This window comes from Hyperoodon ampullatus (genome assembly GCF_949752795.1).
Source record: "Hyperoodon ampullatus genome assembly, chromosome: 9".
Taxonomy (NCBI): Eukaryota; Metazoa; Chordata; class Mammalia; order Artiodactyla; family Ziphiidae; genus Hyperoodon; species Hyperoodon ampullatus.
This window is the reverse complement of record NC_136922.1, coordinates 75,524,252-75,596,340: the sequence shown is the minus strand read 5'-3', so window position 1 is coordinate 75,596,340 and position 72,089 is coordinate 75,524,252. Positions and strand designations below refer to the sequence as shown.

The following is a 72,089-nucleotide window of genomic DNA, read 5'->3' as shown; positions in this document are numbered from 1 at the left end:
GAATCCTGCATTTATTCACTTATTATTTATATGCCACTCAATCTAAATTTTTGCCATGCTCTGGTTATTATTTTGTACTCTACCTAAGGATCAGCAAAATCTTTCTGAAAAAGGCAAGATGGTAAATATTTTAGGTTTTGTGGGACAAGAGGATAATCACAGATATTATGTTGGTAAATATGTAACAAGGGAGAAAAATTTCCACAAAGTTTTTACTGACAAAATTAAAAATTTAATGACAGTAATTGAGTATAATAATTTTTTGTACTACCAATCCACTAATGAGAATAATGGCGTTCTTTTTCCTCTGAATAACATTTTGTTTAATTGGAGCTCAAATTTAGTATTCTCTATCATCAAAATTGATCATGAATGTACGTCTGTTAATGTTGGTGTGTAATGAGACTTCATGTACTTCACTTTGGAAATGCCTTTTTACATAGACAGGTATTACCAAATGCGGATATCTATCCATGAGCATACAGTTTTAATTAAGCATAACTATTATTTAGAAAGCATTTATAGAATTGTATTCTTCTCCATATTTGTTTTTTAACATATCACTGCATTGCAGATTAATTGCTTCCAATTGAAAAAGATTAGGTGGAAGCTATTTAATTGAACAGATAAATGGATTTTGAAATAGTATGGAAATTTCCTTCTTATTTGTATTTAATTCTGAAAAATTCTTCTGGAACTGTAGTTTGAGGTCAGGATATATATCTGGTGTAAAGTTGTATTGGACTGGATCTCACTTCTTGTTTTAACTTTTGAAAGAATAGAAGTATATAAAGCAGCTTAACATTTTTTTGTGATTCAAGAACATTAGTTGTCATTGACATTACTGAACTATAAGTTTCACATATAAAGCACTGGTTTGCCCTGTAATTTAAGATTAAATTAATTTAGAAACATATTCAATTCTTCAGCAAAGCTAATTTCTAAAATATTCTATTTCAATAATAGTGGCTGAGAGTGGCTCTTTTTCATTCAGAAAAATTTCAGTCTTAGCCCTGAGCTCAAAAAGTTTCAATAAAAGTTCATTACTGCTAAGCCATTGCACTTCTGTATGGTAAGGCAAGTCAGGTTTTTTAGCTTCTATTTCTCACAAAAATTCACAGAAATAATGATTAAATCCATGAAAGTGAATGCAGTGCACCATTGATACTACTAAGTCAATGACAAATGATAGATTCAACTATTTTCTGCAAAGTATTTGCTAATTAGTATTACAATGAATAAACACTTTACAGTTTCACAAATTTTATAAATGTGTCCCATTTTATGCTTCATACATATTTTTACTACTGTCAGTTGTATCACATCTTAGCGGATTCCACTTCAGGTTGTATTGAATTAGTATTCTCTCAACTTATATGAAAATATTCTCATCTGTAGTTGTTCCAATGCAGACGTTTTTGGAACTGTGAAGCTAATTCTTTAGTCAGTTCAAACTCAGTGTTAACTCTTAAGTCATCAAAAGCCAAGAAAAATCACTTGAAATTATTTGCCTTATTTCTCAATTGACTATTGATGTTGCTTCTAATGTCCTCAATTCTTCAAGCAACTGTTCTCATAGAAAGGCTAGTAGTTTTAAACAAGTTTATTTTCTCTGGACTCGTTCTTTAGTTGCTACAATCAGATATTATTTGATCAAGTCACCATTGATAAATGGCTTTCCTTGTATGGCCAACAAGTGAGTTGCTCAGAAGCTTAATTTGGTTGCAACTTCATTCTTGATTTTTAAATTTTGTGTAGAAATTCAGCTGTGATGAGATATTCCATTTTAAGTTTTCTAATTTTTTTGACTGTTAATTTCCTGTGAGTTGAGAATATTGCAACAAGTTCTTAATCTGGAAATATTAACACATATTGTATTCTATTAGTAAAGCTATAGTGTCATTGTATTGCAAATGCAGTGCTTTGCCATATAACTCAGTTTTTAAAAAATCCACATTTCATTGTGCCTTAAAAATCATGTCTTATACCCCAGACCTGGCCCTACCCACCAGCAAGCCAGAAGCCACCACAGCCAGCTGGGTCAGGGGACAGCCCCACTTTCCAGCAGGCTCCACATTAGTCAGCCCCACCACAACAGAAGGGCCCATGCAGCCCACATAGGGAGCACCCCTGCAGCATAGCTCTGGTGACCAGAAGGGAGTGTGCTGCTGGGCCCCATAGGACATCTCCTACATTAGGCCACTTCTCCAAGATCAGGGAACATAACTTGACATACCTAATACATAGAAATAAACACAGAGAATCAGGTAAAATGAATAGACAGACAAATATGTTCCAAATGAAGGAACAAGACAAAACCCCAGAAAAACTAAGTGAAATGGAGATAAACAATCTACCTGATAAAGAGTTCAAGGTAATGATTATAAAGATGCTAAACAAACTCAGGAGAAGAATCGATGAACACAGTGAGAAATTTAACAAAGAGCTAGAAAATGTAAAAAAAAAAAAAAAAAAGAACTAAATTAAGCTGAAGAATACAAATACAATAACTTAAATAAAAAATACACTAGAAGAAATTTAAAAATTAGGTGATACAGAGGAACAGATCAGCAAACTAGAAGACAGAGTAATGGAAATAACCTAAGCTGAACAGAAAAGAGAAAAAAGAATTTTAAAAACTGAGGATAGTTTAAGACACCTCTGGGACATCAAGCATACTGACATTTGCATTATAGGGGTCCCGAAAGGAGAAGAGAGAGAGAAAAATGGGAAGAGAAATTATGTGAAGAAATAATAGCTGAAAATTTCCCTAACCTGGGGAAAGAAACAGGCATCCAGGTCCAGGAAGAGCAGAGAGTCCCAAACAAGGACCCAAAGAGGTCCACACCAGGGCACATTATAATTAAAATGTCAAAAATGAAAGGTAGAGAATCTTAAAAGCAGCAAGAGAAAAGCAACTAGTTATGTACAAGGGAACTCCCATAAGACTATCAGCTGACTTTTCAGCAGAACCTTTGCAGGCCAGAAGTGGCACCATATATTCAAAGTAATGAAAAGGGAAAGCCTACAACCAAGAGCACTCTTCTAGGCAGGGCTACCATTCAGCTTTGAAGGAAAGACAAAGAGTTTTAAAGATAAGCAAAAGCTAAAAGTGTTCAGCACCACTAAACCAGTTTTATAAGAAATGTTCAGAGGGACCTCCCTAAGTGGAAAAGAAAAGACCACACAAAAAAGAGAAAGGAATCCAAACATAACAAAACGGAAACAGACTCATAGATACAGAGGAGATATTGGAGGTTGCCAGAGAGGAGGGATGTGGTGTATAAGGGAAATGAGTGAGGGAGATAAAGAAGTACAAGTTTCCAGTTATAGAATAAATAAGTCACAGGGATATAATGTACAGCATAGGGAATATAGTCAATTATAATATAATAACTTTGTATGGTGACTGATGGTAACTAGACTTATTGTGGTGATCATGCATAAAAATATCAAATTACTATGTTGTACACCTGAAAATATAATATTGTAAGTCAATTATACTTAAAAAAAATATGGTCTTCTATTTGAAGTCCACATTTCTATTCCTGTTTTAACATGGTAAGTATGCACTGGTAATAATAATAATAATAATAATAATAAAATAACATTACAATGTGGTGATATGCAAGGCACTCAAACACTGTCAAGTTCTAAATGCTTCTTTGTGATTTGTAGTACACCAGACAGCACTGCAATGCAAGGGAAGTACCACCTTCAGTCCTTGTCCTGACTATTCAACTGCATTGTAGCAGGAGAGCAGCTATAGGCAACATCTAAAAGAATGAGTATGTTTCTGTTCCAGTAAGACTTTATTTATGAACAATGAAATTTAAATTTCATATAGTTCTAATGCAAAATATATAAAATAGTATTTTTGTTTTGATTTTTTTAAAACTACTTAAAAATGCAAAAAGCATTCTTAGATCATAGGCCATATAGGAACAGATGGTAGGCCGGAGACCTCACAGACCTTAGTTTGCCTCCCCCTACTCTACCTGAGTCAAAGTATTTTTGTTCCCTATGCATCTCATGCAGTTTCTTTCCTGTTGCCTTTTTGATTTATGCTGTCTCTCCTTCCTGGAATTCCCTTCACTCATTGTCCATCCCTCCCTCCACCTTTTAAGATTAACTGCTAAGAATCCTTTAAGATCAGCTTACTTCTCCCTTTCCCAAACCTTTTCTTGATATGCTCCCCTCCATTAAGATTTCCTCCCTTGTTTCCATAATAACTGGTGCAGAACTGTTAATGATATTTTCTCATTATATTAGAATTTATGTTTATGTATTTTCTTTCCCAACAGACTATACAATTGAGGACAAAAACCATGTCTTTTTTAAAATTACTGTATCATTGGTACCTCTACAAAGAAAACATGGGACATATATGTACATATGTTAGATATACATAATCATATATATGTATATATATGCATATATTTATATATATTTGTATTACATAAATGTATATTTGCATTATATTTATATTATATATTACATTTATATATGTATGTATATACATATATGTAAAAATCAGTCTGTTTTTATCATTTCCATAAAACAAAAATATTCAACATCATAATTTATTAAAGTCACTGCCCATGCCTAACCTTATGAAATTTCGAAAACATTTGGAAAAATTTTTTGAGCTCATGAAGCTGACTTATAAGGGAAGCCAGGTTGAGAGCAGCAATGTTAATTCCATATTTTCTAGGACTTAATTGAAAGCCTATATGTAGATATTTATCAAGACAATTGTGATGAGTGGGCCATTTATATATTCATGCAAAAGTGTCTAGTTTTCTTCCATATTTATTTGTGTCTGTATTAGTATTTTCCTCTCTAAAAAACAGACTATATTACTGGGTACATTTTAATACCACAATTAGTCATGGATGTGGTGATTCATCAGGTTGGCTTAAAAAGCAAAAGCAGCCTTGCCCTTCCTAAGCATTGACTGTTGGCAACTCTCTTTTTCCTCCTCTGAATCAGACGTGTATTTGTTTGAGTAATCAAGAACGAACTGTCTGTCTTGTGACCTTAGATGCTGGTGAAAGGGAGCAACTGAATGTTTTTGGCATAGGAAAGTTAGCAGAACAGTGCAAATCTGTAGAGCAGAGAGTGCTCTGCTTGGCTGCTTACTCTGGGCAGACTTGAATGTCACACAATCCTCTAATTGCCGGCAGGATTTTTACCCTCTGCAGAAAACCATTTCAATATAAGCAAAATGGATTTCAAGTCTTATAAAAACAATTCTTAAACTCTCTCTGTGTGCATTTTACTGAATTTTCTACCATCTATTAAGACCTGCAGTCTTTCCAAAATGAGCATCCTGAATCCTACTGTGATGAAAGCCAGTAAGAGACAGCGTTACACCATGGATGCCACTGGTGAAAAAGCACATCAAATAACCCTGCTGGGGAATGAATGAATCAACCTAATGAAAATTTAGGTGAGGCAATTGGATCACACAGAGGAAACCTATGTCCTATGTCTTGAAATCTTTAAGCCATCTACAGTATTCTTTTGCTTGCTATTTCAGTAACAGAGCTGTTTATACACCTTCTTTGACTCATGTTCCCAAGTGATCTTATTCCAGATATGATTTGGGGACAGTTATGTTTGCTGTTCTGATATCTTCCTAAAAGGAAATTATTTTGGAAGTAAAGTCACTGATAAAATCAACTCAGGAAAATGCACTTTGTAAATATGAAGATATGAGCATTACTAAAGCCCATGCTATAAAAATACCAATTATTATTTCTACGGGATAGCAGTTACAATGGAACAGTGACGTATCTTTAAAGGAGGGGTGAAAGGGCCTCAATTTGAGAAATATGAGGCATAATAAGTTTTAAGTAAATATATTTGAGTATTACCCATATTGTAAAAGACAATTCTCTGTATAAAATGAAACACAAAAGGCTAATATGAAGGGAACAGTAGTTAATGTTATCCAAGGAGGCAAAGCTAAATAAGGTTTCTTTCCCAACATGGAAGAATCTCCTTTTTTTCTGGCCTCCTGTTTCTATGTGGAGAAACTTCCTTGAACGTGTCAGTCCCAGCTCTGGCCACTCTGACTCACTTTTCCCTAGAGGGATGAGCAATTCAGCCCAGTCTCTGGCCCTGTGGGGATGGCCTAGGAAAAGCCTGTGATTCCCCAGCTCTGCTTTGAACTCACTGGGTCCAACTTTCTCATTCAGGGACTAAGCATTAGAGACCAGTTATGGCTGCAGATCTAAAGCTAAGTTCTAAATCACCTTCTATGAGCCCACTGGTATGACTCTGCCTCTCTCTCACAGTTGCTTATGAATTCAGTTCAGAAAGGGAAGAGTTGGTTTTGGATCTTAATAAAGCTCCAATAGTTGATTAAGAAACAAAGTTATGTGAGATGCAAGATGTGTATCTAAGTATCAGTCAGCAAAATTAAATAGAATTTATCTTTCTGAAAAGAAGCAGAAACCAGAAGAAAATAATACAAACCAAATCTCTTCATATTTATTTGTTTATACTGATGTGTGACATCAGACAGGCAGATGTATAAAAGAGAATCAGCATAGAGGGAGCATAAGGCTCCACTTTGATGAGTATTAATTGACCACAGAAGAACCGGAACATCAAAAAGCCTGAAAGAAGAAAAGAATTATGAATTTTACTCCTTCCTCTCCCTTCTAAAAGAAAGTAACTGCAAATGTTTAAGAGGGAAGCATGGCCATAGACATTGTCGGACCATGCAGTAATATCAGATCCCAGACTAAGGGTAATTTATTTCAGGATTGCAATAAGGATCAATCACAATAGGGTACGTGAGATGTCATGAGGCTGTGCTTGAAACACTGCCCAGTAGGACAGGGGAGGGAGTGTCCTCTAAAGGAAGGAGAGCGCTTCCCTTCAGAGAGAAAGGGGAGGAACTAAAAGGGTAGTTACAAGGAAGCTAGAGGCTAGAGGGAAAGAAGGGAGTGGCAAATGGCTTGACCAAAAACAGGCAGAGCAACTGAAATGCAGATGTCCAGTGGAATACTATTCGTACTTAGACTAAGGAAGACGATGACAGCCCCTTAACCCTTGTCATAAGTTGAGCACTACTCATCAAAAACCCTGCTTTCAACACCAAAGAACCCAGTGAGGACTTTAGAATGACAAAGTCTTTAACTAAATAACAAGTGACTGAGATTCATTCCTTCCACAGCTGGTTTCTGACAAGTCTGTCTTTCTCTCTATCTCACACCCCTTCACCTCACACCTCTCCACCATCCACACCTCCACTTCCTAACCTTCCACCTCCCATTCTTCTTCCTCACCCTTCTACATTTCATCCCTCCTCCACCCACCTCCTCACCTCGCACCCCTCCCACCACTTCACCTCCCACCCCTCCACCACTACCTCTTTGGAGGTGGCCAATTCCTACTCATTAAATACTCAGTTGTTTTTTTTTTTTAAACTGAAGTATAGATAGTTTACAATGTTGTGTTAGTTTCAAATGTACAACAGTAACTCAGATATATATATATTTTTTCCAGCTTCTTTTCCCTTATAGGTTATTACAAGATATTGAGTATAATTCCCTTTGCTATACAGTAGGTCCTTGTTGTTTACTTGTTTTGTATATAGTAGAGTGTATATGTTAATCCCAAACTCCTAATTTATCTCTCCCCACGGCCCCGTATCTCCTTTGGTAAGCATGTTTGTTTTCTATATCTGTGAGGAAGAGAGAGAAAGACAAATATCATATGATATCAGTTATAGGTGGAATCTAAAAAAATTATACAAATGAACTTATTTACAAAACAGAGATAGTCAATACTCAGTTTTATGGCTTCTCCTGCCAAAGGCTCTCCTCAAGCTCTTTAATTCCCACTCACCCAGCACCACCTCCTCTCAGATTTAGGTTGGCTGGCCCAATGTTTAAGAATTTCAGCTCTACTGCCAGAGACCTGTGTTTGAAAACGATCTCTGCAGTTTGCTGTCTGCGTGATCTTGGGCAAGTTATTTAATCTCTTCTAGCCTTAGTTTCTTCATTGATAAAATCTGGCAAATGATAGTATATATTCCATAGGGTTGCTGTGAGCACTAAACAAAATAATATACACAGAGCACTTGACATAGTGCCTAGTACACTGAAAGAACCCAGTAGAGGGTGGTCATGATTACTGGACTGATTCTTCCCATTATCTAGCATACACTTATGTTGCATTTCAGTTGTCTGCATGTCTATCTGCATGTCTGTTTGCATACAGACTGTGAATTGGAAGTTGACCTCCCAGTGTCTGGTACAATGTAAAGCCCCGTAGGTGTCTGTTGAGTGAATTCAAAGAGTAAGCTTACCCCATACGTTGCCATAAATGATGCTGATGTTGGTGGTTGTATTTTAGAAAGGGCATGTAAGGCAAGAATCTTCCCAAGTCAAACTATATCATTGCCTAGTCTTTCAAAATATCTAAAAAAGGAGATTCTACAATCCCCTTTGGTAACATTCTCCTGTCAACATTTTCTCTAAGTCAAACATACACCTACACTTTAAAATGAATGTCTATCATTTAATTTTTATATCAGTGGAAAAAGAAAACAGCTGCCTTCATTCCCTATAAAATAACCTCTCCTGCATGTAAACATTCACATTGGCTTTCTTTCTCACTCTCCTCTTGGTAAAATAAACCTTTTTTTCTAACCTTTTTAAATAATCTTTTTTTCTTCAAGCCCTTTAATAATTGTGGCTCTGAAAAGTACTGAGTTACAAAGCATAAAAACAGTGAAAAATTTTATGAAGCCTCAGAAGTGGGACATTTAACACCTGAAGAAAGGACACCCACTTTAAAATAGAAATGTTACATTTATTTGGAAACAGTAGTCTTTTTTTTTAAATTAATTAATTTATTTTTGGCTGTGTTGGGTCTTCGTTTCTGTGCGAGGGCTTTCTCCAGTTGTGGCAAGCGGGGGCCACTCCTCATCGTGGTGCGCGGGCCTCTCACTATCGCGGGCCTCTCACTATCGCGGCCTCTCTCGTTGCGGAGCACAGGCTCCAGACGCGCAGGCTCAGTAGTTGTGGCTCACGGGCCTAGTCGCTCCGCGGCATGTGGGATCCTCCCAGACCAGGGCTCAAACCCGTGTCCCCTGCATTAGCAGGCAGACTCTCAACCACTGTGCCACCAGGGAAGCCCCTGGAAACAGTAGTCTTCAAAACATTATTATACTGGTGAATAAAGTCTTAGTAGTTTCTACCAGTTGTACTAGGTAATTCTTCTTACTTTTATAAAGTATACTTGCAAAGGGTTGACATATTAAGTGGTTATATAAAGAATCTTAAAATGTTTAGACATATTAACTACATTTCTAAAGATCTAACCAAAAATATAAATTTATACAGTCACTATGGAAAAGAGTATGGAGGGTCCTCAGAAATTAAAAATGGGACTATCATGTGATCCAGCAATCCCACTTCTGGGTATATATCCAAAGGAAATGAAAAAGGGATCTCAAAGTAATATCTACACTCCCATGTTCATTGCAGGACTATTCACAATAGCCAAGATATGGAAACAACCTAAGTGTCCATCAATGGATGAATGGATAAAGAAGATGTTTGTATGCAAACATACACATACTCACACACACAGAGGAATATTATTCATCCATAAGAAAGAAGGAAATACTGCCATTTGTGGCATCAGTGAACCTTGAGGGCATTATGCTAAGTGAAGTAAGTCAGACAGAGAAAGACAAATATTATATGATATCACTTATATGTAGAATCTAACAAAGCTGAACTCACAGAAACAGATAGTAGAGTGGGGGTTATCAGGGACTGAGAAGCTGGGGGAAATGGGGAGATGCTGGTCCAAGGGTATAAACTTTCAGTTATAACATGAATAAGTTCTGGGGATCTAATGTACAGCATGGTGCTTATAGTTAATAATACTGTATTATATACTTGAAAGTTACTAAGAGAGTAGACCTTAAATGTTCTCACCACAAAAAAGAAATAGTACCTATGTGACGTGATGGAGGTATTGGTTAACCTGTGTGGTAATCACTTTGCAATGTGTAAGTGTATCAAATCAACATATCGTACACCTTAAACTTATACAATGTTATATGTCAATTATATCTCAATAAAGCTATTTTTAAAATATTTTTAAAAATAATAAAGACCTGGCCTAAGAAGAATTATCAGCAGTTTCATCATAACATGATTCAAAATAGTGAAAAGTTAGAAACAATGTATATTCTAACATTAGGGAAGAGGTTACATAGGATAAGAAATGATTTTTCAGAAAAATTCTTAGCACAGCATTTCCTAAATAACAGACATTATTTTTAAAAAATTATTATGTGTACATTTAGAATAATATTTTAAACACTATTTTTGACATTTGAAAATGTTTATGATATAATGTAAAATTTTAAAGCAAGCTATTAAATTGTATATTCAATATAAAAAATTTGTTTTAAACATTTTTTTCAATTTTTAAAATAAATATACTATGGTAGGCATTTGTCATATATGTGATATAAGTGGTATAAGGCTTAAAATTAAGACTCAGTATTAATGTGCTAACTTGACATCTAGTAAAATCAGGGGGACCTCCAATGGCCTAACTGCAAGTTCCCCTCCTCACTGTTTTCCCATGGATAATGTCCCCCAGCCAACCTTGTCCCTGGTTAGCAGCCCTCCTTATCACAGGGACTAAGCACAGTTCCTGCTTATCCCTCAGTGTTGGGCTTCAGTTCTTCACCAGCCCGTGGATTATTCAAACAAGCCAATCACATCCTTCTGCAGCAACTAAGGGTCACTCCACCCTCTTGATTTTACAAAGCTGGCCAACTACAGTCCCTACTTGTTCATTCTGTCCCTGAATGCAACCCTCACATGGCTTTGTGTGGCATGTAGTGTCCCCCTCCTCCAGACTGTGAGTATATGTAACTAATAAATTGCTGTTGGTATCATCTATCCAGTGTTGGGGAGCATGTATTCAGCCATTCCCATAACTATAGGGCAAAAGTTTCTCCGTCATCAGCAGGGTTAACAGGAGGTGATCAAAACACCATCCAACAATTGTTTATTAAATATCCTTTTTATAGTTGTTGAAATTCTCACTACAATATAAAGTGTCAGAGTCAGAAGCCATTTTCCCAGCCTTCCTTGTTGGACACCTGTATATGACAAGGTTTCCACCCATGCAGCTGCATGAGACTTTTTGACCTGGAACATGGGTGATTAGGCTCTCTTGATGAGAGTGGCAGTGCTGGTAACTGACAGTTCCTGTGCAATCGTGGTGAGATTCTCTTATTTAGTCCCAAACATCATCACGGAAAGTTGCAGTATTTGTGAAGGCTGCAGTGATACAGTCAAGACGTGGCAAGAATGGCATGATTAGACATGGTTCCTGGCTGAGTGGCTTCTTACATTGGGTCTCTGACTCTCACAGGTCCTGTGAGGACCCAATATCTTTTAATATATTTCTTTACGATTTAAAGTAGCTCAAGTTGACTCAGCTATTCACAACTTAGTTCCCTGACCAAAATAATAAATGGCATCAGAAAAAGTTGTAAGCATCCAGAACCTTATGGAAATGGAAATCTGAAATTATATGACCTGCTTATGTCTGAAGGCCTTAGAGTAAAACTGTTAGCAGATAATGGGACTCTGCCATCTATGGCAAGCAATGGAAAAACAGTTTTTCACCTGTGATTACCTGGAATGGCAGGCTTTAGGAACCAAATGTCCACTGATCTGGAATAGTAGGATATGTGTGAGAAATGCAAGGATTGTGGAGTAGGCTGGTTGTTTCTAAGTGCGCTGGAGAATTTATAGAAATTAAACAATATGCTCAGCATGTAAAATTCTTGTTTTGATGCATCCAAGAGTTGATAATTTCCTTGACCGTTTGAAATGATCTTTAAATTTTTTCAGGAATGGAACAATCATAGTTGAAAATAAAATTCAAAATTTTATCCTGAGGGTCACCAGATTACAAAGTCAGTTTAATTTGTAGCCTTGTTCTCAAGTAAAAGTTAGGGCATATCTTGGTTTCGTTGGAAATCTGTGAGTTACCCTAGGGCTAAATGAGAAGAATCAGATCATGAGACATAAACCCACAAGTTCCATGGAATTGCCTCTACAAGCAGAAGCAGCTCCTTCTTCCCTTTGTCAAGAGCCTTTCCCTGGTTTGCTTCAAGATCTGTGACAACCTTACCTAGGACAATAGCCTTGCAGAGGAAGCTGCTTTCCCTCATGCCTGCCTATACCACCTTTCACTGCTGTCAGTATAACTCGAGTCAGATATCAGCTGCTTTCACATAAAAGAAGGAGGAGGAAGTTTATATACCAGCTGATTAGAAGTACTTTATTAATTTGCAATGGCAAAAATCTTGGGAATATATGTGGGAATTAATTCTGAGTGGGCTAGACTAGGAAAGTGCTAGTTTCATGTGTATTCGTTTTGCAAAAATTCATTGAGCTGTTCATTTATTATATATGCCTCTTCCTTTATGCATATTTTATTTCAATCAAGTTTTTAAACATCAATAAAGCTCCATGTTCATTCAAATCTGAGCATGATGCCTGACCCAACTAAAGCTTTGTCTTCTTTTCTTTCTGAAAATTGCTCCCCAGTAACTTTTGAGTTTACCTTTTATACCTATCTGAATCCCTTCTGACAAACGTTCATTAAATTCATCTCCTTTTATACGTGCTGGCTTCCATAATTAAAACAAAGCAGTTCCTTCCAAGATTTGAACAGAAAAGTGTTCACAAGTGTTCTGGTTATAAGCCAACTCTGATTCTCTCTCCAGGTCTCTTTCCCTCTTGGGAGTCTGGTACATTGATGGCTGCTGCCACAATTACCTCCCAACTTTTTAACACCCTGGCTCCAGCCAACAAAAGCCCTTTCAATTGTTTCCTCTTAGAAAAGCTAAGACTAGCTGATATTTTCAAAATAAATTCTACTAAATAGAAATAAAGAAGTGCAAATAGAAATCCAGGAAAAAAATTAATCCTGCTTAGAAATAAATGGGTTTCCAATACAGATCTCTCATCCTGTCATAACTATCCTATTTCCACCTTCATCACTCCAATTTTCCTACTCTTTTGTATGCGGACGGGTTGGTAGTAGGTAATCTTAGTATTTAGTCCACAGCTCACAAAATATAAAGACAAGATCATGATGGAATAGAGGGAAAATACTATTTCTGAGAGATCCTAACTGGAAATCAGTTGTAGTGACTAATGAAATTTGGATTGTCTCATTAAACAAAGAATGAGAGTGTTTTATTCATATGATAAATAGTGGTATAATATTGGATGAGAAAATAGTGTTGTTTGGAATTTTAAATACAGAAGGGCAAGTGCTGACATTGGGCAGCAAAGGATTGTTAATTAACACACCTAATATTTGTGGCTGACCTATATATTTTTTGAATACCCTTTCTATACTTTGGGAAGCCATAACTATATTTCCCAGTCTTCTTTGCAGCTAGAATTTAGGCAGGTGATTCAGTCAGATGCATCCATAAAAATAATTAGGTGAATTAAAAGCATCACTTTGAGGCACTTTTGGTTCTTATTTGAGAGTACGGTCTCAACCTGGGACATTTATAAACCATAAGATAGGTATGGAGCTTGGAGGAAGGGAAGCTAGATTTTATCCATTTCTGAAGTTGGACCATCTTATGAGAAAATTCATATGGGCACAAATTTGGCTTTATATGTCTCTGTATCCCCTATAACACATTGATTTACAGATAGTAGAGGTTCAGTGAAGATTGTTCATATTATTATTTTAAAAATCACCCAAGTATTTTTGCAGTTACTCCATGTCAATGTTAGTTTGACAGGATATATGTTAATATATGTTATACCAACATATACTGAGGGATTTAGTAGCATTTGTCATTTTAATTCCATAATAGTAGGGTAGGGAGAGGGAAAAAGAAAACATCCCCCTCTGGAGCTGGGAAATATTTTGAATCTGACATCACAATTAATATGAGGGGAAAATGAAATTTTCCTAAAGCGTGAATTCAAAATTCCACATGTTCTTGCCAGGCAGGGGCAGGCCTTGGTCCAGCTGCAATAGTTGTATTAGAGCCAAATCCTAAGATAGAAGAGATAAGACTAACACAGGAGCCAAATATGTAATTTAGAAAAAGGAGAGGTTTTTTAAAGGAGAAGTGTGAGGTGCCCAAGAAGTCGTATCCGTCGTTAGGATGAAATTTGGCACTCTGATAAATTGAAATCTCACTTGACTCCATGTAATGAAAGATCACAAGTTATTCCAAAGCCTGTGCCCTTCATATTAAGTCATTAATCAAAATCTGCAAAGGGACACTCAGAAAGTCAGATACCTTTTTATTTCAATTAAATTTTATGCTTATATACTTTTGAGTATCAGACATAAAAAATGTTTATTCATTACCCATACTTTTGTGAAGGACAGTTTTTCCTTGTCAGCATAGAGATGGAGAAGAAATGGTAGTTCTTGAAATCATGTTAAGAGGACTATTAGATAAATTTAAGTTAATGTAAAATACACAAGGACTGAAACTGAGTGACTTAGCTATGGTCTCCCTTGCTGGTCCACTTCCTTTTCATACATTTTCAATGAGATTAGTTAGCCAGTAAGATTTTGAAAAGAAAAATCTATCTTTACCATTCATTTTGACTTTTGCATAGATCAAAGAGCAACATTTGCCTCAAGGTTACTAGGGGTTGGAGGAAAAGCTTTCCATAAAATGGTATATTTTATTGGATTCAACAAACGTGGTGAAAAATATCATTTATCTCTAGTTGGCCCATGCAGTCTCTTTAGTATATTGTTTGGTTACTTGGCAAGAGTTTTATAAAAAAAAAAACCTATAGCTACCCACTTGTTCATCACTAATCAAAGAGGCTTCTTAGATGCTCAGTGGTGGGAACAACAGAGGGTGAGGGTGTGAGCCAATTGCCTAAGTGAAAAGAGCACACTGTATCATCATCAGTCATACTCCCAGGCTTTTCTAGAAAGGTTTAAAACACCACAAAGCCCTTTGAGTTTTGAGCTGTCTGGTAGTATTGGGATAAACAGTTTTGCTCTATTAGTAGCTTAAGGTTAGACTCAAGCATAGTTCTTTATCTAGTCCCAGTTCAGGCCTTGCTATTATGTGTTCAGAAATACTAAGGTATGTTTGCAGTTGAATTTTATCCTTTTGAAATTTTTTTCTCACTGCCTGCTGCCTGAAATTTTTTCTCATTGCCCAGTCACCTCTGCCCTTGATCTGGTCTGTTTCTGCTAACATGACACCTGGCTGCCCAGGGTGGTCTGCTCCAGGTCTGAATCATTCAACAAATATTTATTGAGCAACTGCAAGAAGCGAGATCCTGTACTGGTTGCTAAGGATGCAGAGTTAAATAACACTGTCCCTCCTCTTGAGTTACCCACAGTCTAGTGGTGTGGAAACAGTTATCTATTCCTCTTTCTTGACAAATTCCTTGACCCCCTAGAAGGCTTAAAATGATAGCTTTAGCAGTGAACTGAAATAAACAAAGAAAAAGAAGACATGCCCTAAAAATAACAAATAAGATGAGATGGCATTACAAGTGACATGTGAATGTCTCCAAGTTGGTCTAGAAGACTTGAAAAATACAAAATCTTAGCTTAAGTTAGATTTGGGTCAATAGTTTCTAAGAACCTATAGGATTCTCAGTTTTACCCAAGATCTGAGACTAGTTTTATCAGTTGGTTCAGATTTCCCACTTGGTCCTAGTGATATTAGATTTTCATACTCTATGGCTCTTGCCTAGTCTCAGCATAAGAAAAGCATCATTTTCTTTTATCTCCAAGTATTTCTCCTTTGAGTTTTATTCTACATTGAAATGACCTTGTGATGTTTTCTCTCCCCTTCCAATACGTTCCCCACCACTCACAGCTCCTTGCTCTTCTGGCTTATTCTCACAGATTGTCTTCTACTTTCTTAAGCCCACCTCCCCTTGTAATAAAGTTTGGCTTTTCTACCCACTGCTTCAGACCCATGGTGCTAAAGACTCCAATTATTTCTTCCTCGTTCATATTCTTCTCTTAGAAAAAAAACTTCCAATTACAAGCCTCCAGTGGAGGGAGCTCCATTATCACATGGACCATGACAATAACTGATTGTACCAAGAGTGGAAAACTGACTCAAACTGAGCCAAAGTGTGCAAGCTTAAGAACTGACATTGAGACACACCTGTGTCAGGTAACAGCGAAGCACTGACAGCAAGGTCATGGAGAGTCCATGCTGGAATCAAGGCTGCAGTGAGCCAGAACCACATGAAAACTAAGATTATAAGGGCAGAGGAGCCATGAAGAAGGCCATTATGGAGAACATTAATCTTCAGGCAAGGAAGAGAGAGAAAAAGAGAGAGAAAAAGAGAGAGAGAGACTTTCATATGAAATGTAAGGTAATAGGAAGGCATTTGAGTAGGAATCATATTGTTTCAATTGTCAGATTTTTCTTGACCTTCACAGATCATTTGTTCCTTTTCTGCTCTGAATCCTTTGGGGAATTTAGAATAAAATAAAATTTAACCTAACTATAGGTTTCTTTTTTTTTTGGCTGCGTTGGGTCTTCATTGCTGTGCACAGGCTTTCTCTAGTTGCGGCGAATGGGGGCTACTCCTCGTTGTGGTGCGCAGGCTTCTCATTGTGGTGGCTTCTCTTGCTGCGGAGCATGGGCTCTAGGCACACTGGCTTCAGCAGTTGTAGCACATGGGCTCAGTAGTTGTGGCACGCAGGCTCAGTAGTTGTGGCTAGCAGGCTCTAGAGTGCAGGCTCAGTCGTTGTGGTGCCCGGGCTTAGTTGCTCTGCGGCATGTGGGATCTTCCTGGGCCAGGTCTCAAACCCGTGTCTCCTGCATTGGCAGACGGATTCTTAACCACTGCGCCACCAGGGAAGCCGTACCCTAATTGTAGGTTTCTATTTATATTTTTAAGCTAAATGAATAACATATTTTATAGAATTAACTTGGAGAATTTCCCCAATGTATATGAAATCTGATCCTAGAAATACTAAAAATCACTCCAGATGGCTCTGTTTACTCCAGTTGGCTCTGTTTATTTACTAACATGTAAACTGGACAAGTTGCTCAATGTTCCTAAGCCTCCATTTCCTCATCTATAGAATGGGAAAAAAAAATATCTGTATTGTAAGGCTTTTGTGAGGGGTAAATGAGATAACATGTAAATGAGATCATACATAAAAAGGCTTATCAGTGCCTAGCTCTTGGTTAAATACACCAGAAATGCTGGTCATTATTGGTTAGTGGCATTATCAACATTATTTTTATAATCAATTCCACTTCCACTGCCATTCCTTCACATCTTTCCTATCTCCGGACACACCCCGTGTGATGATGGACACCTGGGTCAGCTCTCTTCCACAGTGTCTATACTCTAAAATTACCTCTTTTCTCATTTCCCTTTCCCTCATTCCTTCACCCACCAACCCTACTCCCCATCCACAATACCATTGTTTGAGATCTCACTTAGAGTCTAAGATGGAAGCAATCCGATTAAAGTAATTCATATCAAAGGTAGAATTTCTAAACAACTCAGGAGGATTGGCCTCTTAAAAATAATGCTTGTTGGGCTTCCCTGGTGGTGCAGTGGTTGAGAGTCCGCCTGCCGATGCAGGAGACATGGGTTCGTGTCCCGGTCTGGGAAGATTCCACATGCTGCGGAGCAGCTGGGACCATGAGCCATGGCCACTGAGCCTACGCGTCCAGAGCCTGTGCTCCTCAACGGGAGAGGCCACAACAGTGAGAGGCCTGCATACTGAAAAAAAAAAAAAAAGCTTGTTAAAGAGACTTCAACCCGGAAAAATTTCAGAGAATATGTAGAAAGAATGAAATGTTTTTGGAAGATTTTAAAGAAACAGGAGAAGGCCAGAAAAGACTGATCAAAATTGTTTTCAAAATGAGTTGAAATACATGTTATGGCCCATTTTATAGTAATGTTGTATTTATAACATCTATGAGCAATGCAGTGTTCTGGACCAGTGAATTGAAGAGTTTCTGAAACTTGCTATTTCAGTTCTAAAACTGAAAAATAAAGGGGAGAGGACATGCAAGCTTTTCTAAATTACCAGATAGGTAGAGAGGAGGTGTTGTGATAGAGTGGAAAAATTGAAATACATAGCCCCACTAGGCCCAGAATCAAATTCTGATTCTGAGACTTATTTATAATATGGCCTTGGGCACTTATAACTTTTTACCCTCAGTTCCTTATGTTGAAAATAGTGACAGTATTGTTTATTCAATGTAGTATTTTTATTAATATTTTCCGATTGTATTATTAATCTAAAGACTGGTAAATACCGTAGCAGTTAACTGTTATTATTCAAGTAGTCAGTTATCATAATATTGAAGGTACACATATTGGATAACCAGCTATGTGGGCTAATTTGTTCAAATCTCTATGAGTAGCCCAAATATAATATCACTACATTCTACATTTTGAAGTTCCAGGATGCTTGGTGATATTTATGTCTAACATATTATGAGAAGTATAACCTATATTTAATAAATGCTTGATGATTTATGGATGTTGACCTGATGATGACTTCTTCATTTGCCAGTAGTATCTATAATCTGGCACCTTTGTTAATGGTAAGGAGATTTTACTCAAAATTTTTAGTGGCAATGAAAGAGAATAAATTTTTTAGTATTATATAATAAAAAGGAAATGAAAAATTTTAAAGCCTTATAATCCATATGGCATTCAATTTAATTTTCTGGCTCTGTGGGTTATAAAACCCCAAACTTTCAAGTTATAAAAGGGTGGATTTTTATCACAACCTTTTATACAACACATAAGAATATATTCTCATTGTAAAGTTTAATCAGTTGAGAAGTATATCTAGAGCATCCCTTCAGCACTGCCTCCCCAGTCGCACTTGGTTTCCCAAAGTATATTATTTATAGTTTGCTGTACACACTTCCAAAGTGCTTTCTAGGCATTTATGCAAAATCACACACACTTTCACCAATGGAATCAGACTTTCTATATTGTTTTGCAACTTCATATAAAAAATTAACAGCATCTATGGATCTGGCATGTCAGCATGTAAATTTTACTTACAATTATTGCATAGTATTTTATGGTATTGATATATCATAATTTAGTTAACCCTCAGTTGATTAGCATTTGGATAATTGCCTATCTTTTGCTTTTAAAACAATGTTCCATGAATGTTCCTATTCTTTTTTTTTTTTTTGGAACCTGTTTTGGCATTTTTTTAATTTTTATGTACCAGAAATATCAAAAAAGAGAAGTGGACCTGAATATTTTTAAATGTTTCTGACAACTTTATTGAAGTATAATTGATGTACAAAGAACTGCATATATTTAATGTATAATTATTCAGTGAGTTTGAATATATGCTAACACCCATGATACTATACCACAATCAAGGTGGTAGACATACGCAGTACCTCCTAGAGTTTCCTTGTGTCCTTTTGGGATCTTGGTTGTAAGAACACATAATATGAGATTTACTCTCAACAAACTTTGAAGAGCACAGTACCATATATATTTTTAAAATTTATTTATTTGGTTGTGCCGGGTCTTAGTTGCAGCAGGTGGGCTCCTTAGTTGCAGTTCACGGGATCCTTAGTTGTGGCATGTGAACTCTTAGTTGCGGCATGCATGTGGGATCTAGTTCCCTGACAGGGGCTCGAACCCAGGCCCCCCTGCATTGGGACTGCAGAGTCTTATCCACTGTGCCACCAGGGAAGTCCCACAATACCATATTTTTTGATGCACATGTGCAAATGTTTTTCTAGGATTGATATTTGTAAGTGGAACTGCTGGCCCAAAGAGTATAAATATTTTTAATTTGCATAAATCTTGCCAATTTGGGAGCCCCTTTTTTGCACTCCCACTTCTAGTTCTCACATATTTGAAATAATGTCTGACCTCTCTCCAAAATCTTTGACTGCCTTACAGACCACATTCCTAGAATAATATGGGTTTAGCAAAGGTGCCAGGGCTCTGGTGGGGGGGCATCTAGGGTCACCACATTGAAAAACTCTGCCATCTCCATCCTTTTTTGTATACATAGATGGGTTCATAAGAACTGGAAAAAATCAGATGTGCTGTTTCCATTGCTAAATGTAAAGAATTTCACACTGTCTCTTCTACTCCTCTTGGAACTTGCTATGGATTTCAAATATAAGGAAGGTACTTTCTCTTCTCTGATGAATAATTTTGGGGGAAAATCATTTTATTTTCTATTTAGCTTACAGACATGAATACAGATATGTCGAAAAGCTTACCTTCTTTAAACATAGAATATAGATTTCTTTCAAATACCATGGAATATTTATTTTAAAAAGTGCCTAAAATCATTTTTAAGGTAACAAAGAAAATTTGAAATATTCAGAAGGGTAGGAATTGCTCAGGCTATATTCTCGTCTCTGAAAGCTCAATTTAGTTAGGTAAATACTAAAATTAAAAGAAAACAGTGGGCACGATTTATATTGACATGTTTGTCTACCTTAAAGATAATAAACTTTTATATGCTGTGTAACATAGCCTTGAAAAGCAATTTGTAAACATTTGTTAAAAATAGAAAAGAAGCTCTAAAGAAAAAAACAGGCATGCTTTTACATAAATTACTATCCCCGGTAGATTAAGAAGGCTAAAGAAAAATGTATATAACTTTTCTTGAATAAATTTGGCTCATTAGGGTTTGATATAAAGCAATTTTATTTTTTTCCCATAGTTCCTTCAAGCTCAAGCTCGATTAAGTTTTTCCCCACTGATGAATGACAGCTCAGGTGGGTCACTCAGCCACAAGGAAAATCACAATTCAATAATTAAAATGCCCAGTCCAAGGCAGAAATCAGAACTCCAGATTTCATTTAAGGTGAAGCTTTCTCCCTTTCCCCAGACATGGGGAGAGGGAGGTGGAGGGTGGAGGTTGGTCTGGGAGGGATGGTCCACCCCCCACAGACTTTCTCTGTTGGGGTCTCTTTGCATCTCCAGGCATTTCTCTTGAGTGGGGGCCTTTTAAAGCTTCCCAAGCTGTAGCTCCCTCCCAGGCAACTACTTGCCTCTTGAGAAACTCAGGTATCCTTTCCCTGTTCCTTGGAAAGTATGGCTTGTGCCCAGTCCTCTGACAAAAAAGACAGCTCCAGACACTAAAAATCTCTAGGGAAGCCTCAGACACCACTTCCTCTAAAGGACATACCAACCAGGGACTTGGGATGATTCCCTCAGAGCCCTTCTCACCTGACTGAGGTGATGGGAAAGCTCTTCTTCATAGTTAGGGGAAGGGGTGGGGGACTGTTGTAGGGACACAGTGATTTAACCACGTCTCCAGCTTCTTGATTGATCACACTTGTGTTTATTTGGTGTAAGGTGGGGGGATACAAGTGAATCTTCTCTCTAATTAAACGCTTTGACACTTCATTCTTGAGTCACTGAAGGTGTATGATCACCAGGGAATAATTCACCTTTTGTGGGGTCTGAAGCTGGTACAGTTTTGTGCGGAGGTTAAGAAAAAGAATTCAAAAGAACAAATGCAAAATTAAGAATTAATGTGAATGTTTAGTAAAGTGAAAAGAAATCAGAACTTATTATCAATTTTAAAAAGCTTACAAACACCCTCAACCTCACAAAATAAAAAATAACCTTTTTATTGATGAACTGCCTGACATCTCTCTAAAATACCTTTTTCTCTAACATCTTTCACTGCATATTCTTCGATCTCCTCTTCATATGCCAATCATTTGGAAATAGATCTGTTTTCAATAGATATATTAGGAAGGTATTTCAATTTTCTCTTGACATGGTTAACTAAAATTTGTTTTTTTATTATAATTTTAAAAGTTTCTTCGGCCTTTACACTTCTTTATTGGAGCAGCATGTCAATTTTTGAAATTCTTGAAAAATTTCAGAAAACCACTATTAAATTTCTTTCATATATGAGCTGTAAGATTTCAGGGTGTTTCCAGAGTTCTGGTAGAGCACTTAATTTTAAATACTTTTTTTTGTTTTGTTTTTGTTTTTTGCGGTACGCGGGCCTCTCACTGTTGTGGCCTCTCCCGTTGCGGAGCACAGGCTCCGGACGCGCAGGCTCAGCGGCCATGGCTCACGGGCCTAGCCGCTCCGCGGCATGCGGGATCCTCCCGGACTGGAGCACGAACCCGTGTCCCCTGCATTGACAGGCGGACTCTCAACCACTGTGCCACCAGGGAAGCCCTAAATACTTTTTTAATAGACATTATTCATTATCTGAGGAGAGGCCTGTGCATATGAAGGGGCCCAGAAGCTTAATCTTCATTAATTTGCAGTAAATCCACTGTGACCTGGTAATCTTGGAAGAACTGGTTTGGCTTATATCATCTAGGTCATCCAGTCCCTTGATTTAGGATACAAGAACTCTCAGCACCTAATCTATTGTTCTTAGCTTTTAGGACCTCAACTGAAACAGAGACTTTAAATGGTATTACATAATAGTGTATGACATAATAATGTATAGGATCTGAATAAGAGGATTATGTTAGTTTAAAAGACTAAATCAATCTCTGTACTCTATAGACAGAGAATAAATATCTCACCTTTCAAACATGGGACTTATAAGACATTGTGAGGGTCACAGCATCTGCCAATAATGCAATGAACTGAGAAATTCATTATATAGGGATATTAGAAAAGGTCAACCACTCATACACTGAAAACTATTTTTCTCAATAAGTCTAGGTCCATAAAGGAAATAAAAATTTATAATTACTCAGGAAATAGTATTAATGAAATCACTGCATATAAAGATCTATTGTAACTAAAAGCAAATTGAAAGTATTATATTTGTTATTAAATAAGAAGGATCAAAATAAATTAACTATACATTAATTAATGAATTAATCAGTAGTTACTACCTCTCACAAGGATTTGCTTTGTTTTCTACATACACATAAGCTTTGACGTCTAGGAACTTAAAGGAATAATGTAATCAAGCATGCATTAGCCTATTTATGTGGCAATACTGGTTTAGACGAGAAGACTAAGCAGAAAGTTAGGAGAAACTATCAGGGGAAATGTTTATTTTTTGAACTTATTTTATTGGACATCTCTTGTTCACTACAGTTAGAGAAGGAAACGTGTGGGCCCTTGGAAACATGACATAAAATTTCCCATGAAAATGTTTACAATACTTTTTGATAAAAACTTCAAGTAATATTGTTATAAGAATATTGATTTCCTGTGGTTATGATGCTTTCTCTCTCTGGGTTTTAATTTAAACCAGAGATAAGATAGAAGCAGACATATTGGCTATATTTTGGTTTTCTATTTTTGCTTTGCATGTATTTTTTTTTTTTTTTTTTTTTTTTTTTTTTTTTTTTTTTTTGCAGTACGCGGGCCTCTCACTGCTGCGGCCACCCCCGCCGCAGAGCACAGGCTCCGGACGCGCAGGCCCAGCGGCCATGGCTCACGGGCCCAGCCGCTCCGCGGCATGTGGGATCCTCCCAGACCGGGGCACGAACCCGCATCCCCTGCATCGGCAGGCGGACCCTCAACCACTGCGCCACCAGGGAAGCCCTGCATGTATTTTTATAATGCTTTCTTATTGTTTTATAATCTTACACAGAGGTCTTGGATGGGTTTGCTTGCTCAGAGAAAAAAGTATGTCAAATGTAGATCTCTCAAGAGTATGATTTATTTTATTTTGGGGGACTTTGTTAGCTCATCACAAAAATGTTTTCAATAATAATGACACTTTCTTTTAAATTTATACACATTGTGAAAACACTGAAATAATTGTGTTCAGAAAAAGTGTTATGCAAAAATTAGATTATTTAACAATACCCCCCCAACTTTATCCAGACCAGAAAATAGTGATTCATGGGTTTTGAAAAGTTCTCATACATACTTGGTGGAAGTGAAAATTGGTACAACCTTAGTGTAGTTGCCAGGATTTCTCCACCAAAATATGGAACACATTTGATAAGAATTCTTTGCGGGGCACTGAAGCACTCGTGCGGAAGGCTGCAGTGGGGTCCCGAAGCCCCGGGTGCAGTCAGGCTTTTCTGCAGGGTGAGAGGTCAGTCAGAACTGTCCCATCCTGTGCTACTTCGCGACACTTTGCTTTTCTTTGTTCCACATTGTCTGGTGTGTTTTGTCATCTCCCTCTTCCGGACTCAAGTTGTAACCACAATCACACGACTTCGTAGCTCCCTCATCCACTCCTCACCTAGCCCCATTGGGGTCCCAGTTGTATCCAGCAGTTCATAAATTCTTTAAATAATCCGTGGACAAGCCTGCAAAAGGAAAAAAAGGATCTGTACCAAAATACTGGCGTCTCATAGTCAGCAGGATACGAACCTGCGTGGGGAGGCCCCAATGGATTTCTACTCCATTGCCTTAACCACCCGGCCACAATTACTGCTGATATTAACTTTGGAAATAGGATCTATGTAGAGTCTGCACACAAGTATCTACTCCAGTAACAGCCATGTGGCTGACAGGGTCTTGGTGCTCTGCTTGGGTGTCAGGTCTGTGCCCCTGAGGTGGGAGATCAGAGTTCGGGACATTGGTCCACCAGAGACCTCCGAGCTCCACATAATATCAAATGGTGAAAGCTCTCCCAGAGATCTCCATCTCAACGCTAATACTCAGCTCCACTCAACGACCAGCAAGCTACAGTGCTGGACACCCTATGCCAAAAAACAAGCAAGACAGGAACACAGCCCTACCCATTAGCACAGAGGCTGCCTAAAATTATAATAAGGTCACAGACACCACAAAACACACCACTGGATGTGGTTCTGCCCGCCAAAAGACAAGATCCAGTCTCATACACCAGGGCACAGACACTAGTCCCCTCCACCAGGAGGCCTACACAACCCACTGAACCAACCTTACCCACTGGGGGCAGACACCAAAAACAACCAGAACTATGAATGTGCAACCTGCAAAGAGGAGACCCCAAAACCAGTAAGTTAAGCAAAATGCGAAGACAGAGAAATATGCAGCAGAGGAGGAGCAAGGTAAAAACCCAAGAGACCAAACAAATGAAGAGTAAATAGGCAGTCTACCTGAAAAAGAATTCAGAGTAATGATACTAAAGTTATTCCAAAATCTTGGAAACAGAACGGAGAAAATACAAGAAACGTTTAACTAGGACCTAGAAGAACTAAAGAGTAAACAAACAATGATAAAAAACACAAAAAATGAAATTACAAATTCTCTAGAAGGTGTCAACAGCAGAGTAACTGAGGCAGAAGAACAGATAAGTGACATGGAAGATAAAATAGTGGAAAAAACTACCACAGAGCAGAATAAAGAAAAAAGAATAAAAAGAATTGAGAACAGTCTCAGAGACATCTGGGACAATACTAAACACACCAACATTCGATTATAGGGATCAATCCCAGAAGAAGAAAAGAAAAAGAAAGGGACTCAGAAAACATTTGAAGCAATTAGGGTTCAAAATTTCCCTAATATGGGAAAGGAAATAGTTAATCAAGCCCAGAAAATATAGACAGTCCCATACAGGATAAATCCAAGGAGAAACATGCCACGATACATATTAATCAAACAATCAAAACTTAAATACAAAGAGAAAATGTTAATAGCAGCAAGGATAAAACAACAAATAATATATAAGGGAATCCCCATACAGTTAACAGCTGATCTTTCAGTAGAAACTCTGCAAGCCAAAAGGGAGTGACAGGACATATTCAAAGTGATGAAAGGGAAAAACCTACAACCAAGATTACCCAGCAAGGATCTCATTCAGATTCGATGGAGAAATTAAAACCTTTAGAGACAAGCAAAAGCTAAGAGAATTCACCACTACCAAACCAACTTTACAACAAATGCTAAAGGAATTTCCCTAGGCAGGAAACACAAGAGAAGAAAAAGACCTACAATAACAAACCCAAAACAATTAAGAAAATGGTAATAGGAACATGCATATTGATAATTACCTTACATGTAAATGGATTAAATGCTCCAACCAAAAGACATAGACTGGCTGAATGGATACAGAAACAAGACCCTTATATATGCTGTCTACAAGAGACCCACTTCAGATCTAGGGACACATACAGACTGAAAGTCAAGGGATGAAAAAAGATTCTGTGCAAATGGAAATCAAAAGGAAGCTGCAGTAGCAATTCTCATATTAGACAAAATAGACTTTAAAGTAAAGACTGTTACAAGAGACAAAGATGGGCACTACATAATGATCAAGGGATCAATCTAAGACGAAGACATAACAATTGTAAATATTTATACACCCAACATAGGAGCACCTCAGTACATAAGACAAATGCTAACAGCCATAAAAGGGGAAATCGACAGTAGCACAATCATAGTAGGGAACTTTAACACCCCACTTTCACCAATGGACAGATCATCCAAAATGAAAATAAATAAGGAAATGGAAGCTTTAAATGATACACTAAACAATAAGGACTTAATTGATCTTTATAGGACATTCCATCCAAAAACAACACAATACACTTTCTTCTCAAGTGCTCATGGAAGATTCTTCATGATAGATCATATCTTCAGTCACAAATCAAGCCTTCGTAAATTTAAGAAAATTAAAATTGTATCAAGTATCTTTTCTGAGCACAACTCTATGAGACTAGATATCAACTACAAGAAAAAGTCTGTAAAAAATACAAACACATGAAGGCTAAACAATACACTACTTAATAACCAAGAGATCACTAAAGAAATCAAAGAGAAAATAAAAAAATACCTAGAAACAAATGACAATGAAAACACGACGACCTAAAACCTATGGGATGCAGCAAAAGCAGTTCTAAGAGGGAAGATTATAACAATACAATCCTATCTCAAGTAACAAGAAACATCTCATATAAACAACCTAACCTTACACCTAAAGCAATTAGAGAAAGAAGAACAAAAAGCCCCAAAGTTAGCAGAAGGAGAGAAATCATAAAGATCAGATCAGAAATAAATGAAAAAGAAATGAAGGAAACGATAGCAAAGATCAATAAAACTAAAAGCTGGTTCTTTGAGAACATAAACAAAATTGATAAACCATTAGCCAGACTCATGAAGAAGAAAAGGGAGAAGACTCAAATCAACAGAATTAGAAATGAAAAAGGAAAAGTAACAACGGACACTGCAGAAATACAAAGGATCATGAGAGATTACTACAAGCAACTGTATGCCAATAAAATGGACAACCTGGACGAAATGGACAAATTCTTAGAAAAGCACAACCTGCTGAGACTGAACCAAGAACAAATAGAAAATATAAACAGGCCAATCACAAGCACTGAAATTGAGACTGTGATTAAAAAATCTTCCAACAAACAAAAGCCCAGGACCAGATGGCTTCACAGGTGAATTTTATCAAACATTTAGAGAACAGCTAACACCTATCCTTCTCACACTCTTCCAAAATATAGCAGAGGGAAGAACACTCCCAAACTCATTCTATGAGGCCACCATCACCCTGATAGCAAAACCAGACAAAGATGTTACAAAAAAAGAAAATTACAGACCAATATTACTGATGAATATAGATACAAAAATCCTCAACAAAATACTAGCAAACAGAATCCAACAGCACATTAAAAGGATCATACACCTTGTTCAAGTGGGGTTTATCCCAGGAATGCAAGGATTCTTCTATATATGCAAATCAATCAATGTGATACAGCATATTAACAAATTAAAGGATAAAAACCATATGATCATCTCAATAGATGCAGAAAAAGCTTTTGACAAAATTCAACACCCATTTATGATAAAAACCCTCCAGAAAGTAGGCATAGAGGGAACTTACCTCAACATAATAAAAGCCATATATGGCAAACCCACAGCCAACATCATCCTCAATGGTGAAAAACTGAAACCATTCCCAGTAAGATCAGGAGCAAGACAAGGTTGCCCACTCTCACCACAGTTGTTCAACATAGTTTTGGAAGTTTTAACCACAGCAATCAGAGAAGAAAAAGAAATAAAAGGAATCCAAATCAGAAAAGAAGAAGTAGAGCTGTCACTGTTTGCAGACGACATGATATTATACATAGAGAATCCTAAAGATGCTACCAGAAAACTACTAGAGCTAATCAATGAATTTGGTAAAGTAGCAGCATACAAAATTAATGCACAGAAATCTCTCGCATTCCTATATACTAATGATGAAAAATCTGAAAGAGAAACTAAGGAAACACTCCCGTTTATCATTGCACAAAAAGATTAAAATTCCTAGGAGTAAACCTACCTAAGGAGACAAAACACCTGTATGCAGAAACCATAAGACACTGATGAAAGAAATTAAAGGTGATACAAACAGATGGAGAGATATATCACGTTCTTGGATTGGAAGAATCTACATTGTGAAAATGAATAAGCTACCCAAAGCAATAGACAGATTCAATGCAATCCCTGTAAAACTACCAATGACATTTTCCACAGAACTAGAACAAAAAATTTCACACTTTGTATGGAAACACATAAGACCCCGAATAGCCAAAACAATCTTGAGAAAAAAAAAACTGAGATGGAGGAATCAGATTCCCGGACTTCAGATTATACTACAAAGCTACAGTCATTAAGACAGTATGGTACTGGCACAAAAACAGAAATATAGATGAATGGAACAGGATAGAAAGCCCAGAGATAAGCCCATGCACATATGTTCACCTTATCTTTGATAAAGGAGGCAAGAATATACAATGGAGAAAAGACAGCCTCTTCAATAAGTGGTGCTGGGAAAAGTGGACAGCTACATGTAGAAGAATGAAATTAGAACACTCCCTAACACCATATACAAAAGTAAACTCAAAATGGATTAAAGACCTAAATGTAAGGCCAGACACTATAAAACTCTTAGAGGAAAACACAGGCAGAAAACTCTATGACATAAATCCCAGCAAGATCCTTTTTGATCCAGTTCCTAGAGAAATGGAAATAAAAATAAAAATAAACAAATGGCACCTAATCAAACTTCAAAGCTTTTGCATAGCAGAGGAAACCATAAAGAAGACGAAAAGACAACCCTCAGAGTGGGAGAAAATATTTGCAAATGAAGCAACTGAAAAAGGATTAATCTCCAAAATTTACATGCAGCTTCTGCAGCTCAATATCAAAAAAAAAAAAAACAACCCAAACCAAAAATGGGCAGAAGACCTAAATAGATGTTTCTCCAAAGAAAATATACAGATTGCCAACAAACACATGAAAGAATGCTCAATATCACTAATCATTAGAGAAATGCAAATCAAAACTACAATGAGGTATCACCTCACAGCAGTCAGAATGGCCATCATCAAAAAATCTATGGACAATAAATGCTGGAGAGGGTGTGGAGAAAAGGGAACCCTCTTGCACTCTTGGTGGGAATGTAAATTGATACAGCCACTGTGGAGAACAGTATGGAGGCTCCTTAAAATACTAAAAATACATGACTCTTTTTGAATTATAGTTTTCTCAGGGTATATGCCCAGTAGTGAAATGGACATATATACACTACCAAACGTAAAATAGATAGCTAGTGGGAAGTAGCCGCATAGCACAGGGAGATCAGCTCTGTGCTTTGTGACCACCTGGGGGGTGGGATAGGGAGGGTGGGTGGGAGGGAGACGCAAGAGGGAAGAGATATGGGAACATATGTATACATATAACTGATTCACTTTGTTATAAAGCAGAAACTAACACACCATTGTAAAGCAATTATACTCCAATAAAGATGTAAAAAAAAACCACCAACAAGCTAAAAGTAGAACTACCTTATGACCCAGCAGTCCCACTACTGGGCATATACCCTGAGAAAACTATAATTCAAAAAGAGTCATGTAACCACAATGTTCATTGCAGCTCTATTTACAATAGCCAGGACAGGGAAGTAACCTAAGTGTCCATCGACAGATGAATGGATAAAGAAGATGTGGCACATATATACAATGGAATATTACTCAGCCATAAGAAGAAATGAAATCGAATTATTTGTAGTGAGGTGAATGGACCTAGAGTCTGTCATACAGAGTGAAGTAAGTCAGAAAGAGAAAAACAAATACAGTATGCTAACACATAGATATGGAATGTAAAAAAAAAAAAAGTTCTGAAGAACCTAGAGACAGGACAGTAATAAAGATGCAGTCGTAGAGAATGGACCTGAGGACACTGGGAGGGGAAGGGTAAGCTGAGACGAAGTGAGAGAGTGGCATGGACTTATGTATACTACCAAATGTAAAAGAGATAGCTAGTGGGAAGCAGCCGCATAGCACAGGGAGAGCAGCTCAGTGCTTTGTGACCACCTAGAGGGATGCAATAGGGAGGGTGGGAGGGAGAAGCAAGAGGGAGGAGATATGGGGATATATGTATATGTATAGCTGATTCACTTTGTTATAAAACAGAAACTAACAGACCATTGTAAAGCAATTATACTCCAATAAAGATGTTAAAAAAAAAAGAATTATTTGAGAAAAATAACCACAAGAACAATACACGATATATGACATGAGAAGCTCATTGACATGATATCCAATATACCTTACATATAACCTTAAGTTTAGGCTTTTTCTATGTTTATCCTTCAGAAATTTAGGTTGCCTTTACCATATCCAAAAGATTTATTTCAAATATCTATAAATTCAAGGTTCATTTCTTATTCCCTTAATACTTCATTAGTTTTGCCCACTAGTTTATAAATAATTCATAAAAATTACATGTTCTTTACATTTTAAACCAGATTTTAATAAATCTAGTGCCATTGTTTCTACTGTGCTCAAATAATTATTTACACTTATGTCACAGGAAGTAAACATTAGACCCAAGACCTGGACTTTTGCATGAAGAACATTTGGAGCCCCTTTCACACAACCAAATTTGAAGTAGTCCAGTAAAAAGAAGCAGAGTATGGTAGATTTTTATCTGAAATCCTGTTTTTCAGATATTCAAGAAACTTTCTATATACATTTAATATCAGAGATAATTTATTATTTTAATGTGTTGCTAGTCCTTTCTTAATGCAAATATAACATTTTTTTTTTGTAAATTTAGCATCCTTTTATAAGAAAAAGAAATTTGTGGGCATACTTATGTTTTTAAAGATTCTTGATTTAACGGTAGCAATCTTGAAAAATAAATCTACAACTATTTCTTATAAACACTTCTAACTCTGAGAAAGATGAAAGCTAAACAAAGAACAATATTCTTTTGAGTCATATATTTATAAAAAAGGAACCATAAAGCACTACTGCACAGGCACACACTGCCTGGATTGCAGGTGAGGCTGATTTGAGGCTGGGGTGGTGAACGTGCTCACTGTGCTGTTCCCAGAGAGCCTCAGGACACAGTCATCCTGACCTGGCCTGGAGGGTGAGTGTGAGTGGACCTTGCCTACAAGCCACCAGAGCACAGTGGGAATGAAACTTCCTCCATCTGGACGGCAGAGGTAGAGATGGCTCAGTGAAGAGGGTTCACAGGCTATACTTCTCCTAACTAACTTAAAAGAAAAAAAAACAAAAACAAAACAAAAAAAACCACACAATGGTGAGAAAGTTAGCAGCAGCCTAAGAAGAAAAAGGCAATCTTCTCTTCATAAATTAGGAAAGTGGGAAGCTGAGAGAGAGAGGGGGGAATCCTTTCAAAATATGTCATTCCTTTATGCAAAACCCTCCAATGGCTTCCCATCTTCCTCAAAGTAAAAGCCCAAGTGTCTTCTGGGGCTCCTACCACCTATCTGACCTCACAGCCAACCAGTCACCTTGGCCTCCTCACTGTGCCTCAGTTATGCCGATCAGTTTCCCAGTGCGGGGCTTTTGCATTTAGATATTCTCTGCCTGGAGAGTTCTTCCCCTCAGGGTTACCTGGCTCACTTAACCACCCACTTTCTTCTGGCTTATGCTCTGTCACCATATCAGAAGTCCTTTTCGACCACCCTGTCTAAAACAGCAAGCCCTATAACTCTCTATTATGCTTCATTTTTCTTCATCACATTTATACACCCGACTTATGTATGTTTTCTTATTTATTCATTGTTATCTCATTCCCACTAGAAGGTAATCTTCATGAGGCAGAAACTTTGTTAATTTTTTTTTCACTGATGTAAACCTAAAATGGTTCTCGCCACAGAATTGACACAAAAAAATATGTGTTGAATAAATGAGTAAATTCTGATGTGGCACAGAGTTCTAACCCTGTTTCCATTCTGCAGAAACAATACTCAGTTAATATTGTGAATCCACAACATCATGACATTCTCACCAACTTCTTCTACAGAGAGGGAAGTGGATTGAGGAGGCATCCTTGGAAAGTCAAGAGATAAATACAGGAAACATTTTGAGTGCATAAGCTCTCACTGCAAGATCTCAGCAAAGGCAAGAGTTGGGCATTTCCAGGAATGTGTACTAAGTGGATAGAGCAGAAGAAGGTTGCAGGAGTGAATGCACCCCTGGCTGGGTGCAGGGGCCCTGCTAAAGTATCTTTAGTAACGGTATTTCAGGAGGGAAAAAAAGTATGTGACTTCATTTAAGCATTTCTTCCTTGGTACCTTCAGTATACAGAAAATAGAAAGAGAGATTCAGATCTCAAAATTCAGATCTTTAAGTGTCATACAAAGAGATAAGGAGAGTGGCTATCAAATAGATTTTACTGTACAATATCCACATTGTCATGTTACAAAAGAACAAGATGTAGAAATGTGATCCATCAAACAATAGCTGGATAAATCTACGTATAGATGAGGAACAAGGTATGCAAGAGACAAAATGATGAGCTCAGTCTGGAGAAGAAAACCAGAGAATGGAAGACAATTTATGTGAGTGCCTTGAATTTATTAAAAAAAAACAAAACCTTGTAAAAGTATGAATTCAAAAATAATTATGTAAGATGACATTAAAATAATAAAACAGTAAGATGACATTAAGGGGGAGATTACTACACTAAGTAAGCAAATTGTTAACCACAACACTACTGGACAATTAATAAAATGGAAAAAGCAATATATACAGCTGGAAATCTAAATTCTGGTACAGTGAAAATTTTTATTTAATTAATTAATTTATTCTCAGTAGCTCAGTTTAATGATGAAATATTGAAAACTCATGACTTGCACTCACTGGAAGAAGAATAGCAACATAAACCTAAAAAACATATAATAAAACAAAGGGCTATAATGAAGTAGAAAACAAAAACTTATAGGGAAGATAAGTAATTTTTCAAAGATCCTCATAATTAATATTTATGGAACTCCTATTATGTTCCAGAAACCTCGTTTGGTGCTCAACATGTCATACATCGTTTTTACAACCGTTTAATTTCCTTCTTGGGGCAGAATGGACTTGGACCTGATGGTGGAATCATTGGGAAGTCATTTTTAAATGTGTTTTTTCATGGTGTTTAAAGTTCCCAGCTGACAGAAGATGCTGTTACACTAGGGACATGTATAAGGTTTCAGTCCAGAGTGGGTTTGTCAGTGAATGTTGAGGTTCCCTTTGTGGCTTAAAGCTTTCTCAAAGTCTTCACATTGGTATGGCTTCTCCTTTGTGTGGATCTTCTTGTGAGCAGGCAGGGTGGAGTCGTGGGTGAACTCCTTGGTGCAGAGTTCACAACAGTATGGCTTCTCGCCTGTGTGGTTTCACTGGTGAACTCGGAGATCTGAAAGCTGCATGAAACCTTTGGGGCAGATATTGCATTTAAAGGGTCTCTCTCTCCTGTGTGTGTCCTCCGGTGAGTGACAAACTGAGGCTTATAATGAAATTTGTTTTTGCATACCCTACATTCATATGGTGTCTGTGGCTTCTTTTCCAATATGATGACCGGTTGGTCCCACGGTGCTCAGTGAAAGAACTGAATTTGACCCAAGTTGTCCTGAGAATTCTCCTTTGTCCAAATATGTGGCTCCTTCTTGAGACACTTCTTGGGAAATGGAACTGTTGTCCCGTTTTCTTTTGGAACTTCTTAGACTCTTCTGAGAGTCTCTTTTGTGTCCACTCTGAGTCAAAACTTCCCTCTCAGGACCCTTCAGAAGCTGAGGCTCCTGAGACTTAAGTAATCTTGTCTCTTCCCTGTCTTCCGTCAGACCCTTCTCCAATTTCTGTTTGAGTTGTAGAGCCTCCAGTTTACCTTTTTCAGGAATGGTCTCTGGCAGGAGAATATTCTGTTCCTTCTGTCATCTGAATATATCTCACTCATAGAAGGTTCCGGCTTCCTGAATAAGTTTCTCCCATTGCCCATGTCACCAATCTCAGCTTCCACCATCTGAACATTTGAATTTTGCAGAAGAAGCTTCTCTCCTTGTAAGCTGACTATGGTCTATTTTAGGGTTTCTTGTTATTTCTTAGAGTGTCCTCCAGTTCTTTGCAACTCTCCATGCCACTTTCCTTGACTAAGACCTGGAACTCCTGCAACAAGAACATCATAAACTGCTCCATCACCAGCTTATCCATAATCTGCTCATTGGTGTGAAAATCTGGCCTCAGCCACAGATGGCAGAGTGCACAGTCTCCTCAAATCCTTGAAGGGTCAGATTCCATCAAGCTGGTAAAAGCTCTGAATCTAATGTGCCAAGTCTCAGAGTTGTAGTCTTGCTTTTCAGTGTGTTCCTTGGGATGCTACAGACACTGGTGGCTCTGATCCAGGGCTGTCTTGGGGTTTCCTGTGACCCCATGAAAATGTCTGTTCTGTGGCTGTACTTCTTGGAGAATTTTCCAGTATGACTCTTAGCAAAATGTTCTATAACTGGTGCCTAAATTGAGACCTATCAAAAGGGATTTACCCTGGTTTTCCTTAGTAGCATAATAGATTCACTGTTTATTCAGAAGTCACCTTTGAATCCTCTTGCCTTCAGCCTCCTTGAGTCTGGGACTGGATCTTAATCTTAAATTGTTTCTTGAGCTGAAATGTCTCTATTTATATAGAGTGGTCGAAACTCCTAGCCTCTCTTCCCATTACCTCATCAGCTCAATGACTAGTTTAAGGCCATGGAAGGAACCATTTTAGATGATCTGAGTGGATTAAATTTCCCATTGAAACTCCACCAAAGAAAAAATAATTTATTAAATAAATCTATATATTGGTTTTATTGTAGGCTATTTATTATATTATTTATTGTAGACTTTTATTTATTGTATTTAGTGGCTACAAGATTGGCTTTTCTAGTCTAGTGAATTTTTTAATCATATTCCTGCAGTGTTTGAAGGAGGTAAGGGATATAAATCCAAAAGTTTTAACCAAATTGGGTCACCTACTCTTTTTTCCTTTTTACAAATGTAAATGAGTCTTAAAAGATTTTATCTAAAATCAGTTGACAAGGTAAAGTGTGAGAAGAACATATTTTCTGAGTAGGCATTTAGAAAAACAGAGGTTGTACACCATAGAGAAAAAGAATAACGTCATATAATTTAGAAATCCTTACTTTTCCTAAATGCCTAAGGCAGTAATAGCTTAACAAGTAAAGAATGTGTGAAGAGTTGGTGGGCTGATATCAAATCAGTGATTTAATCCAGCTCAAACAAAGCTTTAACATGGTAATTCTAAGATGCTGAAAAATAGCAAAGAAAGTTTAAAACATCATTAATATTCCACATGCATCAAAAATTACTTTACATTTTTCAGTTAAAATGTATGTATAAACACATTTTCTTTATCCACTTCTCTGTCAATGAACATTTTGTTTGCTTTTGTTTTTTGCTAACTTTATTTGGGTAACTTTTTATTGTTTTATGTTTTTCTATTGAGATATATTTGATTTATAATATTATATTAGTTTCAGATGTATAACAAAGTGATTCAAAATTTTTATAGATCATACTTCATTTAAAGTAATTATAAGATATTTGCTGTATTCCCTGTACCATACAATGTATCCTTGTAGCTTATTTATTTTGTACATAGTAGTTTGTATCTCTTAATCCCCTACCCCTGTCTTGCCCCTCCCTCCCCACTTCCCTATCCCCACTGGTAACCATTAGTTTGTTCTTTATGTGAGTCTGTTTCTGTTTTGTTATATTCACTCATTTATTTTATTTTTTAGATTCCACATACAAGTGATAACATACAATATTTGTCTTTCTCTGTCTGACTTACTTCACTAAGCATAATACCCTCCAGGTCCATCCATGTTTTTACAAATGGCAAAATTTCATTCTTTATTATGGCTGAGTAGTATTCCAGTATTCGTGTGTGTGTGTGTGTGTGTGTGTGTGTGTGTGTGTGTATACCACATCTTCTTTATCCATTCATCTATTGATGGACACTTAGGTTGCTTCCATATCTTGGCTACTATATATAATGCTGCTATGAACATTGGGGTGCATGTATATTTTCAAATTAATGTTTTTGTTTTCTTCAGATATATACCTAGGAGTGGAATTTCTGGATCATGTGGTAGTTCTATTTTTAGTTTTTTGAGAAATCTCCATATTGTTTTCTACAGTGGCTGCACTAATTTACATTCCCACCAACAGTGTAAAAGGATTCTCTTTTCTCCATATCCTTGCCAACATTTGTTATTTGTGGTCCTTTTGGTAATAGTCATTCTGACGTGTGAGGTAATATCTCCTTGTGGTTTTGATTTGCATTTCTCTGATGATTAGCAATGTTGAGCATCTTTTCATGTGCCTGTTGGCCATCTGTATATCTTCCTTGGAAGATGCCTATTCAGGTCTTTTGCCCATGTTTTTTTTTTTTTTTAATTAATTTATTTATTTTTGGCTGCATTGGGTCTTCGTTGCTGTACATGGGCTTTCTCAGAGTGGGGGGCTACTCTTTGTTGCGGTGCGCAGGCCTCCCACTGTGGCAGCCTCTCCCGCTGCGGAGCATGGGGTCTAGAGCGCAGGCTCAGTGATTGTGGCACACGGGCTCAGTAGTTGTGACTCATGGGCTCTAGAGCACAGGCTCAGTAGTTGTGGTGCACAGGCTCAGTCGCTCCACGGCATGTGGGATCCTCCCAGACCAGGGCTCGAACCCATGTCCCCTGCATCGGTAGGTGGACTCCCAACCACTGCGCCACCAGGGAAGCCCTGCTCATGTTTTAAATCAGGTAATTTGTATTTTTGATATTGAGTTGTATGAGCTGTTTATATATTTTGGCTATTAACCCCTGGTCATATCATTTGCAAATAGTTTCTCCGATTCAGTAGGCTGTCTAAAAGCTTTTAAGTTTAATTAGGTCTCATTTGTTTATTTTTGCTTTTGTTTTCTTTGCCTTAGGAGACAGATCCAAAAAAATATTGCTGCGATTTATGTCAGAGTATTCTGCCTGTTTCTTCTAGGAGTTTTATGGTTTCAGGTCTCACATTTAGGTCTTTAATCCATTTTGAGTTAACTTTTGTAAATTTCATCTTTTTTAAAAAATATACATATAGCTGTCCAGTTTTCCCAGCACCACTTATTGAAGAGACTGTCTTTTTCTCATTGTATCTTCTTGCCTTCTTTAATTGACCATAAGTGTGTGGGTTTATTTCTGTGCTCTCTATCCTGTTCCATTGATCTATGTGTCTGTTTTTGTGCCAGTACCATACTATTTTGATGACTGTAGCTTTGTAGTATAGTCTGAAGTCAGGGAGCATGATACCTCCAGCTCTGTTCTTCTTTCTCAAAATTGTTTTGGCTATTTGGGGTCTTCTGTGTTTCCATATAAATTTAAAATTACTTTTTCTAGTTCTGTGAAAAATGCCTTTGGTATTTTGATAGGGATTGCATTGAATCTTCAGATTGCCGTGGGTAGTATTGTTATTTTAAGAGTATTAATTCTTCCAATCCAGGAACATGGTATATCTTTCCATCTGTTTGTTTTGTCTTCAATTTCTTTTATCAGTGTCTTATAGTTTTCTGAGTACAGATCTTTTACCTCCATAGTTAGATTTATTCCTAGGTATTTTATTCTTTTTGATGCGATTGTAAATGGAATTGTTTCCTTAATTTTTCTTCCTGATAGTTCATTGTTACGGTATAGGAATGCAACAGACTTCTGTATATTAATTTTGTATCCTGCAACTTTGCTGAATTCATTGATGGGCTCTAGTAGTTTTTTGGTGGCATCTTAACTGCTTAAGCAAATTGTTAACTACAGCACTACTGTACAATAAATATAATGGAAAAGGCCATATTTATACAGCTTGAAATCTAAATTCTGGCACAGTGGAAAAATTTTAGGTAACCACAGTGCCCACGGGGATTAAAATAATTAGAGAAATAATGATAGATATAGAGAGTGAACAAATAAAATTCAATATAAGAATTCTAGGTGTCCCTAAAATAGAAATGCCAACAAAAGACATAGAAAGTTATTTAAAATACATAATAGAGGAAATTTCCTCTGAAATGAAGCATAAAGTCTGCAGATCATGAAAAAATAATAAAGAACAATCAATACTTAGATAAATGGTATTGAAATAATTGAACTTCAGGAAAGAAGAAAATAATTCTTCACACACTTAGAAAACAAAAAAATTATTCATGAGAGCAGGAATTAAGACAGCTTTTGTTTTGTCTCTAGTAGTATTCAATGTCAGGAGACAGAGGAATAATGTCTGCAGAATTTTGAAGTCAGAGATTTTAACCAGAAATATTATACCATGCCAAAATATTCATTTATAAAAGTCACAAGCAAATTTTCAAACATAGGAGGATGCAGGAAATACAGAATCTATGAGTCCTTCTGGAAAACCCTATTTGATAGCAACTTTTTTTCAGCCTTATTAAGGTGTAATTGATAAATAAAATAATAAGATATTTAAATAGTATGTCATGATGATTTGATATACGGGTACATTGTGAAAGGATTCCCCCCATCTAGTTAATTAACACATCCATAACCTCACATATTTATCTTTGTGGGTGGGAGGGTTGGCAAGAACATTTTAGTTCTATTTTCTTAGCAAATTTCAATTATATAATACATTATTATCAACTGTAGTTACTAGTTATACATTAGATGTTCAGACCTTATTCACTGATATCAACCTTTAATGAAGTTGAAAGTTATTTCTTTTGAAACAATGTAATCTGTTTCTCAAAAGAAAGCTCACAAAGAAGCCTGCTTCAAATCCAGATACCAGGTATCTGTAATTGCAGCATCAATGAAATTGGAATAGCTGGATTCTATTCTTAGTATCACTATTGCTGAGCTGTGTTATCCTGGAAGGTTGTTCAGCTTCTATGTGACTCAAGGTGGGGCATGAGTTAGCTGATTTCTACAGATATCTTTAAAACCTAAATTTCTGTGAAATAACTAGAAAGCTTGTTGTTTTATACATTGTAGCAAAAGATTTGCTAATGTAGCAGTCTAAAAACTGGTTGTACTAATTTTGAGGGGTTTTCAACATTATTTGTGGAATCAAGTTTTGAAAAACCATCCAGATTTAAGGTGCTGGGGGCATTCATTACAAGACAGAAGGTACTATACCTTAATTTTAATTTGGATAGCTCTTACTTTCTAGATTTATAAAATACTCATACTGAGGAAACAAAACAAAACAAAAAAACAACTAAAATAACAACAACCTGGAAAATACAAAGCAGTCATTTGAGAGAATGGTTCTCAGACAATTTTATCTGTAACTTTTCTTAAGTATTTGTGTAATTATTTCCCTTTTCCCTACATTTTTGTTTTCCTTTTTTATTCACCTCCCTCCAAGATCACAGCTGGGACTACTCTTATATAAAGAAAGAGAAGGCACAGTTCATGCTTCCATTACCATGGATTCTTGACTTTATAGATCTCAACAGAAATGGAGATGGGAGGCCAAAGAGTCCGAGAAGGCCGGTCTGCCCCTCCGCCTGACTTCAACGCTGCCACCACCAGCCACACCTTGGAGGTCAGCCCCATGGGTCTCCATCACCCACTCAGAACTAGGCTATAATCCCCTTATATATCAGAACTCCAGTTGGAGGGACTCTGAGTCAGCCTACCTGCAGATCCACAATTAGAGATCTCTTAACTGGGAGGGAAGTGAGAACAAAATCAATGTCTCCATTCTTCACATGTATTTTATAGGCATCTTATTTACTATAGTGACCATGCTCAGTACTGAGATTTTCACCACTTTAAATAACTAACCCCTTCTCACCACCTAAAATTAAGCTAACCAAGTGAAAGAAAACAAATCCAACATTTGTTAAATACCTTTTTGAATACCTATTATATACCAAATATTTTCAAATATACCTTATTTCGCTTTCTCAATAATTTGTCTCCTTGTTTATAGTTGGGGAAATTGAGACTAAGAAAGTTTTGATGACTTGCGTAAGGACACTCAGCTTGTAAATGAGAGAGTCATAATTTGAACCCCAAGCCTCCTCATTTCAATTCCGCCTGTTTTCAACTCTATGGAAGAGACCATCAAATGCATGTCTCTCAGCCCTGTCTGCTGAAGAAGCACTGTCACCTGGGAAACTTAGCACATATATCAACACCTTGGCCTCATCACAGAGAACCTAATTTAATTGGTTGGGGCAGTAGGAGACAGACAAAGGTATTCTTAACCTCCCCTCCACACTGCCAAGTGTAATATGTAGCCAGAGTGATCTATTGTTTCTTATATTTACCAAGTTCAGTTGCTTTCAAAAGAAGTAAGTCTTGAATTGTTGGGGGAGGGGTATATAGTTAGATCAGTAGTATGGTAAGCACTGCTATTTCCTAGGCTGGCATGATTTACTCAAGGCCACTACTTGTTAAAACTCTGACATTTATTTTATAGCTTGCCCAGCACACATTCCTGTATTGCTGTTTTGGAGCTCCTACACAAATCATTAATTACTGGAATAATGTCCCAGAAACAAACTTTAACAAATTATATTAATCATTTCATTTTAATTCAGAAATACTTTACTCTCAATTTTTAAGGAACAGAAAACAAAACTGACCATCTAAATCCCAATCCAGCACCAGGGTTCAGCTTTCTACAGCAAACGTGATTAGGCAATCTCCACAGGTTAGGATCACCAGAGAGTTAGCCAAAGTGAGAAAAAAGTCCCCAGCAATAAGGACGGGGCTGGGGGCATGGGCCCTGTGTTGTAAGGACTATCACCATTATACAAGGAGAGCCTTGAAGAGGAGTTCACCCAGCCTTCCGGACGCTCCAGAATAAAGAACGAGCCGGAACAAAGCCACACTCTATGAGTCATATTGATTCAGACTTTTGAGCCAATCAGAAAGCTGTGCCTAGAGTGTTTATAGTATTAGATGAGAGAAAGTCTCATGGATCATCTAATAAAAATCTGCCATTTTACTGATGAGGATAATGAAGATCAGACATAAAAAGTGACTCGCACGAGGTGCAAACTAGATAGAATCCAGGATTCTGGTCTCCAAATCTGTTCAACTGTCACCAGCCTATGCCATGCCAACCCCTAGCATTCTGTAGGCACACAAACACGTCTTCCATTTGCTCCTAGTATTCAAGTTTTCTTTTTTCCACCTTTTTAAATAGGTTTCTTCATCTCTTGATTCTTTAGGTATGGAATCCTAAGTCGCACACACTGAGGAGTTAGCTACATTGAATAAAAATATGGGCATGGACTGATTGGCCAAATCTACTCTTACCCGAGCTCCCACGGTGAATGACCTTGCTGGGTTTTACTCCCACTATTTTTCCAGGGAGATCAGCATCACCTCAGCTACTTCAAAGCAGATCTAACATTCCAGCCAAGGAAATGACTGTTTCTTCTGGGCGTGTTTCTGTGTGCACGGCTTGTTCTTTTCAGCAACCTCCCTATGAGTTTCTGGAGTATGAAGACAGCTTTCTTCTGAAGAAACCACTAGCCTACATATTTCTATTTAAAAAAAGAGGGGTGCGGGGAATGCTGTAACAAGCAATATAAAGTCTCAGTTTCCTAGATATCTTTCTGCCTGAACTTTATCTGCCTGTCTGAAAAGGGTGGTGTAATTTTGTAAACCAGCTAAATAAATTGAAGAAATTAACAAATAAGTATATAGAAGAATAGGCATTAAACTATAAACCCAATGCTTTGGTAATGAGCTCTTTCTGTCATATAACTTTCTTCAAAAATATTTTTTCCTAACCACTTGTACTTCTGCATTTCTAACACTCCTGCCTCCTCTTAAGCCCAGTCACTCCCTGTTCTTTCTCTCCTTTCCCTCCTCCCTCTCCCCATTGCCCACACTTCCTTCTTTAACCATTCAAATGAAAGAGCAGTTTTAATTATTGAATCATACTGATGTTGGGTTGCTATCAGTTAACAAGCCATAAGCAACTTTTAGGTCTAAATTTTATTTTGACTTTTTGCTCAAATTTCCTCATGGTGGTAGAGGATTTTTGTAATATTAAGAATAAATGTAGAAAAAGAATGGGTATGTGTGTATATATGTGTGTGTGTGAGAGAGAGACAGAGACAGAGACAGAGAGACGGAGACAGGGGCAGAAACAGAGGTTTCAGATGAATGTTATTTTATATTATTTGGCCGTATTAAAAACAGAATAAAACTCAAAGGACATTAGCAATATCAAAGCTGTGTAATACTTTAAGTGAGGTGTGAAGAAAATAGCAAAAGATAATGAAAATAAATTTTAAAATCATATAATTACTCTATATCACAGTGATTCTTTTGTTTGTACTAACTTTCTAGTTACATTTTAATGTGAATGATTTACTCCCACCCCATACTCAGTTTCTGTTACATAAAGTCTTGTTTCCAATGTGCTAGGAAGAGAGGTAGAAGAGTCAGGCTGGTCTCAAAGTGACATGTGCCATTCGCACTCCTACCCATCTGTTATAACTAGTCATGTGGCCCCACTGGAACTCTAAGAAAGGCTGGGGGATGGAGGGAGTGTCTACAGCCCCTGCCACCCTTGGGGTAGTTGAAAACTAATGGGTCTTGAAGTACAGAAAAATCTGGGTTACAATCTACCTCAAACTCAACAGAGGAGACAGCACACTTCATCTTTGATCAAAAAGCATGCTCTATTCCCCCATATTTCCATTCACATTTACAGTCATGCTACTACATCTAGCCTTTAAATAGACACTTGTTACTGAAGAACAGATAAGCCCTTGGTTTATTGTTTTTATTTTCATCGAGAGCAATGACGTTATATTCTAATAAGTGATATCCCAAGAAAATAAATAAATAGAAGGAAGGCTCAGAAAGAAAAGTAGGGGAAAAATTTATTTTACAATTTATTCTCCTCTGTTTAAATTCTTTTTTTAACATCTTTATTGGAGTATAATTGCTTTTACAATGGTGTGTGAGTTTCTGCTTTATAACAAAGTGAATCAGCTATACATATACATATATCCCCATATCTCCTCCCTCTTGCGTCTCTCTCCCACCCTCCCTATCCCACCCCTCTAGGTGTTCACAAAGCACTGAGCTGAACTCCCTGTGCTATGTGCCTGCTTCCCACTAGCTATCTATTTTACATTTGGTAGTATATATAAGTCCATGACACTCTCTCACTTCGTCTCAGCTTACCCTTCCCCTCCCAGTGTCCTCAAGCCCATTCTCTACGTCTGTGTCTTTATTCCTGTCCTGCCCCTAGGTTCCTCAGAACCATTTTTTTTCTTTTTTACATTCCATATATATGTATTAGCATACGGTATTTGTTTTTCTCTTTCTGACTTACTCCACTCTGTATGACAGACTCTAGGTCCATCCACCTCATGACAAATCACTCAATTTCGTTTCTTTCTATGGCTGAGTAATATTCCATTGTATATATGTGCCACATCTTCTTTATCCATTCATTTGTCGATGGACACTTAGGTTGCTTCCATGTCCTGACTATTGTAAATAGAGCTGCAATGAACATTGTGGTACATGACACTTTTTGAATTATGGTTTTGCAGGGAATATGCCAATTAGTGGGATTGCTGGGTCGTATGGTTGTTCTATTTTTAGTCTTTTAAGTAACCTACATACTATTCTCCATAGTGGCTGTGTCAATTTACATTCCCACCAACAGTGCAACAAGGTTCCCTTTTCTCCACAGCCTCTCCAGCATTTATTGTTTGTAGACTTTTTGATGATGGCCATTCTGACTGGTGTGAGGTGATACCTTATTGTAGTTTTGAATTGAATTTCTCTAATGATTAGTGATGTTGAACATTCTTTCATGTGTTTGTTGGCAATCTGTATATTTTCTTTGGAGAAATATCTATTTAGGTCTTCTGCCCATTTTTGGATTGGGTTGTTTACTTTTTTGATATTGAGCTTCATGAGCTACTTGTAAACTTTGGAGATTAATCCTTTGTCAGTTGCTTCATTTGCAAATATTTTCTCCCATTCAGAGGGTTGTCTTTCCGTCTTCTTTATGGTATCTTTGCTGTGCAAAAGCATTTAAGTTTGATTAGGTGCCATTTGTTTATTTTTGTTTTTATTTCCATTTCTCTAGGAACTGGGTCAAAAAGGATCTTGCTGGGATTTATGTCATACAGTGTTCTGCCTTTGTGTTCCTCTAAGAGTTTGATAGTGTCTGGCCTTACATTTAGGTCTTTAATCCATTTTGAGTTTATTTTTGTGTAGGGTGTTAGGGAGTGTTCTAATTTCATTCTTTTACATATACCTGCCCAGTTTTCCCAGAACCACTTATTGAAGAGGCTGTCTTTTCTCCATTATATATTCTTGCCCCCTTTATCAAAGATAAGATGACCATATATGTGTGGGTTTATCTCTGGGCTTTCTATCCTGTTCCATTGATCTATATTTCTGTTTTTGTACCAGTACCATACTGTCTTGATTACTGTAGCTTTGTAGTATAGTCTCAAGTCAGGGAGCCTGATTCCTCCAGCTCCGTTTTTCTTTCTCAAGATTGCTTTGGCTTATTTGGGGTCTTTTGTGTTTCCATACAAATTGTTAAATTTTTTCTTCTAGTTCTGTGAAAAATGTTATTGGTAGTTTGATAGGGATTGCACTGAATCTGTATATTGCTTTGGGTAGTATAGTCATTTTCACAATATTTATTCTTCCAATCTAAGAACATGTTATATCTCTCCATCTGTTTATATCATCTTTAATTTCTTTCATCAGTGTCTTATAGTTTTCTGCATACAGGTCTTTTGTCTCCATAGGTAGGTTTATTCCTAGGTATTTTATTCTTTTTGTTGCAGTGGTAAATGGGAGTGTGTCCTTAATTTCTCTTTCAGATTTTTCATCATTAGTGTATAGGAATGGGAGAGATTTCTGTGCATTAATTTTTGTATCCTGCTACTTTACCAAATTCATTGATTAGCTCTCGTGGTGTTCTGGTAGAGTCTTTAGGATTCTCTGTGTATAGTATCATGTCATCTGCAAACAGTGACAGCTTTACTTCTTTTCTAATTTGAATTCCTTTTATTTCTTTTTCTTCTCTGATTGCTGTGGCTAAAAGTTCCAAAACTATGTTGAATAATAGTGGTGAGAGTGGGCAAACTTGATTTGCTCCTGATCTTAGTGGGAAAGGTTTGTTTTTCACCATTGTGAATGATGTTGCTGTGGGTTTTTCATATATGGCCTTTATTATGTTGAGGTAAGTTCCCTCTATGCCTACTTTCTGGAGCATTTTTATCATAAATGGGTGTTGAATTTTGTCCAAAGCTTTTTCTGCATGTATTGAGATGATCATATGGTCTTTCTCCTTCAATTTGTTAATATGGTGTATCACATTTATCGATTTGCATATATTGAAGAATCCTTGCATTCCTGGGATAAACCCCACTTGGTCATATTGTATGATCCTGTTAATGTGCTGTTGGATTATCTTTGCTAGTATTTTGTTGAGGATTTTTGCATCTATGTTCATCAGTGATATTGGCCTGTAGTTTTTTTGTGTGTGTGACATCTTTGTCTGGTTTTGGTATCAGGGTGATGGTGGCCTCGTAGAATGAGTTTGGGAGTGTTCCTCCCTCTGCTATATTTTGGAAGAGTTTGAGAAGGATAGGTGTTAGCTGTTCTCTAAATGTTTGATAGAATTCACCTGTGAAGCCATCTGGTCCTGGGCTTCTGTTTGTTGCAAGATTTTTAATCACAGTCTCAATTTCAGTGCTTGTGATTGGCCTGTTTATATTTTCTATTTGTTCCTGGTTCAGTCTCAGCAGGTTGTGCTTTTCTAAGAATTTGTCCATTTCTTCCAGGTTGTCCATTTTATTCGCATACAGTTGCTTGTAGTAATCTCTCATGATCCTTTGAATTTCTGCAGAGTCAGTTGTTACTTTTCCTTTTTCATTTCTAATTCTATTGATTTGAGTCTTCTCCCTTTTTTGCTTGATGAATCTGGCTAATGGTTTATCAGTTTTGTTTATGTTCTCAAAGAACCAGCTTTTAGTTTTATTGATCTTTGCTATCGTTTTCTTCATTTCTTTTTCATTTATTTCTGATCTGATCTTTATGATTTCTTTCCTTCTGCTAACTTCGGGGTTTTTTTCTTCTTCTTTCTCTAATTGCTTTAGGTGTAAGGTTAGGTTATTTATTTGAGGTGCTTCTTGTTTCTTGAGGTAGGATTGTATTGCTATAACCTTCCCTCTTAGAAGCTGCATCCCATAGGTTTTTGGTTGTCGTGTTTTCATTGTCATTTGTTTCTAGGTACTTCTTGATTTCCTCTTTGATTTCTTCAGTGACCTCTTGGTTATTAAGTAGTGTATTGTTTAGCCTCCATGTGTTTGTATTTTTTATTTACAGATTTTTTCCTGTAATTGATATCTAGTCTCATAGCGTTGTGCTTGGAAAAGATACTTGATATGTTTTCAATTTTCTTAGGTTTACCAAGGCTTGATTTGTGACCCAAGATATGATCTGTCCTGGAGAATGTTCCATGAGCACTTGTGAAGAAAGTGCAATCTGTTGGTTTTGGATGGAATGTGCTATAAATATCAATTAAGTCCATATTGTTTAATGCATCATTTAAAGCTTGTTTCCTTATTTCTTTTCATTTTGGATGATCTGTCCATTGTGGAAAGTGGGGTGTTAAAGTCCCCTACTATGACTGTGGTACTGTCTATTTCCCCTTTTATGGCTGTTAGCATTTGCCTTACGTATTGAGGTGCTCTTATGTTGGGTGCAAAAATATTTACAATTGTTATATCTTCTTGGATTGATCCCTTGATCATTACATAGTGCTCTTCTTTGTCTCTTGTAATAGTCTTTATTTTAAACTCTGTTTTGTCTGATATGAGAATTGCTACTGCAGCTTTCTTTTGATTTCCATTTGCATGGAATATCTTTTTCCATCCCCTCACTTTCAGTCTGTATGTGTCTCTAGGTCTGAAGTGGGTCTCTTGTAGACAGCATATATTTAGGTCTTGTTTTTGTACCCATTCAGCCAGTCTGTGTGCTTTGGTTGAAGCATTTAATCCATTTACTTTTAAGGTAATTATTGATATGAATGTTCCTATTTCCATTTTCTTAATTTTGGGGGGTTTGTTATCGTAGGTCTTTCCCTTCTCTGTGTTTTCTGCCTAGAGAAGTTCCTTTAGCATTTGTCGTAGAACTGGTTTGGTGGTGCTGAATTCTCTTAGCTTTTTCTTGTCTGTAAAGGTTTTCATTTCTCTGTCAAATTTGAATGAGATCCTTGTTGGGTAGAGTAATTTTGGTTGTAGGTTTTTTCCCTTTCATCACTTTAAATATGTCCTGCCACTTCCTTCTTGCTTGCAGAGTTTCTGCTGAAAGGTCAGCTCTTAACTTTATGGGGATTCCCTTGTTTCTTATTTGTTGCTTGTCCCTTGCTGCTTTCAATATTTTTTCTTTGTATTTAATTTTTGATAGTTTGATTAATATGTGTCTTGGCGTGTTTCTCCTTTGATTTTTCCTGTATGGGACTCTCTGTACTGCCTGGACTTGATTGACTATTTCCTTTCCCATATTAGGGAAATTTTCAACTATAATCTCTTCAAATATTTTCTCAGTCCCTTTCTTTTTCTCTTCTTCTTCTGGGACCCCTATAATGTTGGTGTGTTTAATGTTGTCCCAAAGGTCTCTGAGACTGTCCTCAATTCTTTTCATTCTGTTTTCTTTATTCTGCTCTGTGTTAGTTATTTCCACTATTTTATCTTCCAGGTCACTTATCCATTCTTCTCCCTCAGTTATTCTGCTGCTAATTCCTTCTAGAGAATTTTTAATTTCATTTATTGTGTTGTTCGGCCTTGTTTGTTTGCTCTTAGTTCTTCTAGGTCCTTGTTAAACGTTTCTTGTATTTTCTCCATTGTATTTCCAAGATTTTGGATCATGTTTACTATCATTACTCTGAATTCTTTTTCAGGTAGCCTGCCTATTTCCTCTTCTTTTCTTTGGTCTGCGTTTTTACCTTGCTCCTTTATCTGCTGTGTGTTTCTTTGTCTCCTCATTTTGCTTAACTTTCTGTATTTGGGGTTTCCTTTTCACAGGCTGCAGGTTTGTAGTTCCCGTTGTTTTTCGTGTCTGCCCCCCGCGGGTAAGGTTGGTTCAGTGGGTTTTGTAGGCTTCCTTGTGGAGGGGACTGGTGCCTGTGTTCTGATGGATGAGGCTGGATCTTAGCTTTCTGCTGGGCAGGACCTCATCCGGTGGTGTCTTTTGGGGTGTCTGTGACCTTATTATGATTTTAGGCAGCCTCTGTGCTAATGGGTGTTGTTGTGTTCCTGTCTTGCTAGTTGTTTGGCATAGGGTGTCCAACACTGGAGTTTGCTGGTCCTTGAGTGGAGCTGGGTCTTAGCATTGAGATGGAGATCTCTGGGAGTGCTCTCCCCAGCTGATATTAAAGGGGCTGGGAGGTCTCTGGTGGACCAAAGTCCTGAACTTGTCTCTCGCACCTCAGAAGCTCAGGCTTGGCACCTGGCCAGAGCACCAAGACCCTGTCAGCCACACAGCTCAGAAGAAAAGGGAGAAAAGAAAAAGAAAAAAGAAAGAAAAAATAAAATAAAGTTATTAAAATAAGAAATAAAAAATATCATTAAAATGAAAAAGTAATTAAAATAAAAAGAAGAGAGCAACCAAACCAATCACCAGTGATAACAAGCACTAAAAACTATACTAAAAAAATACCGGACAGACAGAACCCTAAGACAAATGGTGAAAGCAAACCTATATAGACAAAATCACAGAAAAAAGCATACACATACACACTCACAAAAAGAGAAAAAGGAAAAATATATATATGTGTATATATATATATGAAAAAAGGAAGAGAGCAACCAAATCAATAAACAAATCTACCAATGATAATACGCTCTAAATACTAAACTAAGGTAAACATAAAACTAGAAACAAATTAGACGGAGAAAGCAAACCCCAAGTCTACAGTTGCTCCCAAAGTCCACCACCTCAGTTTTGGGATGATTCGTTGTCTATTCAGGTATTCCGCAGATGCAGGGTACATCAATTTGATTGTGGAGAGTTAATCCACTGCTCCTGAGGCTGCAGGGAGAGATTCCCCTTTCTCTTCTTTGTTCGCACAGCTCCTGGGGGTCAGCTTTGGATTTGGCTCCGTCTCTGCATGTAGGTCACCCTCTGGCGTCTATTCTTCACCCAGACAGGAGGGGGTTAAAGGAGCAGATGATTCCGGGGCTCTGGCTCAGTCCAGGGTGAGGGAGGGGTACAGAATGCAGAGAGAGCCTGTAGCGGCAGAGACTGGCGTGATGTTGCAACAGCCTGAGGCACGCCCTGTGTTCTCCCGGGGAAGTTGTCCCTCAACCACGGAACCCTGGTAGTGGGGGGCTGCACAGGCTCCCAGGAGGGGAGGTGTGGATAGTGACCTGTGCTTGCACACAGGCTTCTTGGTGGCGGCAGCAGCAGCCTTAGCGTTTCATGCCTGTCTCTGGTGTCCGCACTGATAGCCATGGCTTGCGCCCATCTCTGAAGCTCGTTTAGGCAGTGCTCTGAATCCCCTCTCCTCACGCACTCTGAAACAGTGTTCTCTTGCCTCTTCGGCAGGTCCAGACTTTTTCCCTTACTCCCTCCCGGCTAGCTGTGGCACACTAGCCCCCTTCAGGCTGTGTTCACGCAGCCAACCCCAGTCCTCTCCCTGGGATCTGACCTCCGAAGCCCGAGCCTCAGCTCCCAGCCCCCACCTGTCCCGGTGGGTGAGCAGACAAGCCTCTCGGGCTGGTGAGTGCTGGTCGGCACCGATCCTCTGTGCGGGAATCTCTCTGCTTTGACCTCTGCACCCCTGTTGCTGCGCTCTCCATGGCTCCGAAGCTTCCCCCCCCCCACTCCCCATCTCCTCCAGTGAAGGGGCCTCCTGGTGTGTGGAAACGTTTCCTCCTTCACAGCTCCCTCCCAGAGGTGCAGGTCTCATCCCTATTCTTTGTCTCTGTATTTCCTTTTTTCTTTTGCCCTACCCAGGTACGTGGGGAGTTTCTTGCCTTTTGGGAAGTCTGAGGTCTTCTGCCATCGTACAGTAGGTGTTCTGTAGGAGTTATTCCACATGTAGATGTATTTTTGATGTATTTGTGGGGAGGAAGGTGATCTTCACGTCTTAGTCCTCTGCCATCTTGAAGGTCCTCCCTGACACATTACTTTTTGAGAGGTAACAAATGCTTTGAGTAATTTTCTTCAACTCACTTCAGGTCACAATTTGCTTTGCAGTTCCTTTGCATAGACCTTCTGTCTGCCCTCCTTAAGTAATATTTTTCCTGCCTCTTCTAATGGCCTTTGTGCTGGCTTTCCTGAACATAGCATTGGGATAAGGATATTTTCCCAAGGTGGGAAATTTATTGAATTTATATAAATTGATGAGTACAGTTTATTGAAGAAGTTATTTATTTATTTAAAAAATATTTTTGGCTGCATTGGGTCTTTGTTGCTGTGTGCAGGCTTTCTGTAGTTGCAGTGGATGGGGGCTACTCTTCGTTGCAGTGCACGGGCTTCTCACTGCGGTGGCTTCTCTTGTTGCAGAGCATGGGCTCTAGGCATGCGGGCTTCAGTATTTGCAGCACGCAGGCTCAATAGTTGTGGCATGTGGGCCCTAGAGTGTGCGGGCTTCAGTAGTTGTGGTGCACAGGCTTAGTTGCTCCACGGCATGTGGGATCTTCCTGTACCAGGGATCCAACCCGTGTCCCCTGCATTGGCAGGTGGATTCTTAACCACTGTGCCACCAAGGAAGTCCCTGAAGAATTTTATTTAAAAAAGATACCAAAATAGACTGCTCAGTAATTTAAAATTAGTGATTGATTAGTTTTTGGAGTTCTTGAACTTCAGTGATAGGCTTATAGAATTACAGTTCTTGGGGCAGATGGGTAAAGAGGAAAGTTGGTTTCTCTTCTTTTAGGCTAGAGCATGGTAATGTTCAACAAACACAAGCAGAGCATGAGCAGTTGCCATAGTTACTTCAAGAAGCATCCAGAGGTCATGGTAGAAGTGACAGCAGTCACAACAGCAGTACAGAGGGCATTCGTTTCTGGAATTGCCATCGTATAAGTGATGTTGGTGGAGTCCTCTTGTCCCAGCATTTTTTTTTTTTTGAGTATTTGTTGTCTTTAATATGATTTCTTTATTTTTTTTTAAATTGGGGTATAGTTACTTTACAATGTTGTGCTAGCTCCTGCTGCACAGTGAAGTGAACAAGCCATATGTATACACATATCCCCTCCTTTTTGGATTTCCTTTCCATTTAGGTCACCACAGAGCACTGAGTAGAGTTCCCCGTGCTATACAGCAGGTCCTCATTAGTTATCTATTTTATACCTAGTGATGTATATATGTCAGTCCCAATCTCCCAATTCATCCCACCCTTCCCCTTTCCCTCGCTGGTGTCCACACGTTTGTTCTCTACATCTATGTCTCTATTTCTGCTTTGCAAATAGGTTCATCTGTACCATTTTTCTAGATTCCACATACATGTGTTAATATATTTGTTTTTCTCCTTCTGGCTTACTTCACACTGTACGACAGTCTCTGTAGCTTCTTGATGAGATACTAGGGATTGGCCCCTGGAGGAAGCTGGGACTTCTATTCATCTAGGCAGGTGGGATTAATTTTACTTTAGCTAATTGATATGGCACATACTGTGACCAAAGCTCTAAGTACTGTCATTGCTACATTTATAGATGGGAAAACAGGGCACAAAGAGATTCAACATCTTGTTCAAGGTCACGGTTAATAAGGGGCAAAGACAGAATTAAACCCAGGCAGTCTGGCTAGACATTGTTTGATATGCTTTAAACAGCATTATTTCCAGTAAAGAGAGTGGAAGGATTACTCTGCTGTTATTCAAATCATTGCTCCAAAAGATGGAAGGAAATAATGCACGAGCTATTTACATGTTAGGGTGAGTTGGTGTCCCAGCGTGACAGGAGGGTATCTCTGGCATTTTGCAACAGGCAAGAGTCATCAAAAATATTTTGCATTTAGTCTTGGAAAAGTTGAAACTGCCTTATGTATGCAAAATTGAGATAATATTTATTTCGGCAAAATATTTTGAGCCTGTTCATTTTTATATGCTGAGGTTTGGAAAAGCTGACATTTTCTTAGTCTGGCCAGTTGAATCTACTTTAGTGTTAGTGTTCTCCATTTTCTAATGAAATTAGAGGTTTAGGTTAAAGGGAAGTCTTTATTAAAATAAATGTTTTCACTGTAATGTTGTTTAACTTAACCAAACCAATATCCAAGTTGCTCCTGAAACACAAGCTCTGTAGATCATCAAGTTTAGGAAGGTTAAAAGCACGACTGGTAGTTTTGAGTCAACTCAACTCAATCTCAACTAATATGTTATTATTTTCAATCAACTTTTGGAGCACATGTACAAAATATTAATCGCTGTTAATGTCTAGGAAGCCAGGTTGTGGCTGTTGATCCCTAATATTCATTGATAATCAATTATTTAATATAATATACCTGAATTTTCTTCTAAACTTAATTGTAACTAAGTCATTTATGTCAGTATCCTTTTTGGGAGAGTCTGGCTCATCCAAAAGGTGGTAAATTTTCATATATCATATTTAGAGATTAAAGATTAAGCCCAAGCTAGAGTTGTAAATTTGCTCTGGCTCAACTAAAGTTGTTTGAATGAAAAGAGAAACTGTCATTTAATTAAAAATACCAGCAGGTGGAGACTATCATATGTAAAGGTGTCTTCAAAATCTTTGACTCCAGTGTCCTCTCTTTCCAGAACTTCAGGCGCGTCTTACCAGCTGTGTTCCCCTGGACATGACATTGGCATTTTAATGAAACATGCCCCAAACAAAACTCCACCTTCTTCTCTCAAACCTGCTCCTCCCTAGTCTGTATGCTCAATCCATCACTGAAGCTAGAAACTGCAAAACCATCATTGACTTGTATTTTGCACCTATTGGCTTTGCAAGTGAAATGGCTGAGGTTTTTTTAACGTTTTAGTTTGAAATAGTTTACAAAGTTGCCAAAAATATCCAAAAATTTCCAAATGCCCTTCAACTAGATTGGTCACCAATTTTTAACATTTTCTCATATCTTCTTTCTTTCTTCCTCTTTCTCTTTCTTTCTCTTTCTTTCTTTCTTTTTCTTCCTTTCTTTCTTTCTCTCCCTCTCTCTCTCCCTCCCTCCCTCCCTCTTCATGTATCTATATGCATACATATAGTCATATAAATTTTTCTATTCTGTTTGAGAGTAAGTTACAGACCTCATGTACCTTTCCCCCTAAATATTCATTGTTATTTTCTAAGTATAAGAACATTCTCCTACATAATCACAGTAAAAATTTTGGAATAAAAAATTAATATTGGGGCCTCCCTGGTGGCGCAGTGGTTGAGAGTCCGCCTGCCGATGCAGGGGACACGGGTTTGTGCCCCAGTCCGGGGGAATCCCACGTGCCGCGGAGCGGCTGGGCCCGTGGGCCATGGCTGCTGAGCCTGCACACCCGGAGCCGAGGCCGCAGCAGCGAAAGGCCCGCGTACCGCAAAAAAAAAAAAAAAAAAAAAAATTAATTTTGATACAATGCTATTATTTAATCCATAAGACCTACTCAAGTTATTCCAATTGTCTCTTTAATGTCTTTTTTTATCATATTTTTAGCTGGTCCAGGATGGAATTAAGAATCACACTCACACTTAGTTTTCATATCTCTTTAGTCTCTCTTGATCTGATGTGGTTCTTCAGCTTTTCTTTGTCTTTTGTGACATTGATATTTTTGGAGAATACATTCTATTGATTTTACATCTATCAATTTGGGTTTATCTGATATTTTTAAGATTAGTTTCAGATTATATATTGTTTGGAATATAATGTAAGTGATAGTGTGTCTTTCTCAGTGTATCACATCAGGAAGCACATGGTGTCAATCTGTCTCATTATGGATGACGTTACCTTGGATTACTTGATTAAGTTATTATTTACTTTTTCCTTCTCATTCACTTCTTTACTCTCCATGTCCAACTAGCCCTTTGGAGCTGTCAATTCTGAAAATTTCCTAAATTCAGACTTTTTCCTCCATTTTCATGGCCTTTGCTTAGACTGTTGTCTTAGCTTCCCCATTCATCTTCCAACTCTGACTCACTTCCAACCCCCCTTCCTTAATCTTGCCAAAGTTGCATTTCTGAAATACGGATTTGGCCACAAATCTCCCTGACCTTTAACAATTAAGACTTTTAATTCCACTCAACTCCTTATAGTAGCATTTCCAAATTACCTTATGTGGAACACTATTTCTTTGAAATAACCTGTGCAAAACAGGGTTCTTTGGTCAAATAAGTGTGGGAAATTCAGTCTTTATTACCTTGTCTTGTATAGCCATGTGGATTACTGTACTGAAGACTCTGAGAACTTCTGCAGAAAAGAAATCCAGCATTCCTCAAACTTACTTGAATAAGAATCCTTTTGTTTACCTCAGTTCACTATAAATAACCCAAGAAACAAGTGGTCTATGAAATTAATAGTTCATAAAACACCTTTTGGAAAATATTGCTGTGTAGTCCATTCTCCTTAGCAAGCTTTACAGTGAAACTCACACCTTGCCTCTCTGCTTGGCCAGCCCCAAATCTATCACTCTCTCCACCAATAATTCCCTTTCTTTTATTAATCAAAAGCTACTGCTACCTCATTTCACTCCATACTCACGTGTCTTGTTACTGCACAAACAGTGTCTTCTTTTTTTTTTAAATTTTTATTGGGGTATAGTTGATTTACAGTGTTGTGTTAATTTCAGGTGTACAGCAAAGTGAATCTGTTATATATATACATATATCCACTCTTTTTTAGATTCTTTTCCCATGTAGGCCATTACAGAGTATTGAGTAGAATTCCCTGTGCTATACAGTAGGTCCTTATTAGTTATCTATCTTATATATAGTAGTATGTATATGTCATTCCCAATCTCCCAATTTATCCCTACCCCTTCTTATCCCCTGATAACCACAAGTTTGTTTTCTACATCTGTAACTTTATTTCTGTTTGTGGATAAGTTAATTTGTACCCTTTTTTTTAGATTCCACATATAAATGATATCATGATATTTGTCTTTCTCTGTTTGACTTACTTCACTCAGTATGACAATCTCTAGGTCCATCCATCTTGCTGCAAATGTCATTGTCTAAAATGCCCTTTACTGCTCCATGTCTCTTCTGAAAACAAAACAAAAAAACGAACAGAAAGACCACATTCCTGTGTGTTCCTTTTCCTGCTTACAGAGAACACTTCAGTGACCAGATGTGTGTTTCCTTGCTCTCACACTGCACTACTTTACTTCTGGCATTTCTGATCACCAAATATGTGGTAGTTTTCCCACACCAGACAATTCTGTGACACCAGTTGGGTACGCTACAATTTACCTCAATTCTGACACTATCTACCTAGAGATTGCAGATCCCACAAGTTAAGGGCCCAGTCCCACAAGACTGCCTCTCCACGTCCCCCACTTCAGATGCCAGTCACATGTCTGGATTGTTACCTGTGCTCTGACCACTGGCTGTAAACTGGGGGTCTCTACAACCTACTCCTCAGGTCAATTAATTTGCTAGAGAGGCTCATGGAACTCAGGAAAATAGTTTACTTATGAGATTACTGGTTTATTATAAAAGTCTATAACTCAGGAACGACCAGCTGGAAGAGATGAATGGGGCAAGGTATGTGAGGAGGGGCACAGAGCTTCCATGTTCTCTCTGGGCACAGCACCCTCCCTGTATCTACAAGTGTTCAGCAACCTGGAAGCTCTTAGAACCCCATCCTTTTGAGTTTTTATGGAAGCCTCATTACCTAGGCATGATTGATTAAATCATCGGCCATTGGTGACTGATCTCAATCTCCAACCCCTCTGTCCTCCCCAGAGGTCAGGGAGTGGGGCTGAAAGTTCCAACCCTCTAATCACATGGCTGGTTCCCCTGGCAAACTAAAGTGTGGTTGAAAAATGCTTGTTATGAATAACTAAAGACACCTTTACCTCTATTATCACTTAGGGAATTTCAAGGATTTTGGGAGCCCTGTGCCAGGAAGTGGACAAAGACCAAGTATATATTTCTTACTATAAATCACATTATAAAAACCTCCCACCCCTTCTCCTGGGTCACTTACACTCCTGTTAACAACCCAGTTCAACTATTGCCTTTCTCCCGAAGTCTGCCCTGCTCTTCTCTCTGCTCCCTTCATGTTCCCCTCTGTTGAGGGCTTTTTTTTTAGAAACTGAAAAAGAATTTATTTATATATCTGTGTAAGAGAATCAAGTGGATGTACAGCAAGAAACACAGCATTGAAAATCAGCTATACCCCATTATAAAAATAAATTTAAAAAAAAGCAAAGACTGAGAGAGAAATTTTTTTTTTTTTTTTTTACAGCAGGTTCTTATTAGTCCTCAGTTGTTGAGGGCTTAACATGCTCATGCTAATTACGTGTTGGCATGTCGGCCTCTCTCCCCAAATGCTGAGCTGCTTGAGCTTATGGGCTCCTTGTACACCTTGTAAACATCACAAAATTTGGTAAGCCCTGAGTGATTGATTGTTGAATAAATGAGTGAACACAGGCTTGATATTTTCTACATACTGATGAGACTGCTGACATCAGCCATATCCAGTGATTGTATTAGATGATTGACACTGAAGGGACTTCTGTACCAAGCCAAAATTATGAGTGTCCAAAATAGGTTACTTATTATTATTATTCATTCCCCTTTTCTCACAACAATTACCTTTACTTGGAAATATATGTTACAAGGTATATGAGCAAAATAACTTGATTCATTTCTTTGAATATTAATCAAAGTCAGCAGGTATCAGACTTATTTCCATTTATAAGATTTGTGAATTAAGAAGGTATAATCAGGGGCTTCCCTGGTGGCGCAGTGGTTGAGAGTCCGCCTGCCGATGCAGGGGACACGGGTTCGTGCCCCGGTCTGGGAAGATCCCACATGCCGCGGAGCGGCTGGGCCCGTGAGCTATGGCCACTGAGCCTGTGCTCCGGAGCCTGTGCTCCGCAAGGGGAGAGGCCACAACAGTGAGAGGCCCGCCTACCGCAAAAAAAAAAAAAAAAAAAAAAAAAAAAAAAGAAGGTATAATCATTTTATTGCCTAGTAACCAGAGAAAACTTTATGACATATGTGCATTTTACATTTCTGAAACATGATTTATTCTCTATAGTTTGGGAGAATATAAGAGTTTGATACATTTAGCTTTTAGGGCAAATTCTAAGCTTATAGCCACACATTTCCCAGTTTTTCTGTTCATTCAAAATGCCTTTACCATTTTTTTTTTTCATTTAAGATATTTGCATACTTAGTGCAATCTAAGAAGAAAATAAAAGATTTGGTTAGTACAGTGTATCTAGTATCTTTGAAATGAAGTTTAGAACTGGATAGCTAGTCGCAATTCATTTTTCCAGGTAAGTGCACATTGCTGATAAGTAAACCCATTTTCTTTAACATAATGTAAACAGGTGATGACAGGTGGTGGGAAAGTGTTCTCACATCTATTCTGACTTTTATAAACACACCTATCTTGTAATATTCTTAGCCTTCGTCTTGGAGTTATAGATGTGATCCATCAGACTTTACATTTGTTCAATAGAATTGATGAAAACTGTTGTCCATGGCAAATGTGTATTCTCAACCACACGCCTTTCCACTTCAGCCCACCACAGGATGTAATAAAAGTATATTAACTGAACAGGAAAGTTGGGTCGTCTAAAAGCGTTGAGAAATGGACTCCTTCCTAATCAGAGACCTCAGAGCCTGAAAGTACACAAGTTAGTTCCTGTCCCTTTGGAGACAATGTTAATGGGAATAAACTTTTCCACAGCAGTAGAGACACAGTGTTTTTTCCACATCGCACTCCAATTTTTTGAGAATGTGCTTGAAGTCAGATGTTGAACTAAACTCTAGGTTTCTGTCTTCTATTTCAAATACATTCCACACAGATTATGGCACAAGTGAGGGGTATACCACTCAGCCTCCCCACGCACTATGATTCATAAGGAAACCCCTTTTACCGGCTGCCAACAAATCAAGAGCTTGGGAGAGCAGGGTTTGAGAGCAGGCGGATTCAGAGTGAGCTTGGGCTGGGCAGGAACACAGTGTGCATTCCAAGTTGGCTAAAGTGTGCAGTTTACAATTACAAGGCAAGGAGGAGCTGCTGTTGCTGAAGAACAGTCAAAAAGGCTAATAAATACTTAGTATATGAAGCCAAAAATTGAACAGTTCTCTCTGTTTCTCTCTCTCTCTTTCTCCCTCTCTCTCTCTCATTTCTCCAATGTGTTTTCAAAACTGAGACATTAATTGTAAAATTTCCAAAGTCCCTTATTCATTGTTAATGGGCAAACCACTGTATTATACTTAGTAATCTCTGCAGCTACGCACTGATCCATCCTTAAAATTACAGCTAAATTTACAATGCTGAGCTATGTGGTGGTTTGAATCGGCATTACCATACAAGGCAGCTCTGAATTCCTCATGGTAATCTTTTGTTACTCTTTTTAAGTTTCCCTAGCAGTGCCAAGCGTCTTGAACTTTGTGGAATGAATATAAACTTCATAAGCATAACCTTTGATTCCACTTTGAAATCTGTTAAATAATACCAAAATTATATTAACAATGTACATTTCAAAATCAAAGGCCTAGATTACTTTGTTTACTTTAACCTTAGAAAACATTTGTTGTTATCTTTGGACGACTGATAATTGGGCATCGCAACAGCTGCCTTCAGTAAGAAGATTATACAACCCAGAAGCGATGCTTGGGCTGCAAAGCTGGCCTGTGTTTCTGGGTTGTTTGCAAATGTCTCAGATATTTAGAAAGTTGTCCCTTTAAAATCTCCAAAACATTTGTTAGAAACAGTTCATAATGTAAGTATGTTTCCCTTGGCACCTCAGCAGGGCAGTTCTTGTTTTCTGCTCGAAATATGAGGGATTTGGTTGAGAAACAGAAAAGGTTTTGTCTTTAGCAGGCTGACATGGGGCTGCTGCTGGCTGCATGGCCCAGAATCAATGTGATGTGGAGCAACTCCTTAAGGAGAGAAGACCTTTCTTTAAAGGATGGGCTAATAAAGCTTTTGGAAGATGCAGAGGTGCATGGGAGAAATTCCTGTACAAGGGCAAACAAGCCAAAGAAAACTATTTTTATGTGGTCCTGACATATTTTATATGAAAGGGAAGAGACATGTACTCACTATGGCAGTATGGTGAGGCGAGTAAGAATTCAGACTTTGGGGCCAGATTGCCAGAGTTCGAATTTCAGTTCTTTCCATTCCTAACTCTGTGACTTGTGCCAAATTACATAATTCCACTGTCCTCAGTTTCTTTATCTGTCAAACGATATAGTAAAAAATACCTACCTGAAAGGTTTGTTGTAAGGATTGAGTGTATATGTATAAAACACTTAGAACAGTGACTAGCTTTGCTGTTCAAAAGAATGTTAAGGCAATTTTAAAAAGGAGAAAGTTGGGGCCTTCCCTGGTGGGGCAGAGGTTGAGAGTCCGTCTGCCGATGCAGGGGACACAGGTTCGTGCCCTGGTCCGGGAGGATTCCACATGCCGCGGAGCGGCTGGACCTGTGAGCCATGGCCGCTGAGCCTGTGCGTCCGGAGCCTGTGCTCCGCAACGGGAGAGGCCGCAGTAGTGAGAGGCCCGCCTACCGCAAAAAAAAAAAAAAAAAAGAGAAAGTGACTACGAATGAAATTTGTTTTTAAAAAAATGTTGCAGCCCAAATTTGCTCTCATTTAATAATGCTTGCCCCAACACACACAAGTAAGAAATGTCATTTTAAAGCCTTAAACTCTTCCTTTGGTAAAATCCTTATTAAGTACTCTGAATAAGGCTCTGTGATTATCCCACAATGAGTTTTTTGCTGGAGATAAGTAATGGAAATTCCTATGTTCATTTTATAAGTGAAGAAGCAAGAATTATTCTCAGCCTTCGATGGGAATACTGAACTCTCCCTCTGGGATAAAACACTTTATGTCAGCAGCTTCGCCTGTAGTGCTTTCTCTGCTTTATGCTGCCATCAGTAGGAATGGGCAGAGAAGAATCCTTAACAAATATTAAATGGTGATGATGATGATTTCACAATAATTCCCTACAGTTACTTCAAAGATTTTGCAAAACTGCAAAGGGTATTTCCTGATATTGGAAAATGCTGGGTGCAGTGCCATTTGGTGGAAAATAGAGTGAGGCATGGAAAATCGATTCAGAATGAAAGTCTTGTATGTTGCTATGGTCCTATGTTGTCCTCTAGCTTCTCTTCCCTGCTCCTCTCCCTGCTCCATTTCAAGTCTATTAGCAGAACTTCGTTTGGAACAAGAAAAAAGAGAGAAAATGTGTGTGGAAATAAAATAATGTACTGTATGCCTTTGTTAAGCAGGACTGTCAAAATTCACATACTCCCTTACATATGCTTCAATACTTTGAAGATATTATATAAACTGCAGTTAAAGGGAAGTAATGCATCTTAAATTTGAGAAAGAAATTATAAGAAATTGAGTAAATCACTGATTGTGAGATAGTATTATTCATTGATAAACTGTAAGTTTTGATAAACTCCTGAGCTAATTTCCAGATTTTATCTCTACTCTTCTGTCTATCACAATGGATTGCTAGTTTGTTTAAGTGTCTGGCTCCTTTATGCGATTGTGGACTTCTTGAGGGCAAGGCCTATATTGTACATAGTTTTATACCTACAGTACTTGGGAACTTGTGGGTTATTAATAAATTCCCCCTCAGTCTTCCCTAAAAAAGTGACTTTTATTTCATAGGATTTGGAGAATAAACAAGGCCCTGTATTCTGTATTCTAAGTTCTTTCCCTGAATCTTCAGCAGCATTGAAGGTGTTTCTCACCTTGGCAACTGGAGTGCTGAGGATTCCATTTGTCCAGTAGGAATCAAGAACTGAAGACTCCTCATAGGAATATAGGCCTTTCACTTGCTCCAGGACCATGATCCTAACCCATGGAATGTACTGTCTTGAAATACTGCTCGCCAGGTTTTCTGAATCTAGATTATTATAAATGTTTCTGATGTTTATAAACTCTGCAGATGGAGTTTATGGATTTACATTTATTGACTGTATGTCTGCAGAAATACTTAAGCAAAGCTAGAGGAAAGGTAGATAAAAGGATGAAAGTTAATATCCCAAGTAATACATTTATATAAGTAACATTTTGTAGTATCTGGAGCAAATTTACATTTTTTGTAGGAATGCTCCTTTATGTATAATGTTATGTATTAGTATAATGTTATGTATTATGTATAATAATGCAGAAAGGAGAATTCTTGCAAAACATGTATTTAATAATTCTGTTCAATAGGTGTTACAGATATCATGGCTGCATAGGAAATTACCCCCAAATTTTGTGACATCAAACAGCCGTTCATTATGCTCATGGGTTCTATGGTTCCAGAATTTGGTCAGGACACATGGGTTTCTCTGCTGATGTCAGGGTTTCAGCTGGAAGACTCAAGCTGGGGACTGGAATTATTTGAAGAATCATTCACTCATGGTTCTGGTAGTTGATGTTGGCATTGGGCTGGGAGCCTTAGTTCCTCTCCACATGGGCCTCTCCACATGGACTGAGTGGGCTATTTTTGGTTTCCTCACACTGTGGTGACTAGGCACAACCCTTGAGATAGAGAGCCTGGAGAGGTCATATTACTTGTTATGACCTAGCCTAGGAAGGCATGCATGCCACATTTTCTTCATCTAGGTAGTCACAAGGTCCTGCTCAGGTTCAAGGGGAGGGAAGATAGACTCCAGATGGTGAGTGGCAAGGTTCTGGAAGAGCATATGGGACCAGAATTATTACCACAGCTATTTTTCAAAATGCAGTCTGCCACATAGGGATTGATATTATCATTTTATAGAGGAGAAACTGAGACAAAGTTTAAGTGGTTGTTCAGAACTTGCAATGCCTATTGTGGAAGTAACAAAACTGTTAGTATAATTTTTATTTTTTTCAAGAGAAAATATACTAAACTTGTCATAATTTTACCCTGGAAAAAATAGAGTAACATGGAAATCATTTCAAAAGTATTTTTGACATACAGTCACATTTCATAAGGAAGCTCAGGCTCCTTTTTGAAAGTTAATATGAGATGCTAATGTAACTTTTTCCCATTGACTTCTTTATCTACATCTGCAGCCACAGGTTTTTCTTGAGCATCAGATTTCAGGTTCTAAACTGTACCCTTCCACCTGCCTCAAGTTCAACATGTCCCAAAGCTAGCCCATCATTTTTCTCTCAACCTAGCTCCTCCATAAGTGGATTTCCCATCTCTGTGGTTGTTACCATCATCCTTCCAATTGGCAGGGCTGGGGCTTCGGAGCTGTCCTTGACTCCTCCCTGTCCTTCTATCCCACTGTGATAGGTCTTTTAGACTCTGTTTTTGCAGTGTTTCTTCTATTTATCCATCCACTCACCTAAGAAAACAGTAAAAATAACTTCTGCTATCAGAGAAGACATTTCAATATCACAGTCACTCTGGGATCATTTCCACTGTCTTCTCTTGGGGACAGGTTTTCATTATTTTATTTTATTTTTAAAGATTTAATTTTATTTATTTTTGGCTGCGTTGTGTCTTCGTTGCTGCACACGGGCTTTCTCTAGTTGCGGTGAGTGGGGGCTACTCTTCGTTGCAGTCCACGGGCTTCTCATTGTGGAGCATAGGCTCTAGGCACACGGGCTTCACTAGTTGTGGCACACGGGCTCAGTAGTGTTGTGGTGTGTGGTCTCTAGAGCATAGGCCCCGTTGTTGTGGCTCATGGGCTTAGTTGCTCTGTGGCATGTGGGATCTTCCCAGACCAGGGCATGAACCCATGTCCCCTGCATTGGCAGGCGGATTCTTAACCACTGTGCCACCAGGGAAGTCCCCTTCATTACTTTAATTTCTGTTTACTTATCTGTCTCTTCCATGAGACTATGGAGAATTGAGAGCAGAAGTCTTGCCTTGTTCACCCCCAGTTCCCCAGCATTCCAATATAACACATGACCTAGTCAAGGGATGTTTGTAGAATGAGTAAAAAGTCTGCTTTATTTATCTGTATTAGTTAGGAAACATTAACTCCTATGACAAACAAACCTAATCTCAGTGGCTTAAAACAGTAAAAGCTTGTTTCTTGCTCACATATGTTTCAGTATGCATGTCCAAGGGCCTTCTTTATTTCTTGGCTCCATCATCTTCTAGGGGATCTTGAGTTTTAATGGCCAAGCCTAGAAGGGGACTGCTTTACTTTTGTTCATGTTCTATTGGACAAAACTGAATATTAAAGCTTGTGAGCCACTGAGTTAGAATGAGGGTGAGAGGGTGAGACCATCAACAGGAGGGCTTGAAAGGAACTTACAATATCCCTGATGAGAAACAATGAGGTTATCCTCTTGGAGAGACAGGTACAGACAGACTGAAATGTGTTTCAGATGGCCAGATAAGTCAGCATGGTAGGGGCACCAAGGAACAAGTTATAGGTTGAGAGAGAGAGAGAAATCAAGAGAGTGCGAGGGAGCTTGACAGGGGAAGTAACAATGTCCTGCAGGTTGAAAATGGATTGGGTAGAGTGAGCTGGTGGGGGGAGCAAGCCAAGCAAAATCTAGTAATGTCACCCCAAGGACTTCACAGTGTCTTCCTCTGACTCCATGTCATCTCTCGCCATGTAAGTGGCATCCTGCTTAAGAAAGATGCCCCCAAATGATGCCCCTGGCTCATCTCACAGGCCAACGGAAACCCTAAGCTTCAGAACTAAACAGCTGCCTGGGCATCCCATACCTTCCAGCTAAAGACTCTGAACTCTAAACCATCATTCACCTTAGTGGTTTGTGTCATTCGCCTACTCAACGGCCATTTCTTCTCTTCCTCTATCAGAACATTAATTTTCTTCTGGGTGGCCATGTGCCCAGCTCTCAGGGTATGAATTATGATCGGATAACTCAACCATAGCTACTATTTTCCTTTTCTTCAGATGGGGATGAGCATGTGAACTAGTTTTAGCCAATGAAATGGAAAAGTTAGGTAGGTCTGCTGGGGCCTCCTGGGAAAGATTTTTCTCCTTGTTAAGTAAGTAAAACTTTTTGCCGTCTCTGCTTTGTATCTTGGATGCTGTTATGTGAGGGAGTGGTGCTTGAATGAAAGGACAAACCTGAGAATGGAATGCAACACATAGAGGATAGCAGAGCATAGAGATTAAAAAGAGCTTGTTCTGAGCCAAATTTGGGCTAGCCTATGTCTTGTCTTTAAGCTACTCTTAGCTGTGTTACTTACAACCAAAAGCATTCCTAATTGATTACTTATCCTCCTCTAGCAAACTAACCTTGGTATGCCCCTCAGTCCTGTTTGCCCCAGGTATCTAGATATTTTTGGCCTCGCTTGGAAACCTGATATCCATTCCTCTTTGCAAATTCCCTAATTTGGCTCCATCTCTTCCTACACTCCCTAACTTTACCTTTGTGCTCGCTGAAGTTCAACTTCTGTGAACTGCAAACTCCCTTGTACTCTCAACAGCTTCATCTTGCTCCAACTGATTCCTGGTTTTCCTTCCAGACCTTTCAAGCAGAGGCCAGCTACTTTTTCTCCCCTATGGGCATTCCACAGTGCCGGTGGGGTAGGTATCTTCCTCATTCTCCATTGTTATTTCCACTAATTCCTTTTTGTTTCCTCACAATCACAGCTCTTTGAAGTATATCTAGTACGTGGCCACAGACTTTACCACCCATTTCTACCCTTAGATGCCATCTTCTATCAAATTCCAGGACACTCCTTCATGGGTTTTTTTTTTTTTTTTTTTTTTTAATGACTTTAGCCTCCGGCTCACTCTTCTCTCCACTGATTTCCCTATTTTTATTCTTGGTGACTTCAATATATTCATAGATGTCCAACCCACACTTGGGCCTATTATTTCCTAGACTCCTCAAATCCAACAATCTTGTCCTCTGTCCTACTCAGTGTAACTGTGAGGAGGAGAGGATCAGTGGGACTTAGCCAGAAGGTCTCTAGACTCCTAACCCCAGCCTGCCTTTGAACTATACCATGTTGCCTTCACAGTTAGTCACTACTTATGGGGACATCAACTCAAATGTCTCTGCATTCAATAATGGCTGGCTGTAGTAAAGGTACCAGGGTATAAGTTGTTTTAGCTATTTGTCTGAAGGTCGAGATATCCTGGGGAGAAGTATCACTGAAGAAAAATCAATAGCATCCTTCAAAAATGTCAGCATAAAATGCCATTGAAAACAATATAAAAGGTTAATGATACCTTGCTTTGAGGGTTTCAAAATACATTATCAGATTAAATAGAAGCTACAATGACATGTTGTCCCTGTGAAGAGACAAAATAATTAGCTAAAGCTATTTAAACATGTAGTAAATATATGAAAAAATCTATTAATCAAGCCAGAATGTGTTTCAGGTTGTTTGATCAAAACACACCCATGTACCCCTTTCATATATGTGACTATTCAGTACAGTCGTCAGAGTTGTCATTGAGCACTTAAATCGGGAGACGTCAGGGAGGGGCAGGGCATATCTAGTAAGAATTTGTGGTAAAGTGCTGTTTTATGGAGACATTGATGGAGTCATAAGTTTTCCAAGGAATTAAGTGAGTAGCCAGAAGACAAGTTCAGATACGCCAGGGCATCTTGAGACAGAGGCTTAATGCTGATCTTGGGCCGTGGTGTCTCTTTGGTAACCATGGTGAAGCTGGATGAGCTTAAACACTGCATGTTGAAAATTCCTTAAGAGTGAGTCAATAATGAATTTCTTGCCTTTGGTGAAATTGGCCTGAAATACTTCAAAGTCAGATTTGGAAATCTGTGCTTGAAGACTTCAGAGTCACAGAAGTTTCAGATAGAGTTCATTAAAGGAAAAACAACCCTCATCCCCTCATTTCCAAAAAAATTAAAAAAAAATAAAAAAAGATATCATACCAAAAAGTATGATGCCTAGAGTCTCTTGAGCAACTTGTATTTCTTAAAGGGATTGGATAATCAAATCCACTGATTTCTCAAAATTACAACTATATTCAAAGGTTAAGAGCAAAATCCTTCTGCTTAGAGATGAATAGGCTATGTGCAGATTCTGTGAATGAGTTCATGATAAGTCATTCTAATATGTCTGATTCTTCCAATAAGGATGATAAATTTATTACTTCAATATACTCCAGCAACTGATGTGTCAAAATCTTCTTCTGAACTTCCTGGGTCTCAGGAAAGAACTATCTCCCTTCTCTTTCCTCATCCAACGTTGTTATTCTCAAGTACCCATGGCTGAACAGGGGAATAAGAGAATCAGAAGTCATCATTATACCTTTTAATATCCAAGATGTTGGCTTCTGCAGAAGGGAAAATGGCATTTCTTTTCTTACTGTCTGTGGTGCCTTTATCGTGGTTCATATTCTGGTATTCTTTTCCTCCCTGTCTAGTCCGTTTCAGGGTAAGGGTCTATCAACTGCTAACTACATAGACATGTTAGCCAAATGCCTGCTATATTGAGTACAAAAAATGGATAAGCTATATATCTGAAAAATAGAATGAAAATGAGATTTGGATGATAGAAATTTCTATTTATTGACCCCATAGGACATAAGTAGACCAAAAGTTTATTCTTCATTATCTATTTTTGAAGAAAAAAATGCACACATTCAGATAGAAATATTTATTACTTTTCTATCTTTTCCCCATTGCAAAGGAAGGATTTAACTCTGGCGCCAGTACCAAGTAAGCCAGTATTTAGAATTGAGGTCAGTGCAGAATATAAAATGATGGTGGAAAGTGAGGGGGTGAGCATATCCTAAGGGCTAGAGGAAAAATAAAAATTATAGAATCTAGTAACCATCTTACACTCTTGTTAAGTGCTTATAGGACAAAGTATTTGAAAGGCCTCTTAAAAAAAATCTGATTAACAATTAAAAATGGTGCACATTCTCTTGCATTACATTTCATTACAGCTCATTCTGTTGTATTAGAAAGCCAAACTAAAACTTAGTCAGGGTAATGAGTCAAAACAAGTGGTTCTGTATTTCTCAGGCAAAGTAGTTTATTCTTCTAGGGAATGCCTAATATACATGCAATCAGTGTCTCAGGTAGTAAGTGATGGATTTAGCCAAATTTCTTGAGCCTCTACATCTCCAAAACAGCCTGATTCAATCTCAGCCGCAGGAGAGTGCAGGCTGCGCAGGCAGACATGTGGAGTAGGCCTGTTAGCATGCAGAGAAATTTTTTCAATTTATTCCCACTTAGCCATGCATGTGTGGGAAAATTAAGTTGTTCAACTTCATGGAAAAGATGGAAATATATCTGTTGCCATTTGAGATAAGGGTAAAAGAGAGAAAGCATAAAATGATATTTATAGACAATGATGGATATCTGTGATATTAGCATTTAAAATTGTATGCAGGATTAGAGTACTTCTTAGATAAGGTGATGTGTTCAAGACACTCTTTTCATGGCTGGGGAAGGCACAGTGCAGAGGGAATAAGTGCAGATATCTGTATGTTAGTGAGTGTGGGGTAGGGTGGGCTGGGGGATTTGGCTGTGGAATTTAGGAGAGGCGCTATTAGCCAAACAGACATGAGCTGAAAAAAATCAAAATCAAATTATTCTGGGTATGTGTCAGAGAAAAGTGCTACTCCTGCTATGACAAATGCTTCAGACTAAGAAGAAAAGAAATCTCATGACCTGCTAATATTAGGAAGAATGAAGTTACAACTATTCCACATTTGCTTCCCTTTTCACAATAGGCTGCCATGAAAAAATTCTTAGGCAACCAAACAGAGTTGCAATTTGAGTATAAGAGTAATACTTGTTAGACTTACGTCAAGAAAATACAGCTTTCCCAAACTTCAATTACAATGACATTTCTTTTTCTGAAAGAAAAAACTCGTGCATGAATTGAAAACCAACAATTTAAATGCTTTCATTTATTATAAAGTTTCATAAAATTTATCCCTTCACCATAATTAAAAGCCTAGTTTATGTCCTGTTTTATCAGAAGTAGCCTTTATGTGAGGGGTTATTTTTTTATGCTTGGAAACACCGCCCCCTGCTGTAACAAATGCTTAATTGCAGAAGGAGTTTTTTGCTCTGAAATGAAAAGGATACAAAGAATAAAGATACAAGTATTAAAGTGAAAGAGACTTTATTTTGAATAATAATATACATATCATTCATTCCATATAATTTTCATAGTGCATAGCTATGTATGGAAGTAGATAAGGAAGAATTAACATTAGAAATATCTAAGGATGGAAGTATACAGGCAAAGAAGGCATTTGATATATACCCATGAAAAGGCATCATAGGACAGTATCCATTAGAAAAGAAAGAAAACCATGCAAAAAGTCTATCCAAACCACAGCAGGCAAGTGCAAACAATACAAGTTATAGTTTCTTGGATACAAAAAGTATGCATGTTCTTTGGATTGAAAGCATAATATAAATGAGTGGCTTGGCTTTTACGTCCAAGCCAAATATCATCTATAGAATTAAAAAGTGTGGATGCCACATGTGACAATAAAATATTCAAGGCCACAGATGGAGGTCATCAGCTTAAAAAGAGAATACTGAGAGGCAGAGCAAATAAAAAAAATAGAGATATGCAATAAAGCCACCTCTGCCTAAGTTAGGAAATAGCAAATGCATAGGCATTAAAATGATAACGGCTCATCATACTATGCTGCATTTCTATTTTCTCTGTCAAAAGAATTCATTGTGTATCACTACAAAATTCAGTGAATAAGACGAGGCAATAAACGTAGAACCTTGGCATTAGGGCAAGTTTAATTTCCTTTTCATTTTATACAAGAAGTGAAAAAGAATATAGAACATGAAATGCTCATCTTTCCATTCAAATACTAACTTTTAAGTGTTTCATATATATTGTGTTTGGCACAAAGGGGGCAGGAATATGAAGAATGATTAAACCCAAGCTTCCAACTCAAAAGATTTTACATCTGGAAAGCCAAGAAAAGGTAAAACTCTTTACCATTTTTAAAATCAAATGCTTAAAGCAGGTTTTAAAAATTGATATGAAAAATTTAATAAGGAAAAACATCGAAGAAAGATACTGAACAAAATCTCCTGGTTTCCTTTATAGTTTCTTTTTTTCCTTTTGTTTTTCCAAATTGCATTTTACAGTAGAAATGCAGACCCCTCTGGTTAGCTATGGCTCAATATTGCTTGGTACTCTCCTCTTAAGACATCATCTTCTTACACTCCACTGAACAGAAAACCATCCCTTCTACTGGCATGAACTTCTGCCCAATGAGACACTTGCTGCAGCAGGAGCACAGAAAGCACTCTGTGGACGCGTGCCAGCTGAAGTTGTTATAGGTCACCCGCTGCACTTCGGGATCAATGGCATTGTGGCATCCTTGACATACCTGTTAAGTCAATTATACAAATAAGAGAAGAAGATGAGAGATCGAACTGTGATGGTAACATTTTCATGTTAGAACAAACTCAGCGCATTGCTTCAGATGGCAGATTAAACTGAGAATGACAACCTCAGAGATATACAACTGAGAATGACCTTCTTCTTGTTAACCTTCATAGCCAACAATTGTTAATCGGGGTCTATATGTGGAACACGGTGAGAAATAACAGGGGAAGTCCAAACAGGACTCAGTACTTGTAAGATATCCCCACGGCAAAAAGTCTTGATGGCAAGTTCCAAAGCAGTGTGTTTGGTTCTAGTGTATTCTATTAGATTTTACATTAGCAATTATAAAAAAAAGTTTTATGATTTTTCCTATACTACCAAATGCTGACAAGGATGTGGAACGATAAGAACTCTCTTTCATTGCTGGTGGAAATGCAAAATGGTTCAGCTAATTTGGAAGACAGTTTGGCAGTTTCTTAAAATTAAACTTACTCTTATCATACAATCCAACAATCATGGTCCTTGGTATTTACCCAAATGAGTTGAAAACTTATGTCCGCACGAAAACCTGCACATGGATGCTTTATTTGTAATTGCCAAAACTTGGAAGATGTTCATCAGTGGGTAAATGGATAAATAAACTATGGCACATTCATACGATTCAGAGCTAAAAAGAAATGAACTGTCAAGCCATGGAGGAACCTTAAATGCACATTACTAAGTTAAAGAAGCCAATCTGGGAAGGCTACATACTGTATGATTCCAACTATATTACACTCTAGCAAAGGCAAAACTATAGAGAAAATAAAAAGATCAGTGGTTGCCAGGGGTAGGGAGTAGGGGACAGGGAGGTAGGAGAGATGAACAGGCAGAGCACAGAGGGCTTATAGGCCAGTGAAAATATTCTGTATGATACTGCAGTGATGGATATATGTCATTTGTCCATTCTATACATTTGTCCAAACCCATGGAATACACATCAACAGTGAACCCTAAGGTAAACTGTGGACTTTGGGTGATTATGATATGTCCATGTAGATTCACCCTTGTTAAAAAATGTACCATTCTGGTGAGTGACGTGGATAATGCTCAAGGCGATGCATGTGAGGGGAGTAGGGAGGATATGGGAAATCTCTGTATCTCCTTAACAATTCTGTTGTAAACCTAAAACTGCTCTAAATAATAGGCTTAAAAAAAAGAGATTTTTCCTCACTCACTAAAGCTTTGAAGTGGTAATTTTACCGGTCTTACCTATGACACATGAGATTATTAACACCACTAATTTCTAGACAGTAGTAAATGAAAATCATGTTCAAAGTAATTAAGGACTCAGTCAAAAAACACTGACAGTGTTTGAGAATAATTAGTTTGCACTAAAAATATAACTTGTAGTTAACTGGCTTCTGTCATGTCATAATTTATGTATAATCTAATATCATGGAACATTAACACATTCCACATACCATTCAGTGTACATGTATGTTATGTACAAATAAACATATGACATACACACATCCACACCCACAAACACACAAAATTTTCTTCTTTAGCTTGACATGTATAGAAAGAAAATAAATGAATAACTGGCAATATTACAGCAGAAAACAAAACTACCCAGTTGAGAGCTCCAAAACACTAGATAGTTCATACACCTTCTTGTTTATATGTATTATAAATCAATGTGTCTAAAGTTTTTGTTTTAAATATTTTATAACAAATGAAGAAACCAACAAGATTGTCCAGCATTACATCAAAGTGACTAATCTTCCACACCCTTGGTCTCTTAATGTGATTGTCAGGAATTCCTGAGAGATGAGGGTGGGTGGGTTGAGGAAGGTCATTTAGCCTGAGCCTTCTTACTTGAAAAGACCTGAAAGTGTGGCTAGTTATCAAGTAGCAGTTTATAGTGTAAACTGCACAGGTAGAATCTTGAGGTGGTTCATCCTAGTCAGTGCATGTATTGTTTTGAATTACCTGAATTTTAACACCCTATGGTAGGAATCACGTGTTTCCTACTTAAGAGTAGTGCTTTCTGTTTCTCCTTTGTAGGAGGCTTAAATAAGGCAGGTCAAGGCTACCACATCCCAAGATGTCTCTTACCACAGCGTGGTTCTTCACATAGCAGGGCTTGCACACGGGCTTGTCATTGACCATCACGTATATTTCCCCAGCTAGGATGTTGTCACAGTCAAAGCAGCAGAAGTGTTTCAGATGCCAGTTCTGGTTTTCTGCCTGGGTATACTCATTGCTGAATATCAGCTGGGAAGAGGATAAAAATAAGATCAATCATGTTTTTTCCTTTTTACTACAAATAACCAAGCTAGGTTCTTTAGACCAATAAGGGATTTAGATCCACAAGGAATATCAGTCAACTTTTTGGGGTGTGAAGTCTGAAAACAACAGAAAGCTTGAACTTGGGTGATTATTTAGTTTAGTTCAAATCAATCTTTTACTTTTCTAGACAGTATTTCATTAGGTAACACAGTTAACAT

The 72,089-nt window shown here is 37.9% G+C and overlaps 1 protein-coding gene and 1 pseudogene across 2 annotated transcripts in view; both read right to left on the bottom strand.

Annotated features, from left to right (window-relative positions):
- Positions 1-33,307: 33,307 nt before the first annotated feature.
- LOC307058383 lies at positions 33,308-61,174 on the bottom strand (annotated as a pseudogene). Its single transcript has 3 exons — positions 60,924-61,174; positions 58,238-58,386; positions 33,308-34,091 (listed from the first exon to the last, which is right to left on the bottom strand). The product of its transcript is annotated as an uncharacterized misc_RNA (transcript).
- Positions 61,175-69,311: 8,137 nt separating this feature from the next.
- TES (testin LIM domain protein) overlaps positions 69,312-72,089 on the bottom strand; it is a gene marked incomplete at its 5' end in the record, with an annotated part of 16,663 nt that continues 13,885 nt past the window's right edge. Inside the window, 2 exons of the mRNA XM_079711140.1 lie at positions 69,312-69,598; positions 71,698-71,856. Coding sequence (XP_079567266.1) covers positions 69,410-69,598; positions 71,698-71,856 — 348 coding nt within the window. The 3' untranslated portion in view covers positions 69,312-69,409. The remainder of the gene's footprint in view (positions 69,599-71,697; positions 71,857-72,089) is intronic.